This window comes from Oncorhynchus clarkii, chromosome 21 (genome assembly GCF_045791955.1).
Source record: "Oncorhynchus clarkii lewisi isolate Uvic-CL-2024 chromosome 21, UVic_Ocla_1.0, whole genome shotgun sequence".
Taxonomy (NCBI): domain Eukaryota; kingdom Metazoa; phylum Chordata; class Actinopteri; order Salmoniformes; family Salmonidae; genus Oncorhynchus; species Oncorhynchus clarkii.
Window position 1 is genome coordinate 33,986,135 of NC_092167.1, and position 72,089 is coordinate 34,058,223.

Below are 72,089 nucleotides of genomic sequence, written 5' to 3' on the forward strand. Positions count from 1 at the left end.
AGAGAGAATGATTTATTTCAGCTTTTATTTATTTCATCACATTCCCAGTGGGTCAGAAGTTTACATACACTCAATTAGTATTTGGTAGCATCTCCTTTAAATTGTTTAACTTGGGTCAAATGTTTTGGGTAGCCTTCCACAAGCTTCCCACAATAAGTTGGGTGAATTTTGGCCCATTCCTCTTGACAGAGCTGGTGTAACTGAGTCAGGTTTGTAGACCTCCTTGCTCGCACATGCTTTTTCAGTTCTGCCCACACATTTTCTATAGGATTGAGGTCAGGGCTTTGTGATGGCCACTCCAATACCTTAACTTTGTTGTCCTTAAGCCATTTTGCTACAACTTTTGGAAGTATGCTTGGGTTCATTGTCCATTTGGAAGACCCATTTGCGACCTAGCTTTAACTTCCTGACTGATGTCTTGAGATGTTGCTTCAATATATCCACATCCTTTTCCTACCTCATGATTTCATCTATTTTGTGAAGTGCACCAGTCCCTCCTGCAGCAAAGCACCCCACAACATGATGCTACCACCCCCGTGCTTCACGGTTGGGATGGTGTTCTTCGGTTTGCAAGCTTCCCCCTTTTTCCTCCAAACATAACGATGGTCATTATGGCCAAACAGTTCTATTTTTGTTTCATCAGACCAGAGGACATTTCTCCCAAAATTATGATCTTTGTCCCCATGTGCAGTTGCAAACCGTAGTCTGGCTTTTTAAAGGTGGTTTTGGAGCAGTGACTTCTTCCTTGCTTCTTCCTCATTTTTAATATTTGGGCTTGGGGAGGGAATCCAGTCAGTTTGAGTCAAAAGGCTCAAGTCCAAGTCAAGTCACGAGTCATTGGTGTTGAAGTCAAAGTCGAGTTGCAAGTCATCATATTTGTGACTCGAGTCCACACCTCTGATTATAAGTGAAATAATCTGTCTGTAAACAATTGTTGGAAAAATGACTTGTGTCATGCACGAAGTAAATGTCCTAACCGACTTGCCAAAACTATAGTTTATTAACAAGAAATTTGTGGAGTGGTTGAAAAACGAGTTTTAATGACTACAACCTAAGTGTATGTAAACTTCTGACTTCAATTGTATACTACTGTAAGTAAAGTCTGGATGTCTCAATCCGCTCTCTGGTGACTCTCGAAGTCGTCCCTGTAGCCTCAGCTCTCTGGATAACTCTCGCAGCCTTCTCCGCAGCTCTGATGTCCGTATCACCCAGTTGTAGGATCAGTAATTCACCAGATGGTGGCGCTATACCGGACGAACCCCTAAAATGTTACCGGCCTCAGTCTGTAGCTGAGGTGGCCTGTAATAGTAAAAAGAATGGACACAATTTTACATCTGCCAAATTCTGCCGCTTTCTTTATTCTGAAGAATGTGCGCGCTTGGCCAAAACTAGCTGTTTCTCCTACTACCACTGTGCAACAGCGCCATCTATGGGCTTGATGGACTACTAATGCTAAAGCATATAGAATAAACAATTTAGATTAATTAAGACAAAGACATAAATAAATTGGTTAAAACATTTTTTTTTAGAAAGAGGTGTCTGTTTTTAGTGACTTTGTTTTCAAACCCATTACACATTCCGTTCCATCTCATATTGCTCAAGTGAACAGCAAACCTGGTTTCATGAAACAGATAAAGCAACATCTCCCGCCACAAAGCCTCTCCCCTATTTGACCTAGATAGTTTGTGTGCATTTATTGATGTAGGCTACGTGTGCCTTTTGTTAAAAAAAATAAAATAAAAAATTTGATGTAGTTCTGTCCTTGAGCTGTTGTCTATTAATGTTCTGTATTATGTCATGTTTCATGTGGACCCCAGGAAGAGTAGCTGCTGCTTTTGCAACAGCTAATGAGGATCCTAATAAAATACCGATACAAATATGGTAATCTTGGATCAGCTCTACTCCACCGATGCCAGCAGTTCACCATGTGTGTGAAACTAAGTGATCCAGAGTCAGTTACTATTCTGTTCTGACATTTCTTAGCCAAACTAGAAAAGCTCCACTGGCTCCTATTCTTCTACACACTGCTCTCTTATTCTTGTCAAATTCAAACATATAACATGACAGGGATAAAACAGCTGAGAATCAGCCCTGAGGGAGGCTCAGTCATCCCAGAAATGAGCTTGTCATTTTTTCTCTCTCTCCACCAAAATAAACAAGGTGGTGATTGCTGCTGCCTGTGAGAGTCACCCAGAAGTGTTTCAGAATCACACTGTCCTTTTTTTTTCTCTGAATGCTGAATGCCTGGCTTAGGGCGGCAGATGGTAGTGTGCGTGTATATGTTGTGTGTGTGTGTGTGTGTGTGCGTGTATATGTTGTGTGTGTGTGTGTGTGTGTGTGTGTGTGTGTGTGTGTGTGTGTGTGTGTGTGTGGCAGACAGCAGTGGGCTCGGATTACCCCTTCATCTGATAACCTGTATGTCTCCTCTACCTGACACCCTGGAGGAAACATAATGAAAATCCTGCTACTATTCTAATTAACTTCTCAAATGGAAGTCATTCTGTGGATGAGAGAGGGACAATAATCTCTCTTTTTAACTATTATCTGGCTAGTTCGTTATAATAATATGAACCTGTAATTGAACTTTGAGACACGCACACACACACACACACACACACACACTCCTCAAGGCGCCCAGCTGTCCGTCAACATCACAGTGCACAGAATTAGATATTCAGATGGTCTGATAAGAAACCAGTGATTCAGATGGTGTTTCATTAGTGAGAAAGAAGGGAAGTTAAGATAGACCAGGTAAAGTGTCCGAGATGGTAGATGAACCTTTTAATATCCAGCTCTAAGACGGGACGTCACTGGACCCTTAAACAAGGAGAAGGAATGTCTGGTCTGGTCAGGTCAGACTTGATTAGACCACCTTGGCTGACTAGAGATGTAGCCTGTAACCACCAACACACTAAGCACCACAGGAGGCTGCTGAGGGGAGGACAGCTCACAATAATGGCTGGAGTGGAGTCAATGGAATGGTATCAAGCGCATGGAAAACGTGTTTGATGTGTTAGATACCGTTCCATTTATTCCGTTCCAGCCATTACTATGAGCCCGTCCTCCCCAATTAAGGTGCACCGGCCCCCTGTGCTAAGTGTAGAAGCCAGAGAACAATTTCAACCACCGATAGAAACACCAAAGGACACCGATAGACAGACGCATGGATTAACATTAGCTCAAGGTGCTCCTTCATACAGTTCATTGATAAGGGTCAGGCAAGGCAGAGCCATATATAAAAGTAGAAGGACCATAGCAACGGCCCATCAATAAGCTACAGCATGACTTCATCTCTCTTCCACACAACTCAAATGTACAGGTAGACACAGCTTCACCGAGGTGCTAACAAACACACTTAAATGAAGTTTCATAGCCAGTTAAATGTTGACTAAGCATGAGATGATTAGGTTTAGGTTTATGTTAAGGATGATGCAGGATGGATGCTGCTGAGTGAAGATGTATTCATTTTCCGCAATAACATTTACTCAGCCTGTGACAGAGTAGCTAGGCTACGCTGCGTTTTTTCAAATTGGTGCCAGTGGCTAAATTCTACCCATTTGCATCAATCTCCTTTGAAGAGGGATGCAGATGAGCCTAACGAGTTTGTTAATTATGCCGGAGCGGAGTATGCTGCGGAGTGTGTGCTCTGACCGTAATGGAGTGTGTGCGTGAGTGTATGTGTGCGTGCATGCGTGCGTGCGTTCGTGCGTGCATGCGTGTGTGTGTGTGTGCTGAACAAAAATATAAATGCAACATGTAAAGTGTTGGTCCCATGTTTCATCAGCTGAAATAAAATAAATGTATCTCAAATGTTGTGCACAAATTTGTTTACATCCCTGTTAGTGAGTATTTCTCCTTTGTCAGGATAATCCATCCTCCTGACATATGTGCCATATCAAGAAGTTGATTAACTTCTCTAGGGCAGGGGGCAGCATTTGGAATTTTGGATGAAAAGCGTGCCCAAATTAAACTGCCTTCTACTCAGGCCCAGAAGATAGGATATGCATATAATTAGTAGATTTGGATGTTGGATTTTAATTTAATTTTAGTTTTCTATTCAATGCCATGATAGTATCCATTGACTTAGGACTCAAATTGCAGTTTCTATGCCTTCCACTGGATGTCAACAGTCTTTAGAAATTGTTTCAGGCTTGTATTCTGAAAAATGAGGGAGTAAGAGCAGTCTGAATGAGTGGACCCTGCCGTGTCACAGAGCTTTTTCAAGCGTGCGACAGAGAGAGTGCCTTTCCTGTTTACCTTTTATATTGACAAAGTTATTGTCCGGGTGAAATATTATCGATAATTTAGGCTAAAAACAACCTGAGGATTGAATATAAACATCGTTCGACATGTTTCTATGAACTTTACGGATACAATTTGGATTTTTTTGTCTGCCTGTTGTGACTGCGTTTGAGCCTGTGGATTACTGAAGAAAACGCCTGAACAAAACAAAGGTTTTCGGATATAAAGAGAGACTTTATCGAACAAAGGGAACATTTATTGAATAAATTAATGTCTTCTGAGCGCAATCATATGAAGATTATCAAAGGTAAGTGATTAATTTTATCTCTATTTCTGACTTGTGTAACTCTTCTACTTGGCTGGTTACTGTTTGTTACTGTATGTTCTCAAATAATTGTAAGGTTTGCTTTCGCCGTAAAGCATTTTTTAAATCTGACACCGTGGTTGGATTCACAAGAAGTTAATCTTTAAACCTATGTAAGATAGTTGTATCTTTTCTGAATTTTTATAATGAGTATTTCTGTATTTGAATATGGCGCTCTGCAATCTTACTGGATGTTGGCCAGGTGGGACGCTAGCACATACCCTAGAGAGGATAAACAGGATAATCATTAAACAGGTGCACCTTGAGCTGGGGACAATAATAGGCCACTCTAAAATGTGCCGTTTTGTCACACAACACAATGCCACAGATATCTCAAGTTTTGAGGGAGCGCTCAATTGCTATGCTGACTGCAGGAATATCCACCAGAGCTATTGCCAGAGAATTTAATGTACATTTCTCTACCATAAGCCTCCTCGAATGTCATTTTATAGAATTTGGCAGTACGTCCAACCGGCCTCACAACCGCAGACCACGTGTAACCACGCCAGCCCAGGACCTCCACAACCGGCTTCTTCACCTGCAGGATCGTTTGAGACAAGCCACCTGGACAGCTGATGAAAGTGTGGGTGTGTACAAGCAAATCATTTCTGCATAAACTGTCAGGAACTGTCTCAGGGTAGCTCATCTGCGTGCTCGTCGTCCTCACCAGGGTCTTGACCTGACTGCAGTTCGGCATTGTAACCGAATTCAGTGGGCAAATGCTCAACTTCGATGGCCACTGGCATGGCATCTTTACAGATGAATCCCGGTTTCAACTGTACCAGACAGATAGCAGCGTGTATGGCGTAGTGTGGTTTGCTGATGTCAACATTGTGAACAGAGTGCCCCATGGTGGCATTGGGGTTATGGTATGGGCAGGCATAAGCTAAGGACAGCAAACACAATTGCATTTTATCAATAGCAATTTGAATGCACAGAGATACCGTGACGAGATTCTGTGGCCCATTGTTGTGCCATTCATCCGTCACCATTACCTCATGTTTCAGCATGAGGTAATGCACGGCCCCGTGTCTCAAGGATCTATACACAGTTCATGGAAGCTGAAAATGGCCCAGTTCTTCCTTGGACTGCGTACTCACCAGATATGTCACCGCTTGAGCATGTTTGGGATGCTCTGGATCGACGTGTACGACAGCGTGTTCCAGTTCACGCCAATATCTAACAACTTCACAAAGCCATTGAAGAGGAGTGGGACAACATTCCACAGGCCACAATCAACAGCCTGATCAACTCTATTTAAGTCTCGAGGTACTGCTGCCCTGAGGTAGAATACCTCATGATAAGGTGTAGACGACATTATCTACCAAGAGAGTTCATATCTATATTATTCGTAGCCATCTATTTACCACCACAAACCGATGCTGGCATTCAAGAAAATGCTCATCCAGAAGCACAGAGGACTATAATGCAGGCAAACTTAAATACGTTTTACCTCATTTCTACCAGCATGTCACATGTGCAAACAACTAAAACTTTAGGTCACCTTTACTCCACACACAGAGAAGCATACCTAGCTCTCCCTCGCCCTCCATTCGGCAAATCTGACCATAATTCTATCCCCCTGATTCCTGCTTACAAGCAAAAACTAAAGCAGGAAGTACCAGTGATTACCGCCCCCTAGCACTCACGTCGGTAGCCATGAAGTGCTTTGAAAGGCTGGTCATGACTCACATCAACAACATCATGCCAGAAATCCTAGGCCCACTCCAATTCGTATACCGCCCCAACAGAGCCACAGATGAAGCAATCTCAATCTCACTCCACACTGCCCTGTCCCACCTGGACAAAAGGAACACCTATGTGCGAATGCTGTTGATTGACTACAGCTCAGGGTTCAACCCTATAGTGCCCACAAAGCTCATCACACCGCCCCCAGGTGGTGAGGGTAGGCAACAACATCTCCTCCCCGCTGATCCTCAACACTGGGGCTCCACAAGGGTGCGTTCTGAGCCCTCTCCTGTACTCCCTGTTCACCCACGACTGCGTGGCCACGCACGCCTCCAACTCAATCATCAAGTTTGCGGACGACACAACAGTGGTAGGCTTGATTACCAACAACGACGAGACGGCCTACAGGGAGGAGGTGAGGGCCCTCGGAGTGTCGTGTCAGGAAAATAACCTCACACTCAACGTCAACAAAACTAAGGAGATGATTGTGGACTTCAGGAAACAGCAGAGGGAACACCCCCCTATCCACATCGATGGAACAGTAGTGGAGAGGGTAGCAAGTTTTAAGTTCCTCGGCATACACATCACAGACAAACTGAATTGGTCCACTCACACAGACAGCATCGTGAAGAAGGCGCAGCAGCGCCTCTTCAACCTCAGGAGGCTGAAGAAATTCGGCTTGTCACCAAAAGCACTCACAAACTTCTACAGATGCACAATCGAGAGCATCCTGGCGGGCTGTATCACCGCCTGGTATGGCAACTGCACCGCCCTCAACCGTAAGGCTCTCCAGAGGGTAGTGAGGTCTGCACAACGCATCACCGGGGGCAAACTACCTGCCCTCCAGGACACCTACACCACCCGATGTCACAGGAAGGCCATAAAGATCATCAAGGACATCAACCACCCGAGCCACTGCCTGTTCACCCCGCTATCATCCAGAAGGCGAGGTCAGTACAGGTGCATCAAAGCTGGGACCGAGAGACTGAAAAACAGCTTCTATCTCAAGGCCATCAGACTGTTAAACAGCCACCACTAACACTGAGTGGCTGCTGCCAACACACTGACACTGACTCAACTCCAGCCACTTTAATAATGGGAATTGATGGGAAATTATGTAAATATATCACTAGCCACTTTAAACAATGCTACCTTATATAATGTTACTTACCCTACATTATTCATCTCATATGCATACGTATATACTGTACTCCATATCATCGACTGTATCCTTATGTAATACATGTATCACTAGCCACTTTAAACTATGCCACTTTGTTTACATACTCATCTCATTTGTACATACTGTACTCGATACCATCTACTGTATCTTGCCTATGCTGCTCTGTACCATCACTCATTCATATATCCTTATGTACATATTCTTTATCCCCTTACACTGTGTACAAGACAGTAGTTTTGGAATTAGTTAGATTACTTGTTATTACTGCATTGTCGGAACTAGAAGCACAAGCATTTCGCTACACTCGCATTAACATCTGCTAACCATGTGTATGTGACAAATAAAATTTGATTTGATTTGATTTGATTTGATTTGAGCTAAGGACCCTGGGACTAAACACGTTCCTCTGCAACTGGATCCTGGACTTCCTGACGAGCCGCCCCCAGGTGGTAAGGGTAGGCAACAACACATCTGCCACGCTGCTCCTCAACACTGGGGGCCCTCAGGGGTGAGTGCTTAGTCTCCTCCTGTGCTCCCTGTTCACCCACGACTGCGTGGCCGAGCATGACTCCAACTCCATCATTAAGTTTGCTGACGACACAACAGTGGTAGGCTTGATCACAGACAACAATGAGACAGCCTATAGGGAGGAGGTCAGAGACCTGGCAGTGTGGCCAGAAGGCGCTACAGTGGGTAATGCGTATGGCCCAGTACATCACTGGGGCAAAGCTTCCTGACATCCAGGACCTATATACTAGGCGGTGTCAGGCCTTAAAAATGTTCAAAGACCCCAGTCAACTAAGTCATAGACTGTTCTCTCTGCTACCACACGGCAAGCGGTACCAAAACACAAAGTCTAGGACCAAAAGGATCCTTAACAGCTTCTACCCCCAAGCCATAAGACTGCTGAACAACTAAAATAATCAAATGGCCATCCAGACTATTTTACATTGAACCCCCCTCATTTTGTTTTTACCTTGCTACTACTTGCTGTTTATTATCTATGCATACTGTCATGACTCTCCTGTGATGATCCGAAGGATCAGGTTACAGTGGGTCAGCTCTACAGCACCCTCTCTCTAAGGCAGAGGGGGAGAGGAATGAATTTGGCCTGGTTTTATGACTTAACGGATCGTAAATACCTTGCAGAAACTCTGCCTTTGGGCTCTGCAGTATTGAAAATGGAATGTCTGAGTGTTACAAAACAACAGAGAGACACTTGGCCAAAACTGTAACATCAAAAGGTTGGACATTGAAACAATATTTCTAACTTAAATAATGTGGGAAACGGTTGGTGGGGCTCTAAACAATAATAATGTCAAATAAGTTGTTGTTTTGTGATATCATTAAGGACATTATAACCAAATAACGGTAACTCTACAAATGTATAGATACGAGTCAGATTTACATCTAAATGTTGTGGAACTTATGTGACTAAATATGAAACTATTTTTGTGAAGATTAAATGTGACTTTAGCCTTATAAATGAGAATTGTCTTTCATGTAAAGTTTTACCCAGTCAGTAACCATGCTCACATGAACACAGACATTATGACAAAAGGAAGGAACACCCTTTTTCCCCAAGTTTTTATAAAAAGACTCCTAACGAAAACCACTTAGATCAGAGAATGTGAGGATCATCTACATGCTGAAATGGTTGGAATCTCTACAGACCATAACATGCCAGGTTGCTGCCGGTGTGAACAGTGGTCTTAGCTGTACCCTGAATAATCAACCATTTAGACCAGACAGTGTGGTGGAGCGGTGGCTACATGGCTGAGAAAAGGTTTAAAACTAAAGACCAGTATACGTGCAGCGCGAGCTGAATACGTTACGAAATGGTTTAAAAACTGCAATCCCAGAAAATGGTAAGACCCTCTGAAACTCTCTCTCGATGAAGAGGAAGACTACACAGGAACATTCAGTTATGCACTGTTAGCCTAGGAAACTCGACCGAAGATGAGAGAGAAAGACCAATTTCTTTTCACCACTATAGGTATTTCTAGGGTATCTATTCTAAACAAACAGAGTAAAGGACAAGGCCCGCTGAACATTGCGTGGTACACCTCTGGAGACCCGTTCTAACAGACACTCCGAGACCAAGAAGCTATGACTACAAAGGACATGGTGACCTCTGGTGGACAACCAGAGACTTTCTGATGAATTACTCTCCACAGACTGATCGAGTGATTTCAAGAGAGCAAGACAACAAAGACATACAAGCGTAAATATGTACATTGCATTTCTAAATCCAACTGAACGGTTGTTAGGGTGCTACATATCCATATTGATGATGAGCGTATTATTCAACTGTATGTACGATAGTTGAATTCTTTTGTCTCTCCCATCATATCAGGTTAGTCCACTAGGGACTTTTCATTGCTATTATGTACTAATCAATGTATAATCTATCTGTGTGTTTGTTTATGTAATTCTGTGTGATTATTTAGTTAGTTGGTAAATAAATAGTTAACCTCTTTAACCTCTGGGGGCAGTATTTCATTTTTGGATGAAAAACGTTCCCGTTTTAAACAGGATATTTTGTCACGAAAATATGCTCGACTATGCATATAATTGACAGCTTTAGAAAGAAAACACTCTGAAGTTTCCAAAACTGCAAAGATATCGTCTGTGAGTGCCACAGAACTAATGCTACAGGCGAAACCAAGATGAAATTTCATTCAGGAAGTGAGCCAGATTTTTGAGGCGCTGTGTTCAAATGTCTCCTTATATGGCTGTGAATGCGCAAGGAGAGAGCCTACACTTTCTGTCGTTTCCCCAAGGTGTTTGCAGCATTGTGACGTATTTGTAGGCATATCATTGGAAAATTGACCATAAGAGACTACATTTACCAGGTGTCCGCTGGGTGTCCTCCGTCGAAACTATTGCGTAATCTCCAGGTGCGCGCATTTTTCCATTTTGAACAGAGGAGAAACCAAACTGCCAGGAGTGACTTATCATCGAATAGATATGTGAAAAACACCTTGAGGATTGATTCTAAACAACGTTTGCCATGTTTCTGTCGATATTATGGAGTTAATTTGGAAAAAAGTTAGAGTTGTAATGACTGAATTTTCGGGGGGTTTTCTCAGCCAAACGTGATGAACAAAACGGAGCGATTTCTCCTACACAAATAATCTTTTTGGAAAAACTGAACATTTGCTATCTAACTGAGAGTCTCCTCATTGAAAACATCCGAAGTTCTTCAAAGGTAAATGATTTTATTTTAATGCTTTTCTTGTTTTTGTGAAAATGTTGCCTGCTGAATGCTAGGCTTAATGCTATGCTAGCTATCAATACTATTACACAAATGCTTGTGTAGCTATGGTTGAAAAGCATTTTTTGAAAATCTGAGATGACAGTGTTGTTAACAAAAGGCTACGCTTGTGAGCCAATATATTTATTTCATTTCATTTGAGATTTTCATGAATAGTTAACATTGCGTTATGGTAATAAGCTTGAGGCTATAATTACACTCCCGGATACGGGATTGCTCGTCGCAACAGGTTAAGTCAATTTGTGTATCGCTGATTGATCATGGAGACTAGGTTATGTGCAGATTTATAGGATATTATGACGTACAGAATGAGACTGAAATATAAACAAATGATTGATGGATGACGGATTAAATAAACTAGCTCATTAAATAAACTTTTCCCGTGGTGCCCCAGATTACTACTTAATTAATTGTTATATGATTCATTTAATCGTGTAATAATTGAACGTGGTATGTAATTATTCGATGAATAGCAGTCCTCGCATTAATGGTAGCAACGTCACGTCAATAGTCACTTTACAAATTACCTCGAATACCTGTTGTATTCGACGCATGTGACAATGAGAGAGAAAGAGAGAGAGAGTGTGTGTGTGTGTTTGCGTGTGTGTGTGTCACATTTTGCCTTAATGACGCTGAGCGAGAGTTTAGCCGTTTTAAAGCAAATTTCCTGCAATTTTACACATTTTGCTATCATATGCTTTCGAGGGGGCCTGTCATGCCAAATAGTGTCCCCTTACTAAAATGTGTCACAGTGTGTCACAATAGGATTTCAATGAGTTCTAGCTTCTGTTGCTAGGGCTGTTGCTAGAACTTGAAAAATTCTGATCGGATTATGTAATGAATCTAAGCGGCTGTTGCTACGCTGGTTGCTTGGCTCTATTTTACCCTGTGAAGGAAGGAGGACTCAGGCGGTTCTAGTTCTATTTCACCTTGTAAACGCTCGCTCAGTCCACGCAAAATTATTACATCAGAATTGCTCTCCAAGGACAATATTTTTGACAGTGACAACCTGCACGGCACAACCTGCTGCTTCAGAGGACCGAAAAGACTGGAAAGAGAACAGTATTTCTTTAGCATATATTTGTCTTTGTATAAGAAAATATTGTTAAATAGGAAGAAATCATTTAAGCTGTTTTTAGATTGATGTTGCTAGCTACTGTACTTATTTACCTCAGCCTGCCTAGTCAGCTAGCCAGCTGCAGTAGCTTAACCAGTTTTATTTAGCTAATGTTAGCTAGCTAGCTACTGTAACTTATTGTAGCTTTCTGTTTCTATGAAGCTTGCACTTCAAGAGCAATCAGGCGAAGTACTATGAAGGAACCACTGATCTCGACAATAGGCGCACCTGGTCCCCATTTCCTTGATTAGTAATTGTATAAGTGTGCCCTTGGTTCACCAATGTCTTGTCAATTATTGTTACAATATCCATTGGTCGTGTGAGTACCTGTGCTGTGTTGTTTTGGCTTTTGTGCCACGTGTATTGTGCAGATGATTACGGGTCTCGTCCCATGTGATAATCATTGTGCGATTGTTTATTTATTTGAGGTACTCCTCGCTCTTTTGTTTGGGTCTCAATCCTGTGTTTTGTAACGTGTTTGTTTGGTCTTCGTCCTGTACACGGCACGCTGTAATTTGGGTAAAGACATTTTTTTAACTATTACGCATTCCTATGCCTGTCTCCCGACCATTTATGCCAGCGTGACAGGATGGCTCATAATATTGTCTGGAATGTAGTAAATGGAATGGTATCAAACATGTGGTTTCCATGTGGTTGATACCATTCCATTGACTCCATTCTAGCGATTGTTAAGAGTCATTCTCCCTTCAGCAGCCTTCACTGATACCTCAATATGACAGACATATAACTGTATCTACGCTTCTTCTGACCGGGAATTGTCAAGGAGGTGGACAGCTGGGTAAGTGAAATAACCTTTTGTTTATCAATCACATTCTATTATATCTGAAATGATTATGATTTCAATGAATGTCATATCAGAGAGCACACAATGTTCAATTTGTCACTTTTTGCTTAAAGGTCAGTACCCTGTCTAGCCTGCCAGAAGTTTGAGAGGGCAAAGACTGTGATGCTAGAGTACTAGCCCATCAAAGTGGTTTCACCATCAAATCCCCCCCCCCCCCACCCCACAAAACATTGGTCACATACACGTGTTTAGCCGATGTTATTGCGGTGTAGCGAAATGCTTGTGTTTCTAGCTCCGACAGTGCAATAATATCTAACAACTAATATCTAACAATTTCACAACATATATCCAATAAACACAAATCTAAGTAAAATTATGTAATTAAGAATATAGAAATATATGGACGAGCAATGTCAGAGCAGCATAGACTAAGATACAATAGGATAGTATAGAATACAGTATATACATATGAGATGAGTAATGCAAGATATGTAAACATTTTTAAAGTGACTAGTGTTCCATTTATTAAAGTGGCCAATGATTTCAAGTCTATGTATATAGACAGTAACCTCTATGTGCTAGTGATGGCTGTTTAACAGTCTGATGGCCTTGAGATAGAAGCTGTTTTTCAGTCTCTCAGTCCCAGCTTTGATGCACCTGTACTGACCTCGCCTTCTGGATGATAACAGGGTGAACAGGCAGTGGCTTGGGTGGTTGTTGTCCTTGATGATCTTTTTGGCCTTCCTGTGACATCGGGTGCTGTAGGTGTCCTGGAGGGCAGGTAGTTTGCCCCCGGTGATACGTTTGGGCGGACCACACCACCCTCTGGAGAGTCCTGTGGTTGTGGGTGGTGCAGTTGCCGTACCAAGCGGTGGTACTCTCAATTGTGCATCTGTAAAGGTTTGGGTTTTAGGTGCCAAGCCAAATTTCTTCAGACTCCTGAGGTTGAAGACGTGCTATTGCGCCTTCTTCGCCACACTCTCTGTGTGGGTGGACAATTTCGGTTTGTCAGTGATGTGTACGTCGAGGAAGCTTTTCACCTTCTCCACTGCGGTCCTGTCGATGTGGATGGGGGGTGCTCCCTCTGCTGTTTCCTGAAGTCCAAGATCATGTCCTTTGTTTTGTTGACGAGAGGTTATTTTCCTGGCACCACACTCCCAGAGCCCTCACCTCCTCCTTGTAGGCTGTCTCGTCATTGTTGGTAATCAAGCCTACTACTGCTGTGCCGTCTGCAAACTTGATTGAGTTGGAGGTTTGCTTAGCCATACAGTCATGGGTGAACAGGGAGTACAGGAGGGGGCTGAGCACACACCCTTGTGGGGACCCAGCGGTGGAGGTGTTGTTTCCTACCTTCACCACCTGGGGGCGGCCCAGGAAGTCCAGGACCCCATTGCACAGGGCGGGGTTCAGACCCAAGGCCTCGAGCTTAATGATTAGCTTGGAGGGTACTATGGTGTTGAATGCTGAATGCTGCTATAGTCAATGAACAGCATTCTTACATAGGTAAACCTCTTGTCCAGATGGGATAGGGCAGTGTGCAGTGTGATGGCGATTGCATCGTCTATTGGGGTTGATTAGTGTAGTGTTATAAATGGGAGATACACTACCGATCAAAAGTTGGGTCACTTAGAAATGTCCTTGATTTTGAAAGAGAACCACATTTTTGGGACATTAAAATAATGTGTTAGCTAATCCAAGTTAATCCAAGTTTGTCCTTTTAAAAGGCTAATTGATCATTAGAAAACCCTTTTGCAATTATGTTAGCACAGCTGAAAACTGTGCTAACAGTCTCAACGTCAACAGTGAAGAGGCGACTCCGGGATGCTGGACTTCTAGGCAGAGTTGCAATGAAAAAGCCATATCTCAGACTGGCCAATAAATATTAAAAGTTCAGATGGGCAAAAGAACACAGACACTGGACAGAGGAACTCTGCCTAGAAGGCCAGTATCCCGTAGTCGCCTCTTCACTGTTGACGTTGAGACCGGTGTTTTGTGGGTACTATTTAATGAAGCTGCCAGTTGAGGACTTGTGAGCGTCTGTTTCTCAAACTAGACACTAATGAACTTGTCCTCGTGCTCAGTTGTGCACCGGGGCCTCCCACTCCTCATTCTATTCTGGTTAGAGCCACTTTGCGCTGTTCTGTGAAGGGAGTAGTACCCAGCGTTGTACAAGATCTTCAGTTTCTTGGCAATTTCTCGCATGGAATAGCCTTCATTTCACAGAACAAGAATAGACTGACGAGTTTCAGAAGAGACTTCTTTGTTTCTGGCCATTTTGAGCCTGTAATCGAACCCACAAATGCCGATGATCCAGATACTCAACTAGTCTAAAGACGGCCAGTTTGTCACGTTCTGACCTTAGTTCTTTTGTTATGTCTTTGTTTTAGTATGGTCAGGGCGCGAGTTGGGTGGGTTGTCTATGTTTGTTTTTCTATGATTTGCTATTTCTGCCAGAGTCTCCCTCCAGTCCGGATCTGCCAGGGTCTCCCGTCAGTCAGGAGCTGCCAGAGCCGCCCGTCAGTCAGGAGCTGCCAGAGTCTCCCTCCAGTCCGGATCTGCCAGAGTCTCCCTCCAGTCCGGATCTGCCAGAGTCTCCCTCCAGTCCGGATCTGCCAGAGCCGCCTGTCAGTCAGGAGCTGCCAGAGCCGCCCGTCAGTCAGGAGCTGCCAGAGCCGCCCGTCAGCCAGGAGCTGCCAGAGCCGCCCGTCAGCCAGGAGCTGCCAGAGTCGCCCGTCAGTCAGGAGCTGCCAGAGTCGCCCGTCAGTCAGGAGCTGCCAGAGTCGCCCGTCAGTCAGGAGCTGCCAGAGTCGCCCGTCAGTCAGGAGCTGCCAGAGTCGCCCGTCAGTCAGGAGCTGCCAGAGCCGCCCGTCAGTCAGGAGCTGCCAGAGCCGCCCGTCAGTCAGGAGCTGCCAGAGCCGCCCGTCAGCCAGGAGCTGCCAGGACCGTCCGTCAGCCAGGAGCTGCCAGAGCCGTCCCGCCCGTCAGCCAGGAGCTGCCAGAGCCGTCCCGCCCGTCAGCCAGGAGCTGCCGGAGCCGCTCGTCAGTCAGGAGCTGCCAGAGTCGCCCTTCTCTTCGGAGCTGCCGGAGTCTCCCGCCTGTCCGGAGCTGTCGGAGTCTCCCGTGGCAAGGGTCCCCAGTCCGAGGTCGGCGGCGAGGGTCGCCGCTCTTCAGAGGCCACGGAGGCGGGCTAAGAGGCGGACAAGGACTATGGTGGAGTGGGGTCCACGTCCCGCACCAGAGCCGCCACCGCGGACAGACACCCACCCAGACCCTAGGTTCAGGTTTTACGGCCGGAGTCCGCACCTTTGGGAGGGGGGGGGGGGTTCTGTCACGTTCCGACCTTATTTCTTTTGTTATGTCTTTGTTTTAGCATGGTCAGGGCGTGAGTTGGGAGGGCTGTCTATGTTAGTTTTTCTATGATTTGCTATTTCTGTGTTTGGCCTGGTATGGTTCTCAATCAGAGGCAGCTGTCCTCTGTGCGCCTATGTAGATATTGCAATAAAAATCTTCTGTTTCCAGGTCTAATAGTCATTTACAACATTAACAATGTCTACACTGTATTTCTGATCAATTGTATGTTATTTTAATGTACCAAAAAATGTGCTTCTCTTTCAAAATCAAGGACATTTCTAAGTGACCCAACTTTTGATCGGTAGTGTATCTCCCATTTATAACACTACACTAATCCATCAAATTTTCTCACAAATTTGCTTGTTTACGTCTCTGTCTCCTACCCTGTTCCCGTAAACTCTGCTCCTGTTCTCCGGACCTAGTGGTTCTGCTCAACACCCAGATGTGGATCCACCAGATGTCCTCCATTACTAACCATCTTTTCATTACATCATCTACAGCTACTGTTATTGTCATGTTGTCATTATCTGCTAAGAAAGTTTTCTTGCTCTATCATACTGGGCACGTAATATGTGAGATACACAAATGAACTAAAAACACTAGCACTGCAAACACTCAGAACAAAGAGAGCAGCAGTGCCTGGACTTTGCAGTCTCCCTCTTCAAGTCCACCTTCTGAGACTGGCTGCCTGTTGAGAACAAATGACAGGTAGAACCTCCCACCCACACAGCAACCACCTCCACAATATTCCACACAACACAATTCAGTATTTTACTCTATGATTGGCATGTGAGTGTACAAAAAAACCTGAAAATATATGAATGACAAAACTGTACCAAAAATATCAAAGTTTATGTATTAAAATCTTAAATATTGCCAGGTTGGTTTTCACAGCTGTTTCACAAGGTGTTCATTATTGTAAGTTGTAAGGTACCCTTTGAATGGTATTTATTTGTTCCACATGATTCATTGTTGTATCCTAGGACCGACAAAAGACACATATATATTCCACCACAAGGGGGTGCTAATGAATCATAATAGAGGACACGGGAAGGTCAGGTTAAAATGAAAACATGACAGCCAGACAAGCCAGTGTATGAATCAAATGGATTTGCATATGAACGGAGTGGAAATTAGCTGACTTCGTGATCTGTAAGGTAAATCACTTGAATTAATGTGTCAAGCAGATTACACGTTTTCTTTGCCGTTTCCGAGACATAGCAACATTTATTAAGACATGGATTTAATGTTGTAATGTTAACAAGGTACCCAAAAGTAGTTTGAAGTAATATTTTTATTTTATTAGCTTAACAAAAATTGTCACGGAAATCAGCCTTGTTTGCATAGCAATGATGAAAATAACGTAATTTAGGCTGTAATGATCTCCAAAATTTGAATCATTAGGTCATCACACTGTTGATATAGCAACGGACGCTAATAGTTTATCGAATCCCATTGTGACACAGAGTGGGACACTTTTTGGCCGCGGGACATCATTTGTCATGACAGGCAGGAAGGGTGCAGGTGCCCTGCGTGCCTGTTCGGTAATCCGGCCCTGAGTACAAAACATTGCATGTCCGGTCCCATACCAACACCCTCTGTAGATACCAGGACTATACTCAACTAAATCACCTATTGGGAATTGAATTATCATGACTGAGCTTTAAAACAATGTTGTTTTATCCACGAAGCCATCAAATCAAACCAAACAAGAAGGTCCAGTCCAGTTAAACAGATGGACACACACGACTATACCTCATGGCATTTCCACTACACTCATTGGGCCAGGGTGCGTGATGTGCTGGTTGTGTCCCGGCCCTCTAATGGCTGAGGCTGGTTGGCTGCCGTTGTCTCCTCCAGCACATGAAGAGTAACGCAAACCGACAGGCCTGTCTCCACTGTCCACTGTGGTTAACACACACACACACTCCACTCTCTCCGCTGTGCATTGGGCTTGTGTGTGTGATGTATAGTGGACCAGTGAGTGAGCGTAGAACAAGCAGTGTGGTGGCAGGCTTCTACTGAGGTACAAGGAGATGTTAACCCCCCCCCCTGGAAGATGTAAATGTGATCATTATATTGTTAGCGCTGTCTTCTCAATATAGGATGCCATCTACCCTCTAAGACAGGTGGGAAACTTTGATTGGGGTTTGGGGCCACAAAAAATCTGAACTCATCATGAGGGGACACAGTGGCTCACCGGTCTGCTTACCCACATCCAGACCTACACATACAGTCAGAGCTGGCCCTTGCCCCCCCACATTTAAGTTTTAGAGTTAATTTCCTGCAATTCAACACATTTTGTCATGGGGTATAAAGAAAATGTTTAAGTTTTAAAGCAAGGTTTCCGCAGTTCTGCTAATTTTGCCTTGGGACGGAGAGAAAAAAATGCAGTTTCACAGCTAATTTCCTGCAATTCTACACGTTGCCAAAGGGTGTAGAGAAATGTTTGCCGTTTTAAATATGATTTTGAAGTGAGAGTGACTAACAAAAACCCTAGTCTGTAATTTGACCATGATTACTACAGCTTTAGACAGCTGGCTAACCTTACTTACCAATCTAAAAATCTTAGCTGACTTGGGCTAATTGAGGACTGTCAGTGACTGACATAACAAGAGAGAAACTGCTGATCCACAACCAAATGTCTAAATTGCACCTTGCGTTGTCTACTATTCTAACTCTCAACAGTAAGATGAGATCCCAACTGAGTCATTTTTTTTTGTTAAAGAAATTGATCTGCTGGCCCATCCCTGCTCTGAAACATAAAAAACATATATCGGCATCTTATTGAGAGAAAAAGAAAATTATGACATTTTAGAGAGGTCTACCCCCTATGAAACATTATAAAAGTGTTAGCTGTCCTATCATTGCCAATGCATTTCTTAGCTCACTGTTCAGCTCATCCACTGGTAGTTCTATATAAGCAATGTTCTGTGTTGTCAGCTTCATGGCTTCACAAGCGTTGAATGGCTCCTTGGATGGGAGCTCCATCACAACAACACGGGTGCACACACACACACACACACACTCAAGGGGGAAATTGTCTGAAGAGATTTGGCACTGAACTGAACAGCCTGGAGACGGGAGAGGAGAAGCTCTCTGAAGTAAGATGGATGTTTGCTTTTGGGGAACCTTACAGGAGACTGGTGCTGTGACTTACAGGTCATTTCCTGCTTGTCAGGGAAAACAAGATGTAAAGCATTGCTTTTCTGTTGTCCTTGCCTCCCCGTCTGTGTCTGGCTGGCACGGGCCAAATTGAAAAGAACCTGTGGACTGTAATGAAAAAGGAGAGCATCTCTTGGTGTAACCGTTTATGCGGGGGACATGTATTGCCTACACACACAGGCACTGGCAGGCATACATACACACGTGCACAAACACACATTAAATGGATGCACGTACACACCCACACACCTACCCACGCATGCATGCACACTTAAACTAATGAGCTAAAAGTGCACTTTAGAAAAGTTGAATAATGGTATGTGCACATACGGGGTATCAATCAAATCATAACCATTACAACCAACACATACTAATCAAGATGACATATGAACACATTTACCCTAACCTTGAGATGAGTACGATACATACTTCAACACTGACAGGCACTCAGACAGGTATGAGAAGAGAGAAGAGAGAGAGAAGAGAGAAGAGAGAGAGAAGAGAGAAAGAAAGAGAGAGAGAGAGAGAGGGAGAGAGAGAGAAAGAAAGAGAGAGGGTGGGGGTGGGGTGAGAGAGAGAGAGAGAGAGAGCAATATGGTTGAAACGGAGAGAGGGAGAGAGTAGGCCTATCTCACAGATGAGGGAGGACGGAAAGCCATAAGGCTTGCTTTTAATGAAATAGTAATTAAAAAGTCTTAATTACAAACATTGTATTAACATTCCGTACACTTGCTTTTCTGTCACCCAAGGACTTGATAATACGGCTGACTGGGTTTTTTAGAGTTCTCCGCTGTGTGCTGTGACCCTCCCTGACATCAAATTGTTAATTGGCATTAATGTAAGCTTCCTGGGCACATCTACACAAAGTGGTAGAGACAGTAAAATAGCACCCCCAGCTGGTCAACACATTATAGAATTGGTCCACTTTTCAATGAGGAAGGATGACATGTATCGCATTATGAGGAAAAGCAAACATTATATTTTCAAAATGTCCTGTTGAGAGTGAAAATAGGCTACGGTTAAAAAATATTGTAACCAAGGAAGGAAACTCAATGCTTGTGAAACAGAATCGTTTTGAATTGTAATTACATGATCCATGAAGTGAACACTAATGCACACTCTCTTCATTGTGGGTTACGTTTTAGAATATTGTCTGTAGACAATAATGGAGGGTGAGACACACTAAGCCTCCTCTAAAGCTGTGGAACTTATTAGAGTGAAAATGAAAAATGGGAGAGTAGGGCTATAAATAAATGATGTGAATCACATTGCTATAAATCAAGCAGTCCATTGAATTATGTATTTCAAATGTAGGTCTTAAACAGTCAAAGTAAAAAGCTTGTTTTATTTTTTTTCAGCTGTGAATTTGAGGTCAGGGGGTCATGAACAAGAGTGTAAGAGCTTTTAAAACAATGTGGCCACTCTCTGCCTGGCAAAGTTATCATTCTAATTCATCCACATGCACAACACTGATTTGCACTGATAAGCCTAACAGCACTTTTCTGTAATCTCCAGTGTTATAAAGTTATGCTATTTGTGATGCACACTGGAGAGTTCATGACATTTCACTAGGCCTACATTGCATTTCCTCTTTTGGCTACAATTGCAAAATATTATGTTTGCTAATATTGATTTATGTGTCTAGCAATTCCTACAAAATGTCCATATTATTATAAAAGATCACATGCCAGAAGAAATTGTAACATTGTTTTTAAGAGTTTAAAGTTACATTGTATCGCCAACGTGTAGGCGTATTCACCACCGCTGACTTTTAGCGAGAAGTACCAGTCGAAAGTTTGGACACACCTACTCTTTTCAACGGTTTTTCTTTATTTTTCACTATTTTTACTATTTTTTATGAAATAACACATATGGAATCAAAAAAGTGTTAAACCAATCAAAATATATTTTATAATTTACATTCTTCAAAGTAGCACCCTTTGCCTTGATGACAGCTTTTCACACTCTTGGCATTTTCTCAACCAGCTTCATGAGGTAGTCACCTGGAATGAATTTCAATTCAAGTTAATTTGTGGAATTTCTTTCCTTCTTAATGCATTTGAGCCAATCAGTTGTGTTGTGACAAGGTACAGTAGGTGTGGTATACAGAATATAGCCCTATTTGGTAAAATAACAAGTCCATATTATGTCAAGAACAGCTCAAATAAGCAAAGAGAAACAACAGTCCATCATTACTTTAAGATATGAACGTCAGTCAATTCCGAAAATGTCAAGAACTTTAAAAGTTTCTTCAAGTGCAGTCGCAAAAACCATCAAGTGCTATGATGAAACTAGCTCTCATGAGGACCGCCACAGGAAAGGAAGACCCGGAGCTGCAGAGGATAAGTTCATTAGAGTTAATAGCCTCAGATATCGCAACCCAAATAAATGCTTTACAGAGTTCAAGTAACAGACAAATCTCAACATCAACTGTTCAGAGGAGACTGCGTGAATCAGGCCTTCATGGTCGGATTGCTGCGAAGAAGGCACAAATAAAGGACACCGATAATAAGAAGAGACTTGCTTGGGCCAAGAAATACAAGCAATGGACATTAGACCGGTGAAAATCTGTCCTTTGGTCTGATGAGTATTTGTGAGACGCAGAGTAGCTGAACTGATGGTCTCTGTATCTGTAGGTCCCACCATGATGCATGGAGGAGGTGTGATGTGTGGGGGTGCTTTGCTGGTGACACTGTCTGTGATTTATTTAGAATTCAAGGCACACTTAACCAGCAATGCTACCACAGCATTCTGCAGCGATATGCCATCCCATCTTGTTTGCGCTTAGTGGGACTATCATTTGTATTTCAACAGGACAATGACCCAACACACCTCCAAGCTGTGTAGGGGCAATTTGACCTAGACGGGCTGTGATGGAGTGCCGCATCAGATGGCCTTGCCTCCACAATCACCTGACCTCAACCCAATTGAGATGGGATATGTGGGAACTCAGTGCTCAGCATATGCGGGAACTCCTTCAAGACTGTTGGAAAAGCATTCCAGGTGAAGCTGGTTGAGAGAATGCCAAGAGTATGCAATGCTGTCATCAAGGCAAGGGTGGCTACTTTGAAGAATCTCAAATATAAAATATATTATAAAATAGATTTTGATTTCTTGAACACTTGTTTTGTTATTACATGATTCCATATGTGTTATTTCATAGTTTTGATGTCTTCACTATTATTCTACAATGTAGAAAATAGTAAAAATAAAGAAAAATCCTTGAATAAGTAGGCGTGTCAAAACTTTTGACTGGTACTGTATATTCGCGCAGGAAAAACGATTATGGTGCAGGCAGCATAGAGGAGGAAGATACATGTTCAGAACTGATAATCGATCGCATGCTGCAATAATTAATTAAATGAATAGATTATTGAATGTTATGATGGACACAGCTTTATAGAACCACAACATACAAAGTCTCTTCTCAACAAACTCGAACTCTAGAACGAATCGGTTTTGGGGGTCTGCCGTTCGCAAACGATATTGTGCTGATCACCCACATGGCAGTCCAGAAATGCATTCCGCCATGAGCCGTTCCCAATCTACTCCCGTTGCGGCCACAACTTGACCTTGTTTCAATATATCAAGAAATAGTCTTATGTGTATGCCTAGCAATCAACGAAATATATTGTCTAAAGCACACATTTTACAAGTCTTGGTCCAAATCTCCAATAAGCCTCTTATGGTGAACGAAAGGGCTTAAAGAAACACGACTCTTTCGAGTTTTCAGTTCGCCGGTAGGGGGTCCTGCGTGCTCTGGGCATTACTGAATCAAATGAACGAAATTTTTTTATTTTACCTTTATTTAACCAGGCAAGTCAGTTAAGAACAAATTCTTATTTTCAATGACGGCCTAGGAACAGTGGGTTAACTGCCTGTTCAGGGGCAGAACGACAGATTTGTACCTTGTCAGCTCGGGGGTTTGAACTTGCAACCTTCCGGTTATTAGTCCAACGCTCTAACCACTAGGCTACCCTGCCGCCCGAAATGACTCGAAGGATTCGTTATTTTGACTGAACAAGTCAGTAACTTCATATCAGTGTACAAATCATTAATTTGAAATGATTTATACTTTACTCTAACTTTTGATACTAATGTATTTTAGAAACCAAATATTTTGTTTGCATTTTACTCGCATAATATTTCACTGGGTGACTCACTTTTACTTGTAATTTTCTATTTAAGCAATAAGGCCCGAGGGGTGTGGTATATGGCCAATATAACACAAACCCTCTAGGTGCTTTAATGCTATTAAAAACTGTTTACCAACGGAATTAGAGCAGTAAAAATAAGTGTTTTGTCACCGCGGTGGAATACGGTTTGAAATACCGGCAGGCAGCCAATCGGCATTCAGGGCTCAAACCACCCAGTTTATAATAAGGTTTATTTACTTTTACTCAAGTATTACAATTGGGTACTTTTTCCACCACTGAAACCAGTGTTACAATTTCAGAAATGTAATTTATTCTCGCGTGTGACCTTTTATATAATAATGTGGGACATGTTTAGCAGTATGAATGCGCATGAAATCAGCAGCCAAATAAATATAAACATTGGCAAACATTTGCAATCTTTGTTAGGCACCAAATCAGGAAATGCAATGGGTGAGTTCGTTTTGCATGACCCAGTTTTGCATGGCCCGGGATTTTGCACATTTTAGACCATTCCATTGGGCCTTCAGTGCATCTCCACCCACCCAGGCCATGCAAAAGGATCTCGCTCATTATGTCCAAGAAAAGTTTTGCACTTTTTACTGACTCTGATCTTTTCGACTCGTTCAGTCAAAATAACGAATCTTTCGACTCATTTCATTAATTTGAGTCGGTAATGCCCAGGGCATACAAGACCCAATACCAGCGAACGATTCACTGAAACCTCAAGAGTCATTTTCTACAAGCCTCTCATTCAAATGATCTCGTTCACCATAGGGGTTTTTATTGGAGCTGTCATTTCCGACTAAGACTTTTAGTGTGCTTTAAACAATGTAGCATAGATTTGTTTATTGCTAGGCATACAAATAAGATTATTTATTGATAATCTACATTTAGGGATGAACGTATATTTTCTTACCGCTACGAGACACCCAAACTCGCTCACAAAAAAAATAAAAAAATGTTATAGCCTAGGCATAATCCAAGAAAAACATAGACCTTATTCATTTCAAATATGATATCTGTGGCCCCAGTAGCCTAGTTCGAGTAAAAAATTTTCATATCACTTTTAACATGCAATACATTTGAACATAGGCGGCGGGTGGGTTTCAAGTTTGGGACATCTATGTGATTGTCACCATACAAATACACCTTTACAATAAAGCATTCCATGCATCCTTTGCAGATTTATGTAAAATAACCTACTATTTCTAATGTGATTATTAACTTGGATAGTCCTAATTTTGCCTGATAATATAAATAAATCACTGCTAGCAAAAAGAGTGCTCTATGCAGAACGTAGTGGTGTAGAGTAGGCATAGGCTATATCAAATACATTTCATCTCCTGCTGGCCTTTTACAAACACATTTCATGGAATTATACTATGCATTATATGACTGGATTTTTTTTCTTCTGCGATTGTATTTTTAAATATTGCGAATTGCCTGGCTGGGTCTCTGCTTTTCACTGACAGTCGCAACTCAACAATCTTCCATTTGGTGTTTGCCTTGCTCGCTGCCCCAACGGCGGACCCTTCCGACTAAAGTCTATGTTATTTAAACAATCCACAGCTTTTTTTTGTTTTTAAGAAGCTAATGATCCTGTGGCCAAATCATGCTTTCTAGTGTAGTATTTTGAATGGTTTTTATTTATGTATGTATTGGCAGGAGTAAACTATTTTAATTTTGGCAATTTAATTATATTTACACATTAGGAAAAGCTTCGCTTCTCCTAGCCTTATGGACACGCCGCCTATGCAATTTAATGTGGCGTTTTCATCCGATTGTCAAACAATTACAGTAAAAAGGCGCTCCTGTATGCCACCCGCCCACGGTTCCTGCACTCACAAAATAACACATGTTGGGATATATGTTTTGATTTGTAATACATTGTAAGGCTGCATGATAAGACTAATGATGATGAGACACTAATGATTTGAAAAAAGTCGCTTGAAAAGCATGAGCTCTGCTTTTGTTTTTGCGCAGGCTGTACACACTCCAATAGTCTCTCATTCCCAATTTGACAAGCACTTGATAATGCCTCGAATTTCCCGTGGCATCCCCTTTGTGGCCGTAATGCACCCTAAAAAAATCCATGCCTTTTGCGGCCCGGAGGGCTGCGTTGTGCCCTTCTTTCTCCCTGATGTGCTGCGCAATCCGAAGCGTCTCCCACTCGCTCTGCTCTCTGTCACGTGATCCGGTCTTTCTCACAGGCCACAAGTTAAGACAGCCATATCCGGGACGCAACTGCAGGTGCCTTATCCAATTCCGAGGTGCATATGACTTTTTGTCAGCCAACAAGATGAGTGGGTCTAACGAACAGCAAAGCACTAGCCTATGTCAATCTACTATCCCCCATAGTACAAAAGTTGACCTATTAGGTTCTGTTGTTGGATGCAATAGATCTCAAATGAACACAACCACTAGCATCAAAAAAACTTTTTTTATGCAATGTGGCTGACGCAACAGATCAGAACATTTAGTTTAAAATGTTGATAAACTATTCACTATTTCTTCACATAAGTGCAGCAATGCGCACATGGTAGTAGGCTATAAACCCGAATGTTCCATTAAGAAAACACAATTATCAAAAGTAACTACAAATGCATTATACATGTAATGCTTTTATTATAAAAGTGCATTTCTATGGAGAAAATGATCTTCACCAAACTTGAAACTCTCTGGCTTCTTATAGAGCCAGTTAGGCTCTACACCCCTTGTAATGGATTAATGTGCTTCATTTTAAGAAGTTATTTGGCCACTTTAGTTTTGATACAACCCTGATCAAAACATGTAGGCTAGGCTACATGAGGTGTGGGCTAGGCTACATGAGGTGTGGGCTAGGCTACATGAGGTGTGGGCTAGGCTACATGAGGTGTGGGCTAGGCTACATGAGGTGTGGGCTAGGCTACATGTTTCAATGACACAATATTCTGGACAAAAACGGACTAATGTAACTAAGGCTGGGAATGTCAATACAATCAAACTATCAAGGGCAATGATCACAAGTCAGTCATAACGTGGCTAATAGGCTAGAATATCTATGTATGTAGCAAGCTAAAAACATGGAGACTAACATTAGCTAGATAGCTAGCTAGCTGCTAGGAGGATGTCATGTCATGCCATTGGAGGAGTGGGTGAGTGACTGACTTTTCCCCCTCATATCGTTTTTCAGTGGCTATACACAGCTAGAGATGCAGGTGGTTGGTTAGCTGGCTAGAACTTGAACAACTTTTCCAGTCAGGGTATCTCTGGCGTTTGCAAATTCAGAACAACTGATGAATTTATGAACGTGCAACACCCTTTAAATATGACTGGTGTCAGTAAAAGTAGACAAAAAAAGTAATTGTTAGTCAAGAACGCTCTAGTTAACATGTAAATTGTCTAACCAGCTCTGCTACGGCTAGCAAAATGATCAGAGTGAGGTATTCTCTTATTTGTGTCTGGAAATAACTAGCTTGCAAGCAAGCTAACTTTAGTCAGTTAGCTTGGGTGCTTGGTTGGGACAAGCATGCAGGCTACAATTCCCCATCGAGGAGGCTACAATTCCCCTTCTCTCCCCGTAGATTTTTTGGTGACGTTGTGTCCCCATAAGTGACATAACACTAAGCCAATCACAGCACAACTAGAGATCATTAGCAAGCTCTACGCTACATATTTTCCGCTGGCTGCCCCACCACCACAGAAAGCACTGAGTTAGGCTGAAAAACCTGCATGTTGGAGCTGCCTTACTCAAGAAAGCAAAAAATACGGCTTTATTAACTCCATGATTTTATTTGTGTACATTGTTTGACAACGGATATGTATTAATGCCAAAATAACATTCAAAACAGCCAACAAAAACATGGTGGGATCAAAACAGGTGGGGATCTGCCCTACCTGTCCTGAATGACGGGTTGCCACTGCACTACACAGATGAAAGGGAAAACCTTTAACATTTGGTTGCACTTCAGAGTTAAGAAATCTATCCCAGACACTGAAACTGTAACACGGCGGGCGCCATTTTGGCTCAGGAAACAACTGCAGGAGGAAGTGCTCTCACTAACGAGTCCCTACCGCACGCAGTTTCCTTCATCTTTCACGTCATTCGTCGGCTTGTGATACACAGCAATGGCCACTTCTTTGGTTGTGCAGAGGTTAGCAGGAGTGTCGGGGGCGCTCGCTGTCGCAGCGGGGGCATACGGAGCGCATGGTAAGAATCCACATTTTATCATTGCGCGCTGCATGACAAACAGATCGCATGATTGTGTTGTTAATGTTAAAAGCAGTCTGCTGTTTTGTAAACGCTGCAGGATAGGCTATCGCTGCTTCATGTCACTCATTTGGCCATGGGGATGGGATAGTCCTGTCCAGACAGCATGGTGTAGAAATGCATAATAACAATGTATCTGCTTTCCGGCTGTAGTTTACTACTGTAAATGAAACCGAGCCTAATAAAAACTGCGCTCTGAAGGATATGTAGGCTGTAGGCTAAACACTTTATGATCAAGTGACACACACATAGGATACAATACACTGTATTTTATGTGGCCCTACCCTTACTGTTCAGCTGCCATGACCCTTTACACTACCTCCTATTTGTTTTATTCAGGTTTCAAAAACAAAGATCCAGAAGACTACTCGAGAGTGGTAAGTGTTATTGTTTTCGTATGGTATGACTAGAGTATTGGCCCAAAGTTGGAGAGTGGGCTGGTATTTAATTTGTTAATAAGTGCATTATTTATATTATAAATTGCGCCCACTACCAATACACTAATACACTGTTTTGATACCATTTAATTAATATATGGGACAGTTATACCACCTCCTTCCTCCTTGTCAACTTCAAAATCAAATCAAATACAACTTTATTAGTCAAATGCGCCATATATGACAGGTGAAATGCTTACTTACGAGCCCCTAACCAACAATGCAGTTAAAAAAAATATGAAAAAGAATAAGAGATAAAGAGTAACAAGTAATTAAAGAGCAGCAGCAGTCCAGATGGCCATTTGATTATTTTAGTTGTTCAGCAGTCTTATGGCTTGGGGGTAGAAGCTGTTAAGGAGCCTTTTGTACCTAGACTTGGTGTTTTGGTACCGCTTGCCATGCAGTAGCAGAGAGAACAGTCTATGACTAGGGTGGCTGGAGTCTTTGACAATTTTTAGGGCCTTCCTCTGACACCGCCTGGTATAGAGGTCCTGGATGGCAGGAAGCTTGGCCCCAGTGATGTACCTGGCCGTACGCACTACCCTCTGCAGTGCCTTGCGATCAGTGGCTGAGCAGTTGCCATACCAGGCAGTGATGCAACCAATGCTCTCAATGGTGCAGCAGTTGAACCTTTTGAGGATCTGAGGACCCATGCCAAATCTTTTCAGTCTCCTGAGGGGGAATAGGTTTTGTCGTGCCCTCTTCACAACTGTCTTGGTGTGCTTGGACCATGTTAGTTTGTTGGTGATGTGGACACCAAGGAACTTGAAGCTCTCAACCTGCTCCACTCCAGCTCCTTCGATGAGAATGGGAGCATGCTCGGTCCTCATTTTCCTGTAGTCCACAATCATCTCCTTTGTCTTGATCACGTTGAGGAAGAGGTTGTTGTCTTGGCACAACACGGCCAGGCCTATGACATCCTCCTTATAGGCTGTCTTGTCGTTGATCAGGCCAACCAATGTTGTGTCATCTGCAAACTTGATGATAGTGTTGGAGTCGTGCATGGCCATGCAGCCATGAGTAAATAGGGAGTATAGGAGGGGACTGAGCACGCACCCCTGAGGGACCTCTGTCTTGAGGATCAGCGGATGTGTTGTTACCTACCCTTACCACCTGTGGGGCGGCCCGTCAGGAAGTTCAGGATCCAGTTGCAGAGGGAGGTGTTTAGTCCCAGGGTCCAAATCTTGATGAGCTTTGAGGGCACTATGGTGTTGAATGCTGAGCTGTAGTCAATGAACAGCATTCTCACTTAGATGTTCCTTTTGTCCAAGTGGGAAAGGGCAGTGTGGAGTGCAGTAGAGATTGCATCATCTGTGGATCTGTTAGGGTGGTTTTGGAGTGGGTCTAGAGTTTCTGGGATAATGGTGTTGATGTGAGCCATGACCAGCCTTTCAAAGCACTTCATGACTTCAGTCATGAGTGTTTCGTGTCGTTAATCATTTAGGCAGGTTACCTTAGTGTTCTTGGGCACAGGGACTATGGTGGTCTGCTTAAAACACGTTGGTATTACAGACTCGGACAGGAGAGGTTGAAAATGTCAGTGAAGACACTTGCCAGTTGGTCAGCGCATGCTCGCAGTACACGTCCTGGTTTTGCCGGAGTAGGCCATCATTGTAAATAAGAATTTGTTCTTAACTGACTTACCTAGTTAAATAAAGGTAAAAAAAATAAAAATCTGTCTGGCCCTGCGGCCTTGTGAATGTTGACCTGTTTAAAGGTCTTACTCATATCGGCTGCGGAGAGCGTGATCACACTGTCTTCTGGAACAGCTGGTACTCTCATGCTTGATGGTTCGTCGGAGGGCATAGTGGGATTTCTTATAAGCTTCTGGGTTAGAGTCCCGCTCCTTGAAAGCGGCAGCTCTAGCGTTTTGCTCAGTGAGGATGTTGCCTGTAATCCATGGCTTCTGGTTGGGTTATGTACATATGGTCACTGTGGGGACGCACTTATTGATGAAGCCAATGACTGATGTGGTGTAATCCTCAATGCCATCAGAGGAATCCCGGAACATATTTCAGTCTGTGCTAGCAAACCAGTCCAGTAGCTTAGCATCTGCTTCATCTGACCACTTTTTTATTGATTGAGACACTTGTGCTTCCTGCTTTAATTTTTGCTTGTGAGGAGGAATCGGGAGGATAGAATTATGGTCAACATTTGCCAAATGGAGGGCGAGGGAGAGCTTTGTATGCGTCTCTGTGTGTGGAGTAAAGGTGGTCCAGAGTTTTTTTCCCTCTGGTTGCACATATAACATGCTGATACAAATTTGGTAAGCTAGATTTAAGTTTCCCTGCATTAAAGTCCCCAGCCACTAGGGGCGCCGCCTCTGGGTGAGCGTTGTCCTGTTTTCTTATGGCGGAATACAGCTCATTGAGTGCGGTCTTAGTGCCAGCATCAGTCTGTGGTGGTATGTAGACAGCTAGGAAAAATACAGATGAAAACGCTCTAGGTAGTTTGTGTGGTTTACAGATTATCATGAGATACTCTACCTCAGCGAGCAAAACCTTGAGAATTCCTTAGATATCGTGCACCAGCTGTTATTTACAAAAATACGTAGTCCACCGCCCCTTGTCTTACCAGACGCCGCTGTTCTGTCCTGCCGATACAGCGTATAACCAGCCAGCTGTATGTTGATAATGTCGTCGTTCAGCCACGACTCCGTGAAGCAGTTTTGCATGTCCCGTTGGTTGTTTTAATCTTCCACGTAGGTCATCGATTTTATTTTACAAAGGATGCACGTTTGCAGGCAGAATGGAAGGTAGTGGGAGTTTATTCAATCGCCAATGAATTCTCAGAAGGCAGCCCGCCCTCCGGCCCCTTTTTCTCCCCTTTCTCTTCACACATATGACGGAGATCTGGGCCCCAAGAAAGCAATATGTCATTCACGTCGGGCTTGTTAGACTCGTTAAAGGGGAAAAAAGGATTCTGCCAGTTTGTGGTGAGTAATCGCAGTTCTGATGTCCTGAAAATATTTTCGGTCACAAGATACGGTAGCAGAAACATTATTTACAAAATAAGTACAACAATTATTTCCAAACAACACAAAGATACGCACAAAAAACCACAATCGGTTAGGTACACGTAAAACGTCATCCTTCTTCTCTAGGGCGTTATCTTCACTAACAATGCTGATCTCTAATGTAACATGTTTCTCTCTATTCTGATTCGCGTGATGTGTTGTTATCTCTACCTTCTTGCCCTTTGTGCTGTTGTCTGTTCCCAATAATGTTTGTACCATGTTTTGTGCTGCTGCCATGTGGTGATGCTACCATGCTGTGTTGGCATGTGTTGCTGCCATGCTATGATGTTGTCTTAGGTATCTCTTTATGTAGTGTTGTGGTGTCTCTCTGGTCGTGATGTGTCTTTTGCCCTATATTTTTATTTCATTTTTTACTTTAATCCCAGCCCCCGTCCCACGCAGGAGGCCTTTCTGCCTTTTGGTAGGCTGTCATTGTAAGTAAGAATTTGTTCTTAACTGACTTGCCTAGTTAAACTATCCTCCCCAGCTTTATGAGACGGCCAACAAGTACCACTTCTACCACAGCATAGCTCTGCTGGGTGCCTCTCGCTGTAGGAAACCTGCTGTGGTATGTACTGTATGCTTCCCTCCCATCATTATAATAATATAATTAAATAGAACACTATATTGTTGTAATAGAAAATACATCTCTATGGTTTATTCTAATCCTCCATCTGCATGTATTCTCTATTTTGTTTTGTATTTACGATTTGTGGACCAAGTACATGTCTTTTCAGATGCTGTATGACACTTTGAATGGTGTTTGTGGCAAAAACTGTACATATTGGTCTTGACAATAAGCAGAGAAGCACACACTCTTTTCCCCTGTCTTCTCTCTGCAGGCGGGCACCCTCCTGGTATTGGGCACAGGGGCGTTCTGTGGGTCCTTGTACCACCAGGCCCTGACGGAGGATCCTGTGCTGAGGAAATTGGCTCCTTATGGGGGCATGTTCCTGATCGCTGGCTGGCTGGCGATAGCTATCTGACCTGACCATTAACCTCGGGCCCTTGAACCTTTGACCCCTACTGGTGCAGGATGACCTTGCTATGGGACACACACTGACTGTTAAGTTCAGAGGCCAGAGAAGTGGAAATGTCATGATAGGTGGATGGAGGGCTGGATGGAGGGAAGGGGCGTTGGTAAAATGTCACTTATCTAAACCCTCCTCTTTTTCTGTGGGTGTTAAAGGGAAGATAAGGTTGTGAGGGAACAGTTTTTAATCTTCCGTCATCACAGGCTGCGACGTACCCTGTGACTTAAATTTGTGTGTGTTTGTGTGCTTGAGTTCGTGTCGATCCAAAATACGAATGTACATTTATCCTTTATCACAAATAAACATGTTGAAAAGAGTTGATGACCACCTTTTCATCCCTCCCTTCTGAAGCTTTCTGAAACCACTCACTCACTCACTCACTCACTCACTCACTCACTCACTCACTCACTCACAGTGGGGTAGGAATTGCTGCTCATTCTCTAGTTCACCGGACCCACAGTGCTTACATAGTCTTGGTCTGTAGTCACTGAGTCTGTACATTGTTAATGTCTTCCTTTGTTTCATTTCTTTGATTTTGACAAGGTGTGGTGCTACATTGATATGTCTATTTATCATTTGGTAACATTGAAGTTACCAAATTGCAGTCCTCTCTTCTGAGGGACCTGAGTTCCTATCAAGTTGGGCCTAGTAAGAGGTGTGTGGCAATACTAAACTATGTGGTCCGTAAGCAGCCAGCATGTGAAAATGTATGTGTGGGCCTATAGAAAAAAATGGAAAAATATGCACATTCACCATGTCAGGTGCAGGACAGAAGAATGTATCAAAGAGAAAGGGAATGTACACAACTCTGGTATGCTCCCATGGTGATTTGATCAGACGCACAATGAACACAACGATTCGATCCTCAGTTTGAGTTTGACCTTCATCAGGTCGTACATACACCACTGTGAAACATACATTCTTAAGTAACCTCTAGAGGCATATACATCCGGTCAGTTGAATACAGTGTACAGTACATTCAGGAAAGTATTCAGACCCCTTTACCTTTTCCACATGTTGTTACGCTATATTCTAAAATGTATTCAATCGGTCAATCTACACACACAATACGCCATAATGACAGAGCAAAAACAGGTTTTTAGAATTTTTTGCAAATGTATTTAAAAAAAACCTGAGATCACATTTTACTTAAGTAATACATTTTTCTTCAGTGAAGTAGCTATCAGTAAAGTCAGTGCTAGTAGGGGGGGAAAAGTTGAGCGAGTGTTTGTTTTTTGGGGGTGGGGTGCTGTGGGATTATTTAAGATTCTCTTTGAAGAGGTAGGGTTTCAGATGTTTTTGAAAGATGGGCAGGGACTCTGCTGTCTTAGCATCAGGAGGAATCTGGTTCTACCATTAGGGTGTCAGGATAGAGAAAAGCTTTGACTGGGCTGAGCGGGAGCTGCCCTCCCGTAGGGGTGGGAGGGCCAATAGACCAGAGGTGGCAGAACTAGGTACTTGTGTAGGGTTTGAGCATAGCCTGAAGGTAGGGAGTAGCAGTTCCTCTTGCTGCTCTGTAGGCAAATATCATGGTATTGTAGTGAATGCGATCTTTGACTGGAATCCAGTGGAGTGTGCGGAGGAGCCGGGTGACGTGGGAGAACTTGGGAAGGTTGAACACCAGGCGTGCTGCATTGTGGGTAAGTTGCAGGGGTTTGATGGAAAAGCGGGGAGCCCAGCCAACAGCGAGTTGTCCAGACGGGAGATGAGAAGTGCCTGGATTAGGAACTGCTGCTTCCTGTGTGAGGCAGGGTCACACTCAAAAGATGTTGTAGAGCATCAACCTGCAGGAGCGAGTCACTGCTTTGATGTTTGCAGAGAATGACAGGGTCTTGTCCAAGGTCACGACAAGGTTCTATGCACTTTGGGAAGGGGCCACCATGGATTTGTCAACCGTGATGGCGATGTCTTGGAACGGGCAGGCCTTCCCCGGAAGAAAGAGCAGCTCCGTTTTGTCGAGGTCGAGCTTGAAGTGGGCCGACATCTAAGCTGAGATGTCTGCCAGGCACGCAGAGAATTCAGTTCATTGTTCGCTGTTAGGGGAGTCCTGCATGCCCTGGGCATTACTGAATCAAATCTAATCAAATCTGAATCACACTAGTCGAAAGATTTGTTCGTTTTACTGAGTTGAAAAGATCAGTCAGTAATAAAAGCAGAACTGCCCATCTCTAATATAAAATTCCCAGAACTGGGTATTCAGAACACATGCCCATTGATTTTGGTATAATGTTTGAGCAGAGGATCACAGAGCTAGCCATGGCAAAATGCATAAAATTGCAGTAAATTTGCTTCAAAATGGCAAAATTGTCTTTCAGCTCAATGAAAGAATTTGTAGAATTGCAGAAAATGCGCTTTACAACAGCAACATTTTCTTTACATTGCCAAGATGACTTTAGCTACCTTCTAGCTAGCTAATAGACTATGTTAGAGTTTACACTTCCTCTTCCAATGAGACATGACTTAGATGTTTTGCTAATATATGGTCGCCGGCTTGCCTGGACAGGGGTCACTGGGCAATAAAAGTTTGAAAACACCTGATCCAGAGCTCAGGCTCTCGCAGCATCTCCAACTGTCGAGTCTCCGAGCGGGAGGAGAGAAAAAGGTCTGTGCTATCATTGGATCCTTCGGACCTCCCTACCCCATTGAAGTTGAAATGTAAAATGGTTAAGAGTTTAGGTTTAGGCTAGGAACTTCCCAAGGATCCCAGATAGCACTGACGACAGAAAAGGCAGAGGAACTTCTTATGCCAGTTGAACCAGAAGCAAATCCAACACCGTCCTAATGGTGGTCGGGGATGCAACAATGTAACTAAATTATTCTGTGCAAGAATGAGATAAAAGTAACCTGGGGGTTACATACACTTCACACAAAATAGACTTGGTGTTCCGACAAGTCCCAACATCTTTGACCTCAAAAGCATACAATACATGAATACATACACAGCAGCGTCAATGTGTCATAGCTTGCTTTGACATCATAAAAGTACATACAAGTCTTTCTCTCTCTTGCTCTCTCTCGCTTTAGCTGGGGCTATGTTCGTTGCAACCAACGGAGCATTCTGGAAAGTATTCAGACCCCTTCCCCTTTTCCACATTTTGTTACAGCCTTGTTCTAAAATGTATTTATTTATTTATTTCACCTTTATTTAACCAGTTGAGAACAAGTTGTCATTTACAACTGAGACCTGTCCAAGACAAAGCAAAGCAGTTCGACACATACAACGACACATGGAGTAAAACAAAACATACAGTCAATAATACAGTAGAAACAAGTCTATATACGATGTGAGCAAATGAGGTGAGATAAGGGATGTAAAGGCAAAATAAAAGGCCATGGTGGCAAAGTAAATACAATATAGCAAGTAAAACACTGGAATGGTAGATTTGCAGTGGAAGAATGTGCAAAGTAGAAATACAAATAATGGGGTGCAAAGGAGCAAAATAAAAATGGATTAAATAAAATCAATCTACACACAATACCCCATAATGACAAAGTGAAAACAGGTTTTTAGAACATTTTGCACAATTATTAAAAATAAAAAGCATTCAGACCCTTTGCTGTGAGACTCAAAATTGAGTGCAGGTGCATCCTGTTTCCATTGATCATCCTTGAGATATTTCTACAACTTGATTGGAGTTCACCTGGGGTAAATTCAATTGATTGGACATGATTTGGAAAGGCACACACCTTTCCATAAAGGTCCCACAGGTGACAGTGCATGTCAGAGCAAAAAACAAGCCATGAGGACGAAGTAATTGTCCAAAGAGCGCCAAGTCAGGATTGTGTCGAGGCACAGATCTGGGGAAGGGAATCAAAACATTTTCTGCAGCATTGAAGGTCCCCAAGAACACAGTGGCCAGACGGAAGCCACTCCTCAGTAAAAGGCACATAACAGCCCGCTTAGAGTTTGCCAAAAGGCACCTAAAGGACTCTCAGACCATGAGAAACAAGATTATTTGGTGTGATGAAACCAATATTGAACTCTTTGGCCTGAATGCCAAGCATCCCTACGGTGAATTATGGTGGTGGCAGCATCCTGCTGTGGGGATATTTTTCAGCAGCAGGGCGTGGGAGACTAGTCAGGATTGAGGGAAAGATTAAAGGAGCAAAGCACAGAGATTCTTGATGAAAACCTGCTCCATAGTGCTCAGGATCTCAGACTGGGGTGAAGGTTCACCTTCCAACAGGAAAACAACCCTAAGCACACAGCCAAGACAACACAGGAGTGGCTTTGGGACAGGTCTCTGAATGTCCATGAATGGCCCAGTCAGAGCCCGATCAAACATCTCTGGAGAGACCTGAAAATAACTGTGCAGCGACGCTCCCCATCCAACCTGACAGAGCTTGAGAGGATCTGCAGAGAAGAATGGGAGAAACTCCCCAAATACAGCTGTCCCAACCTTGTATCGTCATACCCAAGAAGACTTAAGGCTGTAATCGCTGCCAAAGGTGCTTCAACAAAGTTCTGAGTAAAGGGTCTGAATACTTATGTAAATGTGGTATTAAAATTTGCCCAAAAAAATCTCAACTTGTTTTTTCTTTGTCATTATGGGGTATTTTGTGTAGATTGATTCAATTGTATTTTTTACTCCTCAATCTTAGAATAAGGCTGTAATGTAGCAAAATGTGGAAAAGGTCTGAATATTTTGTACAAATGCACTCCATCTGTATTCAAAGTGAAAGTGCTAATGCCTTCGGGTGTCCTGACTGTAGGCTAGGGTTTGTGTGTGTTTGTGTGTCTAGGCCGTCTGCGCAGGGACCTTTGAAAATTGCTTACAGTCTCCAAGTCAATTTGCAGGGGCGGCTCGAGCATGTAAACCAGCCGACTGACTCTGACTGCATTGAAATCAGCAGGAATCTTATTGACTAAATCATGTCCCAATTAACTCTGATCACAACTCATAAAACGCTCATTAGAAGGCCTATTAATGGGCAATGGGCAAGTCAGGGTCAGGCTATCAGACTGTGATTTGTAATCTCTGGAATGGAAACTTGGCGGCTACATGAGTTGCTGAATTTGGGCTCCTGAGACTATTTAAGGAGAGGAGTGAGGAAATATATGTGGTGTTTTGGTGTGGGAGACAGACTTGAGGCACATCAAAGCACCATCCTGCTGCAAATTGAAGTGAAATTGAAGTGAAATATGCTGACAGAAGAGAGAAATCTGCAGATTCATGATGTATTCAGTTGTTAGACACCCCACCCAACGGCGTGCAGTGTTGGGACTCCCCTCCCCGACACACACACACAACCACATGCTGGGACTCTCCTCCCAGACAGTCAGTCATTAGTGAAAGCAGCGCAGCATACCCTCGTTTAGAATCCATAGACCTGATCACAACATTCTGCTCCACCAGGCTGTGTTAAAAGTATCTCTCTCTCGTTCTCTCTCTGACTGTCCCTCTCTTTCTCTCTCAGGGGCTGTTCTTCACTCGTGTTCTCTCATCTCTTTCTCTATCCCCCATCTTTGTTTTTGCAGGCCAAAATAATAAATGGATAATGATGATTCACTTTGTGAGCTTACAACCCCTCAGCATTGAGTTTGTCTGCCATTATTTCTGTGTGTCCTTGCTTCTGGTTGTATTATCCTAAGTTGTGTGAGTCCCAGGTGCAGACTGTAAAGCAGGTTATCTCAAGAGAGTTTTGCCTCACAAGTCTCTACATGTCTTATTTTTTTCATTCTGTGTATTTTTTTTGACTGTAGAAATTCCTTTCCTTCCTCCTCTCTCTCTCACCACCAGACTGGGTGGTTAGATAATTACCGCAGTACGAGGCTGTGTCCCAAATTGCACCATATTCCTTAACATAGTGCGCTACTTTCCACCAGGTCACAAATGGCTCTGGTCAAAAGTAGTGCACTATTTAGGGAATAGGGTGACATTTGGGATGGAAGCCAAGCTTGTTTTGGGAGCGCTCTGCAGCCAATTGATTTCTTGGTTGTGGTCAGGATGAGTGTGAAGCTTGGCTGGTGAAAGACAATCACTCACACAAATACAGTCTGTCTGAAGTCTGGATGGTGGTAGGACTGGGAGGAGAGAGGACTAGCTGACTGACTGGGTGGGAGGATGTGCTTCTCACAATATTTTCCTCTGAATAAAAGCATGAAATAAATCTCCACGCCTATGAAACCTGACATGATTACCCAAAGCCTCTCTGTCTCTCTCTCTCTCTCTCTCTCTCTCTCTCTGTCTCTCTCTCTCTCTCTCTAATACATTGAACACACACTCACTCACTAGCTCTCTCTCTCTTATACTATTGAGAGAGCACAGCAGCAACAAATCCTCTCTCTGAAGCATCAATCAGCAGACCAGCCGCCCACACATTGGAGCGGAATTAAATGTAATATATTTTCCAGAGCTCCCTCCTGACATTCGACCCTTATAGGATGGTCAGCACTATCCCACTTCAGGTAGATCATCATCCCGTCACTTCAATGGGCAGTGGAGCCTCCGCTGTTCACACAGTGCACTAATGTTGTCCAGAGCCCTATGGTAATTCACTTTATGGGGTGTAGCATGCCAGTTGGGATGCAGTTTACTACCCCTTCCTCTATTTCCCTCTGTTTCACTGCAAATGGGGCTTTGATTCCACACAGAGAAGGAACGGTGCATGCATTAGTCAGGCCAAGGTTAGGATATAAAAATTCATATGAAAAGTTACCCAGCAACCACCCAGTAATTGCTACCTCTGAGGGAATCATTGAGGTTGGAGAGTAATGTTGACACAAAAAAAATAGGCCACATTCACACAGAAATGTGTCATATACATAAACTGTGTGCTTTAATACCTATAAGTGGTGTCTTCTTGCTCTTCCCTCTCTCTCTCTCTCTCTCTCTCTCTCTCTGTATCTCTCACTCTCTATCTCTCTCTCTCGCTCTCTACCTCCTTCCACCACTTATCTCACTTTGTCTTTGATAAATTTGCTGATGGATAGAAGAATTGAAGAAGTGGTTCAACAGATTCCAACTCCTGGCTGGCTCTCTGTACTAGGTCCTCTCTCTCGGGTCTCCCTATCATTACCTCCACCGGGCCAATTACCTGCACTGTCAGCTCATCTCTGATATGGCTTCAAAGGGGGAGGTATTTCAAGGTGACACCAGTGAAGAGGGGCTGATATGGCAGGGAGGGGGGGTGGAAATGGTATGAAGATCTTTTGATCACGTCGCCAATTGCTCCCATCCTGAAGAAAAAGGGCAGGGGAGGAAAGGATAGAGGTGTCAGAGGCAGAGCAGCTCGTTCTGCAGTGGAGCCTGTGTTGTCACTTTGTCTACTAAAAGCAGAGGGCTGGCTCAGGCTCCATCTCGCCCCCTTGTTCTGCAGAGGAGCCTGTGTTGTCACTTTGTCTACTAAAAGCAGAGGGCTGGCTCAGGCTCCATCTCGCCCCCTTGTTCTGCAGAGGAGCCGGCGTTGTCACTTTGTCTACTAAAAGCAGAGGGCTGGCTCAGGCTCCATCTCGCCCCCTTGTTCTGCAGAGGAGCCGGTGTTGTCACTTTGTCTACTAAAAGCAGAGGGCTGGCTCAGGCTCCATCTCGCCCCCTTGTTCTGCAGAGGAGCCGGTGTTGTCACTTTGTCTACTAAAAGCAGAGGGCTGGCTCAGGCTCCATCTCGCCCCCTTGTTCTGCAGAGGAGTTTAGAGGATGCAAGCAAAAGCTTCACAATCATGACTGTCCCAATGTTCTATTGGGGAAAAAACATTAAATTGTAGGCTAATAGTAGGCCTAATTCAGGGATGGACAACTGGAAACTTCCTTTTGAAGGCCTTCGGATCGGAGTCTCAACTTACTGTTGCGAGTTTAGAATAGTGGAATACATGAGGTGCAATTTCGAAATGTGGTTGTGCATCAGCAGTTTTCCTCTTGTTATGTCAGTCACTGATAGTCAATCAATTAGCCTATGTCAGCTAAAAACTTTTAGACTGCTAAGTTCGTTTAGTGGCCAGCTATCTAAGTTTGTTATCATGGTCAAATTACTGGCCGGGAGGCCCCCATTGATTTTGTTAGTCAGTTTCACTCAATTATCATATTAAACACTGCAAACATTTCTTTCCACCCTATGTCAAAATGTGTACAATTGTAGTAAATCAGCTATTTAACAGCTAATTTTCCTCTCCGTGCCATAGAAAAATTAGTAGAATGTCATGAAATTTGTTCTAAAATTGCTAAATGGCAATATGTGTAGAATTGCAGAAAACTTGCTTTAAAACTGCAGTATTTTCTCTTCACCCCATGGCAAAATGTGTAGAATTGCAGGAAATTAACTCTAAAACTTTGTTTACTGAACCTTTATGTTGACAGGGAAGTCATACTGAGACTAGGGTATCTTTACAGATAAGCCCTGCATAAATATACACAATTCAAAACATATTAAGAAAAACAGACAAGTTTATCAACATGGAGGAACATCTCATTTCAGAGAGCTCTGTAGGTTGTTCCTCATAAAAGGCACAAAAAAAGAATAGTTTGGTAAATTTGTAAGTGTAAATTTAATTAATGATGATAGATACATAGGACGTTTCTGCATGACTGCTTTGTAGAGTTATATACAAAGAGGCCCAACCCACTTTTTGATACAAAACACATTGGTGGGTTCTATAACCATCACCAGTATTAAACCTGAAGGCAAAGTGTAGATGCTGCTACATTCACATAGATTATACCCCCCATAATCTAAAATAGACATAAAAGTGGTCTGGACAATTTCCTTCCTATTAAAAGGATTGGACCTTTTTTAAAAACATTTTAGCCTAAAATGACATACCCAAATCTAAATGCCTGTAGCTCAGGACCTGAAACAAGGATATGCATATTCTTGGTACCATTTGAAAGGAAACAGTTTGAAGTTTGTGTAAATGTGAAATAAATGTAGAAGAATATGACACATTACATCTGGTAAAAGATAACACAAAGAAAAAAACATGCGTCACAAATCAGAGCAAGATTACTGAATGTAAGTACATTATTTTCCTTCAGAGGTGAATGTATCAAACCAGTTGCCAGCGCCTATGTAGATATTTCATAAAAAATCTGCCGTTTCCAGCTACAATTTACAACATTAACCATGTCTACACTGTATTTCTGATCAATTTGTCTACACTGTATTTCTGATCAATTTGATGTTATTTTAATGGACAAAAAATGAGCTTTTCTTTCCAAACAAGGACATTTCTAAGTGACCCCACCCCAGTGGCCTGCATACTTAAGCAAATATGGGTCCAAATTGTCAGCCCCTAATGACTTCTTAGGTGTCGATAGCTAATAAGGCAGCAGGAACTTCAGTGTCTATGAGCTGCCGAAAAGAAAAAACCCTGACTACTTAAAAAATGTATTTTGCAATGTGTGTGGGACTTGGATGAGGGTATGAAGACCCGCGAGCAGCTGCGGACCCTCATGATGAGTTCCGATTTTTTGTGGCCCCCATCTCCATCAAAGTTGCCCATCCCTGGCCTAACTGCTGCGACCGATTAGATTAGATTTAAAAATCATAGCAACCTATCCAATCTCTGACCAGGGCTGGGCCCCACTGTCCTTATCTCAACTGATGTACTTATAGTAGGCCACAGTGGGTCACAAATGTAATCATAGAGAACAAATCTGCTTTGTAGTTTTTAGGAGAGCTAGATTACCGGTACACACTACTAATCCCAAGATCCTCAGTGGAGGGCGTGATTTCCGAGGTCTGTGTTGCTAGGGGAAGGGAAGGTGGTGCTGGGGACCTGTTGGAAATGACGGGAGAAGAAATCCGATTTCAATATAAAGACCAAAACAGTACGCCTGGAATATAGCAAAGAAACGTCACCAGACCTGCGTGCTAAGGGTGTGTGCTAGTTCAAATGTATATTCATGCATTCAAACAATGCATCGTTGCGGTGTGTGAAAGATTCGCTGTCCAGCTTGCTAGCTAACTCAGTTGTGTTGGTGCACTTATCCCCACCTCTCCGGCTAGCAAGCACGCCAGCTGGCTAACTAACTAACTAGTTAGTTCATCGAAAATCGATTCTAGTGTCTTCACCAAATAATCAGAGCTAGGTTAGCAAGTCTACATTTTTATGGATATAACAATGACTGCTTGTTCTGTTGTAGCAAGCAAATTTGCTAACAGTTGGCTAACTGGCTAGACTCAAATTAGCCAGCTAACGTTAATTAGCATGCTCGATAGCTAGGTAATTAATCTTGTTTTGAGGACAGCACCCATGCTGTCACTGACTAAGTAGCTTGCATTTCAAAAACACCAGGTGGCTTTCAGATTAATGTGAACTTTGTTATTCATTTGAGTATATCTGTATCTGCGTTGACTGTGGATTAACAATTTAAATCATGAACATAGCTAGTTAGGGGATATGCCATTCAATGCGTGTGATTTATAATCCTGCAAATCCCTGGTATCACGCCCTATTTGATACTAAATTCATAGTCAGTGCTAGGACTGAGAGTACAATAACAAAGTTTACAATTCACTTTGATTGCCAATAACACACAAGGTATGCAAACTAGTATGCAATGAGTCTTCTCCCTTTTATAAAAATGATTGACAAGACCTGTATACCCAACCATAGGGTGTGAATAACCATGGAGACCTTGATAAGTGCGGTGGCCCCTCGGTCGCCAGCGCCGGCAAAGAAAGCCTCGGAGGTGGATTTCCGGTCGGGGGTCATGCTGGAGCAGCTGTCGTCTCAGGTGTCTGAGCTGGTCACCCTGGAGCAGGGGGACTTCGGGGACCAACTGGCCCTGGAGGTCCACACGGCCAAAGACTTTATCTTCAACATGCTGGGTAAAGCTCATAGTAACAGAGAATGTGTTGTGACACACTGAGGTTAACATTCTGAAATCATTAGATGGTAAAATATGTATGGTATACATTTATGATTCACATTTATTTTATATATTGTGTGTTTGGTGAACACTTTTAAGTTATGTGATTGTAGTGTGTAGCAGTGGAGGCTTCTGAGGGGAGGAAGTCTCATAATAAGGGCCGAATGGTATCAAACGAATGATGTTTGATTCCAGCCATTACCCTCCATTTCAGCCATTATTATTACCTGTCCTCCCCTCAGCAGCCTCCACTGGTGTATAGCCTATTCATGAGAAGGACAGATAGAAGAAAGGTGTTGGCTGTGTTGATGTTGTGTCATACCCCTGATATACAGTACTTTTCAGCCAGATGAAGTGTGGTTGTTTGTCCAATAGGTGGCACTCTTCCCTCTCTTCACTGCCACTGCCCGCCCCTTAGCTCTCTCCTTTTCTCTCCTCTCTCCCTGCCTGTCCCAGTGCAACTGGAACCAAGCCTCTTTGGCCTGTATCCCTCCCTGCATGTCCCTCACTTTGCTCTTTCTTTCCTTCTCTCTCTCGCGGCTTGTTTGTGGATCATGTGCAGCTTGAGAGGGAAGCACAATGCAAACAGTCTAACTGGCTGTAAGTCCACTCTCCCCGTCCATCTCTAAATCCACTCTCCCCGTCCATCTCTAAATCCACTCTCCCTGTTCATCCCCATGTAACAATAGCTGTGAATAGGAGCCACTATTGGCACGGGTGTATTGTTTGCCCATAAATATCATAGCTGACAGCCAACCCTCCTCCTGTGTCTCTCTGTATCTTTTGCTAATCAAGTCAGATATTGGATAAGCTCTCTGCTTCTCCTACTTTGGTTCTGTGCTTGCTAGTCTAGCATCCTCTTTTCTCTCTCTCGCTCTCTTTCTCTCGCTCTTTTTGTCTCTCTTTGTCTCTTGCTCTCTTTCTCAATCTCTTTCTTGGTCTCTCTCCCCCCTCGCTCTCTCTCTCTCTCTCTCTCTCTCTCTCTCTCTCTCTCTCTCTCTCTCTCTCACAAACACTTAACCCTCTACCCCAATTTAGTGACTCTCCCTGCCCTCACTGTGTAACCAAATCTTTTCCTACCACTGCTCCACATTCTTTCTTAACTCATGTGTCCTCACACCGCCACATTTTTTTTGCTTCATTTCCTGGCTCCTTTTTTTCTTCTTCTCCCACTCGCTGTCTCCATTGACAGTCAGACTGACAGCTAAAAGCTGCTCTTAAACACTTCGCAGTGGGGGGTTTTCCTACAGTCTAGCTCCCTGTATGGCAGCCAAAGGATGCAATCTATTTCTCCCATCACCCCCCCCCCCCTCTCTCTCTTTCTCTCTCTCTCTCTATCTGCTGTTTCATTTCCAACTCTGCTAGAGAACAGAGATAATGTGAGTGTCGGTTGTGTGATTGTGTTAATGCACTGTGTTCATTAGCTACGATAGTAGCACTGCCACTTGTATTCTTTTTAAGGACCTTGAAGAGGATGGAGCCTAGGCAGTTAAAAGGGAATATCTGCCCAGCTACTAGGAATGTTAAAATGGGCCCTTTATATGGAACACTTGGAGTGTGTGTGTGTGTCTATGCATCTGTGTGTTTGTGCATCTCTATGTGTATAAGTGTTGTCACGATACCTGATTTCTGACTTCGATACCAGGTTTAGGATACCGAAGCAATACTCAATACCGAAACGATACCGTGGCAAAAAAACTCTGAACAATGTTGATAACTGGTAGAACAGAATATCTTCTATATTAAATTAAATTTCTTCCCAAAATAAAACACCATGTTAAATAACAGAAGAATTACCTCAATTTTCCCTTATGCAAAACCATGTTTTAAAAAGTCGTTTGATACATATCAGGGTTGATTTGCTCATCTATGGCCATAATATTGGGTCAAATTACATTCATTAGACCTGCAATTGTTTCATTACAGCTAAATAATTGAAGGTATTAAATGAATAGTTTAGTTCCAAAACAACATTAAAAAAAACCCACTGATGCTCATTTCTGAAACTTTTATGTTAAAATAGTCTAGACGCCATAGAAATACAATTGAATTTACCCAGCATACTACGAGTCCCAGGGTGCAATGCTCCGCCCAGGGCTGCTGGCTGGCTCGTGGCTACTGCTAGTAAGTCTAGACAAATGCTAAGTAGTCAAAATATATTGTTGTCAAGTTATGAGTGCATTTCACATTGCACAACCCAAAATGAATCCCATTCTAATACCCAAATTAATGTCATGCTGAATATATGTTCATGTCATTGTCACTCGTAAATAATTCAAATTTACTAGAATAACAACTTAACTGCAATAACAACGTTAATGCAAATGTCGTATAAAATAGTTTGCTTTATTTAGTTTTGCTTGGAACTGAACCTCCCTTCCATTGCACTGCTTTGTATCATGTTTTGCTTAATTGCCCATCTGCCCTCTTCTGCTCCGTAATCAAAGTATTCCCATAGTTTGCTTCTGCAGCCAGTTTTGTCGACAAGCTGCAGGCGAGGAGGTATGATGTTTTGGTTTCAAGAAGCCACGCTGTCGATATTGTCTCTCTAAAGTGTTTTCCACTGTGTCAGCTGCATGGGCAGCCTGGCTAGCTACTGCCCCCTTGAAGATTTAGACAAATTACTAGACAGACTTGGTCCTCTCAATCCATATATGAGGTGAGACACATTTGACAGAAGTACCGAAAGTTAGAAAAATTCTAGTACCGAACCGTTTTTCATGTTCTAGTATTGGAAATACTAGAGTTTCCGAAACACCGTGCAACAGTAGTGTGTGTGTCTGTGCATATAATGTGTTTGACATCCTTTCTAGTTGGGTCTGTTTTATAAAGATTTTTCTAGCCTAGTTTAAGCAGCAGGTGGCTCCCCACTGGCCATTAAGAGCTGACAGAGATGGAGAGGGAGAGTAGAGAGATTGCACCACACAGGGAAGCAGCTGCACAGATCCAAGGAAGGAAAAAACACTTTCTTTGCCCAGTAGCTCCTTAGTTAACTGTTTTAGGCTAGCCTGTAGCATGCCTTTGGAAAGAAAATGCCTCCAGTACTCCCACAGGACTATATGGGTTGGTGGGAATGCAGAAATGTAGAATAATGACAAACAAACTGTGCATTCGGGATGTATTCAGACCCCTGCCTTTTTTCCACATTTTGTTACGTTACAGCCTTATTATAAAATATATGATGTATTTTGTGTACACAACACCCCATAATGACAAAGCGATAACAGGTTTTTATATATTTTTTCAAATGTATTAAAAATGAAGGAAAAAAAACACCATTTACATAAGTATTCAGACCCTTTGCTATGAGACTCGAAATTGAGCTCAGGTTCATCCTGTTTTCGTTGAACATCCTTGAGATGGTTCTACAATTCAATTGATTGGACATGATTTGGAAAGGCACACACCTGTCTATATAAGGTTCCACAGTTGACAGTGCATGTCAGAACAAAAACCAAACCATGAGATCGAAGGAATTGTCCTTAGAGCTTCGAGACAGGATTGTGTCGAGGCACAGATCTGGGGAAAGGTACCAAAACAATTCTGCAGTATTGAAGGTCCCCAAGAACACAGTGGCCTCCATCATTCTTAAATGGAAGAAGTTTGGAACCACCAAGACTCTTCCTAGAGCTGGCCGCCTGGCCGAACTGAGCAATCGGGGGAGAAGGGAACCCGATAGTCACTCTGACAGAGCTCTAGAAGGACAACCATCTCTGCAGCACTCCACCAATCAGGCCTTTATGGTAGAGTGGCCAGATGGACGCCACTCCTCAGTAAAAAGCACATGACAGCCTGCTTGGAGTTTGTTAAAAGGCACCCAAAGACTCTCAGACCATGAGAAACAAGATTCTCTGGTCTGATGAAACCCAGATTGAACTCTTTGGCCTGAATGCCAAGCGTCACGTCTGGAGGAAACCTGGCACCATTCCTACGGTGAAGCATGGTGGTGGCAGCATCATGCTGTGGGGATGTTTTTCAGCGGCAGGGACTGGGAGACTAGTCAGGATCGAGGGAAAGATGAATGGAGAAAATAGCTGTGCAGCGAAGCTCCCCATCCAACCTGACAGAGCTTAAGAGGATCTGCAGAGAAGAATGGGAGAAACTCCCCAAATTCAGGTGTGCCAAGCTTGTAGCATCATACCCAAGAAGACTCAAGGCTGTAATCACTGCCAAAGGTGCTTCAACAAAGTTCTGAGTAAAAGGTCTGAGTACTTATGTAAATGTGATATTTCAGTTTATTTTTAGTACATTGCAAAAATCTAAACCATTTTTTGCTTTGTCATTATGGAGTATTGTGTGTGGATTGAAGAGGGGGGAAAAACTATTTCATCCATTTTAGAATAAGGCTGTAACAAAACGTGGGGAAAGTCAAGTGGTCTGACTACTTTCCGAATGCACTGTAACAAGTGATTGTTCTTATTTACAGTAAGAAGTGAGATATCGTCTTGTAAGGTTGTAGGTTCAAGTCTGTCAGATAAAATGCTACAAGTCTTTGATGAACCAGTAAACAACAACTTGATTCTAGTGCTTTCTGCTCTGTATACGCTGTGAGTAATCCTCCATGTTTCATTTTTCACTTCCCTTCAAAGACAGAAAAATTGACTTGAAGAAAAAAAAAGTAGAGGAATGACGCCCACTCCTATCAAACTAAAAACAGAATCCTGTTATCGCCATGGGTTCTCTCCCCATCTTCAGCCCCCACTTCTTAGGCTAGTTTTTTACAAACACACCCTTTTTCATGTGCCTTTGAACACCAGACTACTGGTGACCCCCTTCCCCACAGATCTCATTAAAAAAGTATTTGTTTTATACCGCTCTATAGCCGTTTTAATTCAAACACAAAGAAGGCTAGAGAGGAGAGAGGGGAGAAAAAAGGGGGAGCTCCATTTCAGATTCGGCCGACTCACCGAGGCACAATAACAAAACAATGAGGCACAAGTCAGGCATTGTCTCGAACACGTCCAGGCGTGCAAAGTCAGGAGGTCGCCTAGAGTAGCGAAACAACCCTTCCCGCCGTGCTTGTTTATTGTTGTCTGTGTGTCGGCTTGCCCCCCCCCCCCAACAGTGGGATCACCCCCTGTATGCAACGACCAATCAGAGAAAAGCGTATTCGGAAGGGGACTCTTCTGGACAGATGGGCCCACATGTGCCCAACATGTGGGCCCATTCCGTAGGTGAGAAAATATCTCAGTGTTAACCTTCACCTACACTGTCCTATAGGATCAAAATCCACTTACTATTATCTTATTCAAAAGTGACAGATATGCAAAACGTTTTGGTTTTCAAGGTCATCGCCTATTTTAAGGACATATTGAATACTATTTTGTATTTTCTGTACCTCACTTAGCCTTCACTAAGATCAAGCTAGATTAATTAAAAGTCTATGTGTGTGTATTTTGGCAGCGATGTCTACACGACTGAATCTGAATGTAAATTGACCGTTGTTTGATTGTGTGGCTGGGCTGTAGCAGCTAAGTTGTTCCGCCTGTGTTCAGGTAATGATCGGTTGTGCAATGGTTGTTGACCGCTTTCAACTCTCCCATAGGGCTTGTGTCCTCAGTGCGTCACACACGCACTTTTTGACTAATGTCGCCTACGGTCCACTTTAGCTCTCAGGCAGCAGTTTTCTCTCTTCCTCTCTCTCTCTCTCTCTCATATACACAGTGTACAAAACATTAGGAACACCTGCTCTTTCCATGACAGACTGACCAGGTGAATCCAGGTGAAAGCTATGATTGTGTGTGTGCCATTCCGAGGGCGAATGGGCAAGACAGTGTCTTTTGAACAGGGTATGCTAGTAGGTGCCAGGCGCACCTGTTTGAGTGTGTCAAGAACTACAACGCTTGTGGGTTTTTCACGCTCAACTGTTTCCTATGTGTATCAAGAATGGTCCACCACCCAAAGGACATCCAGCCAACGACAGGCCAGTAGTCGAAAATGATTAATTGATTAAAGATTGATTAAAGAGGACAAAGGAGGCTAACACAAATTGTACATAGCAACAGATGGGCTATAGTTCGTCAAATGACAGTCCAGTAAGAAAGGTTGCTGGATCGAATCCTCGAGCTGACATGGTCAAAATCGGTTTTCTGAGCAAGGCAGCCTGTTCCCCAGGCACCGATGATGTCGGTTAAGGCTGCTTTAGGTCAGTCAATCCGGAAAATTTCAAGAACTATGAAAGTTTCTTCAAGTGCAGTCGCAAAAACCATCAAGCGCTATGATGAAACTGGCTCTCATGAGGACCGCCACAGGAAAGGAAGACCCAGAGTTACCTCTCCTGCAGAAGATAAGTTTGAGTTACCAGCCTCAGAAATCGGCAATTACCTGCGCCTCAGATTGCAGCCCAAATAAATGCTTCACAGAGTTCAAGTAACAGACACATCTCAACATCAACTGTTCAGAGGAGACTGCGTGAATCAGGCCTTCACGGTCAAATTGCTGCAAAGAAACCAGTACTAAAGGACACCAATAAGAAGAAGAGACTTGCTTGGGCCAAGAAACACGAGCAATGGACATTAGACTGGTGGAAATTTGTCCTTTGTTCTGATGAGTCCAAATGTGAGATTTTTGGTTAGTAGGTGAGAGTAGGTGAACTGATGATCTCTGCATGTGTGGTTCCCACCGTGAAGCATGGAGGTGGTGGTGTAGGGGTGCTTTCCTGGTGACACTGTCTGATTTATTTAGAAATCAAGGCACACTTAACCAGCATGACTACCACAGCATTCTGCAGCAAAACAACATCCCATCTGGTTTGTGCTTAGTCCCACTATCATTTGTTTTTCAACCGGACAATGACCCAACGCACCTCCAGGCTCTAAGGGCTATTTGACCAAAAAGGAGAGTGATGGAGTGCTGCAGCAGAGGATCTTGCCTCCACAATCACCCGACCTCAACCCAATTGAGATTGTTTGGGATGATTTTGACTGCAGAGTGAAGGAAAAGCAGCCAACAAGTGCTCAGCATATGTGGGAACTCTCTCAAGACTGTTGGAAAAGCATTCCAGGTGAAGCTGGTTGAGAGAATGCAAAAAATGTGCAAAGCTGTCATTAAGGCAAAAGGTAGCCAGCCACCTTTTCAAAGTAGCCAACTATTTTTTGATTTGTCTTTTTTGGTTACTACATGATTCCATATGTGTTATTTCATAGTTTGTCTTCACTATTATTCTACAATGTAGAAAATAGTAAAAATAAAGAAAACCGTTGAATGAGTAGGTGTGTCAACTTTTGACTGGTACTGTGTGTATATATACACATACTGATTGTGTAAAACATTATAAACAACGTCCTATATTTTTCTAGTAGAGTCTGCTCCGACGTCCGATAACACACACCAAGTCTCACAGCTCTGCGTGTGTTTGCTGTGCCTCCAGAGTCTGTACGCTCCCCCCTCTAGTGTAGGAGGAGATGGTTTCTTAACAGGCAGCAGGAACATTACAACTCATTAACTACAGACTGATAATTAACCAGGCAAGTGCTGTTGTATGAACTACTACAGGGAAGAGATCTCTCTCTCTATGGGCTCTGTGTCGCTCGCTCTCTCTCTTTCCCTCCATTTACTGAATCACTTTTAATGTACATTACATAAAAAGCAATTTGACATTTACTTCATGTGAAAACCCAAACGGATGTATCATAGTCATAACACAATGCGTTTATTTTTATTTTGTTAAGCATACATCGATCCCCAGACAGTCCATCGCTCCATTAAACTCTGTACTACAGCATTTGAGCACAAACACATTTGAATGTTTCGATCACCTTCGTTTTGCGGCCTGGTGTTTGATAGATAGCCCCTGACCCTCTTCAGCTTCAAAAGAAGGTTTCTCGCATCGACACCCAATTGGATTAGATGAGAACAAAGTCTCCCTCTGTTTAATTTTGAGAATGAGCGAGGCCTATTTTAAGATCTGGAAATGAAAGCTAGGCTAATCTCCGGGCTTGATGTGAACGCATAAACACCGTTGGAGGGGGGGGGGGTAGCAGGACACACTGACTCTTTTGTGTGTGTTAATCCGTCTCTCTTGAGTCTCAGAGTATGAAAGCTCTGTATTTTAAAAGGAGCAAGGGCTGGATTTAGAGGCTAATCGTTTACGTTTTAAAAGACTCCGGGTTTGAAGCCGAGCGAGAGTGTTCAATGGCAATTGAATGGCTAAAACGGTCTCTGCTGGAAGGATCTGTTTTACGATTTATTGGATGGTTTGGCCCTACGTCTTTGTTATAGAGAAGGCCTCCTGTCTGACATCCCAACCTTTCCCATTGTGAGTCGACGTGTTTACAGAGCTACTCTTACCCTGTCTCTCTCTTACGGTACATCCCTTCTCTCATCTTTTCACTTTTTTTGGCGCCTGTATTTACATTGTAGTGATTTATCCAGAGCGACTTAGAGTTAGTGCTTTTAATCTTAATATAGCTAGGTTGGACAACCACATATCACAGGCACAAAAAGGGGGGAAAAAGTATATTATTATTTTTAATATTTTTTTTATCTCTTTGTGTAGTACTGGCATCCACACCACAAGCATTCCTCTTATACGTTTGTGTGTGAGTCACGGATCCCAGAGTGGCTCTATGGAAATGAGATCTGCTATGCTTGACCTCCGAGAGACCTACTGGTGGATGCATAACACACTGGCTGTTTTGAATGGGAAATAGATGAGTTAATTATAGTAGTCAAACACAGTGAGTTAAGTCCCGGTTTCAAAAGTCCATGCACTTTAGTTTTTCTCAGCCCAGCTTCAAGGCTTTATTGGAGCCTCACCTAAGCTAAGCTGGTGTCCACGACCTTTGTGTCTAGACTTTGCGTCTAGTCACGACCTGGTGTGGGTTTTGTACCCCCCCCCCCCCCCCCGCTCTCTCTCACGTTCCTCTGCATGCTATATAGTATGTTCTTCTGCTTCCCATTTGACCCAATTGATCAACTCTAGAGATAGACCCAAAACAAATCAGAGGAAGTTTCTGCTTGCCGACTCTGCCCTTTGTCTGTCTGCCTGGAAGATATTTTCTCTCCCTCAGCTCTTCTCAGCTTCTCTCAATGTTTGGGAAGAACTGACAGAATTTGATTTCTATATCTGATTATTTCTCTGCTTTCCTTTTACTGTCAGTATAACACACACTGTAGATAGACACTGTCTTTGAAATAGCTCTCTCTCTCACACACACAAACACACACACAAACACACACATCGACACAGGGCCTGTAATTGGATGAGAGAAATGGCGTTAGGAGCTTTAGGCTGCAGTCTGCAGTCTCAGTGTCTGCAGTTGGCAGTCGCACCACCCTCAACCCCACCACTGCCTTCATATCGACCTCAGAGCCTCCCTGAGGGGATGGGTATATGGGTGTACTTCAGGTCAAAGTTGACAGCCTGGAAGGCATCACTGGGTCTTAGCCCTGTGTGTGTGTGCGTGCGTACATGCACACTTGAGTGTTGCGAGTGTGTGTGTGTGTGTGGTGTGTGTGTGCGCACGGTGAAGATGCATGGTATCATGTGTTGAGAGTGACCTTTTAAGCCTGTCCGGCTCTAATCTTGCTTGACTGGAACACCATAGTTGAGAACACAATAAAGGGATTTGATTGGGTTCAGTATTTCTCATCAACTCTTTGGCAAAGAGGAGAGTTTTGGTTTGGGCTGGGTGGGGAAGTTGTTTGCCAGAAGCTAGATTGATAGGATGTTATGACTATTCGAAAGCTGTTAGTTTAGACTTTTCTTTCTTTTTTTCTCTCACGCACTCTCACAATCTCTTTTCCTTCCTCTCCCTCTCTTACTCATTCCCTCTCACGCTATCCCTTCCTCCTCTCTCACTCTCTCCCCCCGGTTTCCCCTCTGTCGGAGTTATTGCAGTTTGCCCAGTCATTTTGGCTGTGTTCAGTAAAGACTCCCCCTAGGAGGATAAAGCCAGGGTTGGTTGAGGACGAGCAGCTAGCGTGGAGAATAACATAAAACCACGCACTGCGGTCACCGAGGGAGCTGTGTAGACCTCATATATTTTTATGTCAATATCGCTACTGCTGTATTTCATGAATGTATGCTTTGCCTTCAGAAGAAATGGAACGGCTCAAGTATTGTATTTGTTTTTAATGTCATATTACACTCATCCTTTGTGTGTGTGTGTGTTCTTCCTCTAGGTCTAGTACAGAAGGTGGACCAGCGTCTCCCAGTGGCCAATGAGTACCTGCTCCTGTCTGGGGGGGCCAGGGAGGGGGTCCTGGACCTCAACCCAGAGGAGCTGGGGGACTACGCCAAGGGGGCCGACTTCGACCTGGACTTCACCCTCCTGGTGCCGGCGCTCAAGCTCCACGACCGCAACCAGGTTGGTGCAGCAGAGACAGGGATGTGAAACGTACTGCTTGAATGTGTCTACGTTTATTGATGAGAAGTTGTGATGTGTCTTATGGGATGTTTTTACTGTATACTTTCTGATATGGTGTTTTTGATGCCAGACTAATCACGAGTATTGCCTCAGGAAAACAAGTATAGCTTAATGCAGTGTCATCTCATGTCAACCAGCCCGTCACCCTAGACATGCGGCAATCGGCCCCCTGCCACTCCTGGCTGTCCCTGCGTCTGTGTGACCCCAATACTCTGGCCAGATGGAGCATCTGCTGCCAGGAGGAGAACAGATTACCCCCCGATGAGGAGGAGGAGGAGGAGGATGAAGAGGACAGGGGAATGGGTCACCAAGTCTCTGGTGCTGTTCCCCCCTCCCTCCATGTAATGTGTTTTCAAACTTCTCTTATTATTCTTTTTTTTTAAATTGCTTTTAGTTTTATGAAAGTTAATCAAATGTGTGTTGCTTTTAGCTTAGTCTTTTATTGTGTTTTACTGTAAAGTGTGATGAAATTATTTTAAAGGGATAGTTCAGGTATTGGCAATGCAGGGGTTTTATGTACTTCCTTGGAGTCAGATGAACTTGTGGATACCATCTTTATGTCTTTGCGTCCAGAAACGAGGTAGTTCTGCGAGCCAATGCTAACTATCTTAGCGCGAAGATTGGAAGTCTTTGCACTAAGCTAATGCCAAAATTACTCTTTAATTGCACTTGAACTAAAGTTGGGTCATGATTTGATCCCAGTCCCCCCACCAGTCTCTGGATGGGTGCTACTTCTCTCCCGCGCTGGTGGCTGACTGGTTCTGGGGGGTGGTGGGCGAGGCGGTGGACGAGCTGAGACGTTCACCACAGAGAGGCATCCCCATCCCGGAGAGGCTGGAGCGCAATGGGCCCCTGACCACCCTCATTCTTCAGGTAGGGAGTTAGTGTACTTCCCAAATGCCACCCTATATAGTGCTAATAGTAGTGTCTATATAGGGAATAGGAGGCCATAGTTGGCGTCTGTATCAATTCCACAGCTAGTCGATTCTGGAAAAACTTGTGTTGAACAAATGTATTTACGAAGCCTATGTTTATCCGGATAAGTAATTCAGAACATCTCTTTTAAATAAATAAAATAAATGTTTTACAATAACTCGTTCCTACCTCCAGGCGGGGTCCAGCCGAGTGCTCTATGACCTCCTGCCTGTGGTGTCCTTCCGGGGCTGGCCCGCCGTGGCCCAGAGCTGGCTGACGGCCAACCACTTCTGGGACGGGAAGATCACGGAGGAGGAGGCCATCTCTGGGTTCTACCTGCTGCCCTGCCCGGCCCCGCTGGGGGGGAGGCCTGACCGGGAGTGGAGGCTGGCCTTCTCACGCAGCGAGGTGGGTAGTTGGTTAAGTTAGCTCTTCTTTTTGAGTAATTAGCGAGTTCAATAGATTGGGCCTCCTTCCTTCCTTACTTGGAAAGACGATGTCATGTGCACGTGTACTCTTCATGCTGCTGCAACGTGATAGCTGCGGGACCAAAACAGCAGAGAAGGTTAGCCTTCTACTTCATACTCTTAGTTGTTTCGGAAGTCTGCCCGATACTGCTAGGCAATTCCACGGTAACAAAATTACAGTTTGCTGTTTGTGCTGTCATTCTGTTACCAAACTTTGCACCTGCACTGTTTTTCAAGTAAATCTTTTTTTGTCAAAATGTTCGGTGGAAATTGTTAAAAGTTGTCCTTGTGCATAGAGTTGTATGGTTTGACTTTGCAATCATTAGTTTTTGTTTGACATGCATGCATTTTAAAGTCTCAACATCATTCTGTTGCTGTGGAATTTATTTTGTGCATTGCCAATTCTACCTTGTAAATGTTAGCTGAAGCTAAAGCGCATGGCACGATCAAAAGTACTGACTGTCAAACATCTCATTTCAAAATCATGGGCATTAATATGGAGTTGGATCCATCTTTGCTGCTATAACAGCCTCCACTTTTCTGGGAAGTCTTTCCACTTGATGTTGGAACATTGCTGCAGGGACTTTCTTCCATTCAGACACGAGCATTGGTGAGGTCAGGCACTGATGTTGGGCGATTAGGCCTGGCTCGCAGTCGGCGTTCCAATTCATCCTCAAAGGTGTTCGATGGGGTTGAGGTCAGGGCTCTGTGCAGGCCAGTCAAGTTCTTTCACACCGACAAAACCATTTCTGTATGGACCTCGCTTTGTGCACGGGGGCATTGTCATGCTGAAACAGGAAAGGGCCTTCCCCAAAATGTAGCACAGAATCGTCTAGAATGTCATATGCTGTAGCGTTAAGATTTCCCTTCACTGGAACTAAGGGGCAAAGCCCGAACCATGAAAAACAGCCCCAGACCATTATTCCTCCTCCAATAATCTTTACAGTTGGCACTATGCATTCTGGCAGGTATCGTTCTCTTGGCATCTGCCAAACCCAGCTGGTGAATCGTGATTTATCACTCCAAAGAACGCGCTTCCACTGTTCCAGGGTCCAATGGCGGGTGGCTTTACACCACTCCAGCCGACGATCTTATGCTTGTGGGCGGCTACTCGGCCATGGGAACCCATTTCATGAAGCTCTCGACGAACAGTTCTTGTGCTGACGTTGCTTCCAGGGTGATTTTGGAACTCGGAACTGAGTGTTGCAACCGAGGACAGGCATTTCAACTTTTTCTTTTTTTTACACACTTCACTCCCGTTCTGTGAGCTTGTGTGGCCTACCACTTTGCAGCTTTGCCGTTGTTGCTCTTAGATGTTTCCACTTCACAATAACAGCACTTACAGTTGACCGGGGCAGCTCTAGCAGGGCAGAAATTTGACAAACTGGCCTGTTGAAAAGGTGTCATGTTGAAAGTCACTGAGTTCTTCAGTACGGGCCATTCGACTGCCAATGTTTGTCTACGGAGATTGCATGGCTGTCTGTTCTATATTATACACCTGTCAGCAACGGGTGGGACTGAAATAGCAGAATCCATTAATTTGAAGGGGTGTCCACATACGTGTGTGTGTGTGTGTATATAGTGGAAGTACAAGTTCAACTTTAAATATGTTAAATATGTTCAGGTTGAACTTTGAATATGTCTTCTAAATACAGTTGAAAATGAATCAACTTTAACATTTAGCTTCAGTATAACATCCATCAGGACTGTCTCTGGTGCTGGTGACATCCAATTTCCCCTTGTTGGTTGAATAAAGTTTATTTTAATTCAATTCAATCTGAACCACTGACTGCCATATCATTGTCTGTCTCCAGGTTCAGCTGAAGAAGTGCATCCCGTTCCCCATGGCCCAGGCCTTCCAGGCAGCCAAGGCTGTCCTCTCCCGCCTCCTGGCTCGCCCCCGCACTGGCCTCAGCCCCTACCACCTCCGCACCATCCTCTTCTGGGCCTGTGACCGCCTGCCCCCCTCCTACCTGTCTTCGCCTGACTCCGACACTCCCGCCCGTCTCCTCCTGGGCCTCCTGGATGACCTGGCCCACTGCATCTTGGGTAAGAACTGTCCCAACTACTTCCTGCCCCAGTGCAACATGCTGGAGCACCTGTCGGACAGCCAAGCCCTGCTGGTGGCCCGGAAGCTGGCTCACGTCCGCTCAGACCCCACCGAGCACCTCCGGGCGGCCCTGGACCAGGCACAGCAGGCAGGCCAGCTCAAGAGGAAGGCGGCGGGCGCCACCAACGGGCATGGCGGGTCACCTGGCCACAGGTACCCGGCCAGTGGCATCATCTCACCCTCGGACGACAAGCTGGCCGCCAGGCTGCAGCAGCTGGTGACAGAAAACCCAGGGAAGTCGATTTCTGTGTTTCTCAACCCTGATGATGTCACGAGGCCACACTTCCGCATCGATGACAAATTCTATTGACCCGAGGGCCTAGTCTAGTGTTGTGGTAGCCACACACACACAAGTTAAATAGCGGGCCAAATGTTGGCGAGTCAACCAGGATGGCTCGAGGCGCGAAACACTGCCGATCGCTGCTCCCTATACTGCCCCCTCTTGGCGGCGAATGATAACGACGCTAACTAATAAGCGTGAACTCTGACTCTGTTGTAACTATAAGACACTGTACCAAAAAAATCTATACTGCACGCTCCCAAGAAGATGCTAGCTCTAGAGAAACCAACACACTTCTATCGATTTAGAGACACCGTGACAGAAAAAGGCTTGTCAAGTGGTTACCACGGAGACCACTGCTCTTTATGAAGCTTGCCCTAACGAGATGTTTTTTTTTTTTTATTAGCTGGTGCTACAAAGAAAAGAGAGAATCGTTTTAGAATAAAGAAAGGAGCTGCTGCTTACAAAAGGGTACACCGTTTCATTCTCTTAAGGGTTTATGCGCTTCTCGTCTCTGCACACTGCTGAGAATACTGTATTCCCCCCCTTTTCTGCCCAATCAGAGTGGATGATAGCTGAATAAGAAAAGGCGTATCAAGGAACTTTGATGTAACTGAATGTAATTTGGTGTGGGGAAATGTCTTTGAACAGAGTGTTTTCTTTCTTCCCTCTTTCTATATTTATTTTTATCCCTCGTTCTCTCGACCCTCTGCCCCACTCTCTTTAACTCCCTATCTCGCTCGTTCGCGATCTCTCAGGTATTTTGAATGTTTGTTTTCTATGTGACTCCAGACTCCCTCTGGTAGGGTTATGGTCCCCCATATCTACCTGAATGGTATAACCCAGGGCGGTCCTTCCATTTCAACTCTCACTATGTGGCGGAAGGCACCAAAGAGCCACGCTGCAGGGGTGTTTTTCGAGGAGCCTTTGGCTCCACCCCATAACAAGAGGTATCTGTATTCACTGACCCAGAGTCAGTCTGTACTGTTAACGCTCATATTCCCCACCTTTACAATCCTGACCAACATGCAGATGAGAGATCACCTTATCAATTTGCCTTTTATCCCCTGAACGCTTGAAGAAGTTTCATCAAATAAGGGTCATATCATAGGGGCTATCAACTTAATTCAGTTCCTTTTTATTGAAAGTATCTTAAACGGTGAGATGTGGTCATTTAAACGTTGTATGATATAGACCGACTACCTATAAGGAGACCGGTTGGGGAGGAGAGGTGTGAGGCAGGGTTAGCCGCTAACACGGTTGGCCCGCTGCTTGATTGTATTCTCATCTCTACGTTACAGCATTACAGTACAGCCACACCATGTAATCCCTCTGAGGCTGGTGTAAGGGCTATTTGCTTTGTTCTACTTTTTTATTTATTCTGTCTAGTGTGTGTGTGTGTGTGTGTGTTAAGATGGGGAGGTTAAGGTTTTTGTTTGAATCCCCCCAAAAAAGTATTTTGTATTGTGTTCTCAGATTTTTAATTGTGAGAGACTTGACTGGTTTTTGTGATGGTCCCTCCTCCTGCCTAGCAGGCCTGTTTTAATAAGGTGTGTGTGTGATCATTGGACGACTGATCGAGGTCTTTAAATGTGCTGATGTAATGAGGGATGGAACGGGAACAAATGCGCAGCAGGACTCAAGCACGCAAATGTCCTAGCTACCCATCTACCTTCATCTCTTTCTGTGTGTGGGGGTCTTGGGGGCCCTATCTTGTCCACCCAGATGTGTGCTGTTATCAGGGGGATGGATGGGGAGACAGGCCAGTCCCTGGCCCTTTGTAGAGATGAGCCCTAAAGGAAGGTGCCCCTGGGACCTGGGACAGCTGCTTGTCTCTCTCTCTCTCTCTCTCTCTCTCTCTCTCTTCTTCCCCCTCTCCGCTCTCCATACTGCTCCTATCTCTATATAATGTATATGTTTCTCTCTCTCTCCATCCCCCTCTCCGCTCTCTGTACTGCTTCTATCTCTCTATATAATGTATATGTTTCTCTCTCTCCCTCGCTGGTTGAATACCGTTTATGAAATATCATGGTGGACATGAATGTTCATTCACACAATATCAGAACACTAGAGGTCAAAGAGAACTGTTATTTAGGATTCTATAGAATTCTACGTTCTCTAGAACGTGATAGAATCTCCGTACTACTGTATTGGTACTACTTGTATACATTGGTATTGCGATTTGAACAGCATCAGTTAGTGGAGCGATTTAGGAGCTACTAGTGAATTGTGTTGTCACTTCTGTTCTGTATAGCCTTGGTACAGGTGAGTGTGAATATGGACACCTTGACAAACCAAAGCATGTGGTGACGGTTACTATACAGAAGAATGTAGACCCAGACGATAGTTAAGTGTGGGTATGTAAACTGCCAAGTATCAGGTGTGTGTGGTCCTAGCACTTTCATGGTGTGGGGGGGGGGGGTCTTCGATACACCACAGCCCGATGTTGTAAGAATGTTTGTGAACGTTGCAAGAAAACGTATCAACGTTGTCAGGACGTTTTTGAGGCGTCTTTTAGAGATTTTTCTCCTTCCTGAAATGCTCCCCTACGTTTTAAAACAGACCAACAGTCCAACGTTGTGGTGAGGTTGTTTGAACGTGGTGAAAGCTGTTTGACAGTTCCTCTAAAGTTTTAAATCCAGTGCTGTTTGAAGTTTGAAATATGCACTGTCAAGAGTGTCTCTCACGATATACCTTAATCTGCCTAGTTTGTGGGCATAGAAAGTAGTATGAAGCTTGAATCAATATTTAGCCTCTTTCTGTGAAAAATGTAAACACTCTTTGATCCTGGTGCAGAATATCAATATAAAAAGTTAATGGCAGCAGTTCTATGCAATTCTGTACCCAATCTCACTTGGACTGTCTGCCGTAGATTGAGCTGTTGTGCCCTTTTCATCTACAGGGATGATCATGTTTAAAAGTCTACGTAGAAATCAATTAGTTCTGCCCAGGGTTTCTATACCTCTTGAATACGAAATGTGTGTTCGATGATATGACATTATCAAACATTCAGACATCCTTCTCTCATTTGCTTTCCTGTTTGAAATCTGATATCACGTAACAGTCGGAGGCAACTAAGTCATGCATTGATAACGTCGAGGCAATGTGAGGTCACTGTACTGCTTAAACTACTAAACGTTATATTATTTGGTGCTTAAACTACTAAACGTTATATTATTTGGTGCTTAAACTACTGCTAATTGTTTTTGATTGAAAATAAACCATGATTGTAACACTTTTTTCCACTGGAATCACTCAATCAATTCAAAATATAGTTCATCAAAGATATCCCGACCTAATTACGGTATACAAGAGCTGCAGTATCAACGACTCCACTCCATGTCTGGAAGTATTTCCACTTTTAAAACTTTCCTCTTCCTCTATAAAGTGCAAATGAAGTTGATTGTCTCTTATCATGTGACTGTTACTGCGGTGTTATTTCATTTGGGATGCTTTGAATGATGATCTTGAATGGTACTGCCGTAGCATGAAATAAATCTCGACATCTCCATCCTCACATTTTGACTGTATAACTTCTTTGTGGAATAATGTTAGCCTGGCCCCAGATCTAGTTGTGCTGTAGAAGTCAACTCCTAAGGTGAGTCATGGGTAACTACCTCAACATGGCTGCCGGTGTTACAACACTGGTGTGTCAACATAAACGGCCTTATCAACACAAGTGGCTGGATGGAAAGCGAACTGGGCAGATTTGTCGCCGCTTAAGATGTTTTGAATGGCTGTATCTCTGAGCATTTAGCTAACCCTTTTCCTGACCGTAACCTCATTCTTCTAACCTGCTACGTTAATTATCCTAACCTGCTACGTTAATTATCCTAACCTGCTACGTTAATTATCCTAACCTGCTACGTTAATTATCCTAACCTGCTACGTTAATTATCCTAACCTGCTACGTTAATTATCCTAACCTGCTACGTTAATTATCCTAACCTGCTACGTTAATTATCCTAACCTGCTACGTTAATTATCCTAACCTGCTACGTTAATTATCCTAACCTGCTACTTTAATTATCCTAACCTTCTACTTTAATTATCCTAACCTGCTACTTTAATTATCCTAACCTCTACGTTAATTATCCTAACCTGCTACTTTAATTATCCTAACCTTCTACTTTAATTATCCTAACCTGCTACTTTAATTATCCTAACCTCTACTTTAATTATCCTAACCTGCTACTTTAATTATCCTAACCTGCTACGTTAATTATCCTAACCTGCTACTTTAATTATCCTAACCTGCTACTTTAATTATCCTAACCTCTACTTTAATTATCCTAACCAGCTACTTTAATTATCCTAACCAGCTACTTTAATTATCCTAACCAGCTACTTTAATTATCCTAACCTCTACTTTAATTATCCTAACCTGCTACGTTAATTATCCTAACCTGCTACTTTAATTATCCTAACCTCTACGTTAATTATCCTAACCTGCTACTTTAATGATCCTAACCTGCTACTTTAATTATCTTAACCTCTACTTTAATTATCCTAACCTGCTACTTTAATTATCCTAACCTTCTACTTTAATTATCCTAACCTCTACTTTAATTATCCTAACCTGCTACGTTAATTATCCTAACCTGCTACTTTAATGATCCTAACCTCTACTTTAATGATCCTAACCTGCTATTTTAATGATCCTAACCTGCTATTTTAATTATCCTAACCTGCTATTTTAATTATCCTAACCTGCTATTTTAATTATCCTAACCTGCTACTTTAATTATCCTAACCTGCTACTTTAATTATCCTAACCTTGTACTTTAATTATCCTAACCTGCTACTTTATTTATCCTAACCTGCTACTTTAATTATCCTAACCTGCTACGTAAACAAAGCATCAGTAATACCACACAGGAACTGACCAATGAAAATCTGTTAAGAAACAGAAAACACAACTCAAATCAAAACCATCCAACAAATGAAACAGCGCTGATGTTACTTACACCCATCACTGATGATCCACCCACTTATTTCGCCACGCCCACTTTCAGACACACTTCGCGTCTGCAGTTATCCGTACTTGCTTAAGGTTGGCATGAACAGATCTGGGACCAGGCTAGAAGAACGTTAACAAGGTCTGTTGGCACAGTTGGTTCAAGCAACATCAGGGTTTGTTGTTTTGTTCCCTACATGGGCTACATATCGTTGGTGTGCTGGGGGAAATCTGGCATCAACTGAAAGTACTCAACATGGAGGGGGGTGAGTGTTTTATGACTAGTAGTACTGTAATACAACTAAGTCATTCAAAACGCCTTGGGAACGTCCATTAATACATGGCTGCGGATCTGAAGATAAATTAAAGTCAACATTTTTTGCGAACCATGTTTTTTTTTTCCGGGACTCAACAATTTGCTGTATAATAATGCGTTCATTTGAAGTAACTTGTGATAAATGGGGCAGATTATTTTATCTAATTAGGACATTAAGTATCAGTTTGGAATCGAGTTTCCTTCCTTTCGGTCTGGGGAGCAATACAGTGCAGTTCCAACAGAGGGTGCTAGGAGACAGCACTTCTGCCTAAATATAGCACCATGTACTGTCTGTCCAGCTCTGCTCCTCTCAGATAGTCACACTGGGATAAGAACATCAGCAGAGGTTCCAGAGGGGAGAGAAATGGCATGTGTCTGTGGCCCCGGTACACACTCGCAAACCCACACTAATCTGGACAATTTGCCCTGGTCAAAAGTGACTCCGAAACATACACTCGCAGAGTTGCTTATACACACTGACACACCACACACACACTCACCCTGACGACCACAGTAGCAATCTGCTGGTCTATTAAGAAGATTACAAGGCCAGGGTCTTTCAGGATTGTGTGACTGGCCTGGCACAGCAATGACCTCACTACCAGTTATATCACCCTAGATCAGCCCTCCAGGCCTGGCTGTTGCCAGATTGGCTGGTCCATGGCTGGGGAGGAGACAGCAGGGGTCTTCCTGGGTCACTGAAGCACAGAGGAGCTGAGGGAAGGATGGAGAGGATGCAGGCAATCCTAGATCCCTTAGGTGTATAGTGGTAGAGGGAGAGAGAGCACTCTTTTCCGTTCTCCCTCTGTCAGTGTGCTGGGCTGCTGCTGTATAAGACCCACTAGTGACTGAACGCTCAGGATATTCCCAGTCTGGGTATAATTACCTATACATTTTCTTCATTAGCACAAAACAGCTACCAGTATATCTGCAGAGACTGCACTGCAGGGATTCATACACTTTTTTGGCCTGTGACCAATTTTGATTTCAAAACTTTTCCCAGATCCCACCATGTTAAAAAAAAAAAAGGTGATGAAATCAGTGGCCAATGTTTTAGAGTTGCACCCGCTTTTGCCCTCTACAGCCTCAATTCGTCGGGCAAGGTGTCGAAAGCATTGCACAGGGATGCTGGCCCATGTTGACTCCAATGCTTCCCACAGTTGTGTCAAGTTGGCTGGATGTGGGCGGTGGACCATTCTTGATACACGCGGGAAACTTTTGAGTGTGGAAAAACCCATCAGCGTTGCAGTTCTTGACACAAACCCAGTGCGCCTGGCACCTACTACCATACCCCGTTCAAAGGCACTTCACATCTTTATTCTTGCCCATTCACCCTCTGAATGGCACACACACAATCCATGTCTGTTGTCTTAAGGCTTAAAAATCCTTCTTTAACCTTTAACCTTCATCTACACTGATTAAAGTTGACATCAATAAGGGATCATAGTGTTCACCCGGATTCACCTGGTCAGTCTGTCATGGAAAAAGCAGGTTTTCCTGATATTTTGTACACTCAGTGTACGTGTTCCTGAGAGTATTATCCTTCAGTGATGGGGTCATAATATTTTGTAGTTTAAACCATTCTTAAGATAGAGTCACATTTGTGGGAAGAAAACTGAAACCGCTCTATTTACTACAACCGCATCTAGTGGCTACTAGAGGTTACTGACGTAACCCCGGTACTATGAACCAAGCGCGATTTACAGTTTCTCTCGCGACCCCACTTTCAGACCCCTAGTTTGGGAAAAGCTGCTGTAATGTGTTTTAACTTGTATCTGTTCTATAATTTGATATAGACTTATATTTTGCGTTGTTTGGTTAATGTGCACAAACTTGCTGTATCTATTTGCATGTTTGTCCTTGAATGGTGTCACTAGTCTAGTCTCCCCTGTCCTGTGTACAGGTAAAGTGGGCCATTGTAACCTCACGGTTAGGATGCTAGTGAATGAGGCCAGGTGGGAACCCTATCTAACTCCAGACAGACATGTAAAGTAGATCTGGACAGTAGATCACTCAATAAACATTGGTCATAGTCCTAGTGTGAGATGTAACAGTCTCTAGAGGTCAAACCGTATCTGATGGTAAATGGTCTCAAGGTCAAACCGGATCTGATGGTAAATGGTCTCGAGGTCAAACATGATCTGATGGTAAATGGTCTCAAGGTCAAACATGATCTGATGGTAAATGGTCTAGAGGTCAAACATGATCTGATGGTAAATGGTCTCGAGGTCAAACCGGAACTGATGGTAAATGGTCTCTAGAGGTCAAACCGGATCTAATGGTAAATGGTCTAGAGGTCAAACCGGATCTGGTGGTAAATGGTCTCGAGGTCAAACCGGATCTGATGGTAAATGGTCTCAAGGTCAAACCGGATCTGGTGGTAAATGGTCTCGAGGTCAAACATGATCTGGTGGTAAATGGTCTCGAGGTCAAACATGATTTGATGGTAAATGGTCTCGAGGTCAAACATGATCTGATGGTAAATGGTCTCGAGGTCAAACCGGATCTGATGGTAAATGGTCTCAAGGTCAAACCGGAACTGATGGTAAATGGTCTCGAGGTCAAACATGATCTGATGGTAAATGGTCTCGAGGTCAAACCGGATCTGATGGTAAATGGTCTCGAGGTCAAACCGGATCTGATGGTAAATGGTCTCGAGGTCAAACATGATCTGATGGTAAATGGTCTAGAGGTCAAACCGGAACTGGTGGTAAATGGTCTCGAGGTCAAACCGGATCTGATGGTAAATGGTCTAGAGGTCAAACCGGAACTGGTGGTAAATGGTCTCGAGGTCAAACATGATCTAAAGGTTAATGGTCTCGAGGTCAAACCGGATCTGGTGGTAAATGGTCTCGAGGTCAAACCGGATCTGGTGGTAAATGGTCTCGAGGTCAAACCGGATCTGGTGGTAAATGGTCTCGAGGTCAAACCGGATCTGATGGTAAATGGTCTAGAGGTCAAACCGGATCTGGTGGTAAATGGTCTCGAGGTCAAACCGGATCTGATGGTAAATGGTCTCGAGGTCAAACATGATCTGATGGTAAATGGTCTCGAGGTCAAACCGGATCTGATGGTTAATGGTCTTGAGGTCAAACCAGATCTGATGGTTAATGGACTCGAGGTCAAACCGGATCTGATGGTAAATGGTCTCAAGGTCAAACCGGATCTGCTGGTAAATGGTCTCTGTTCTGCCTAGTGAGCATGTGAAGCTCACCATTACTATTTCAAACATACACTATAGGGAATGGACACAGGCCTACTGTACAACACTACCTAAAGCCAGGAGAGGGGATATGGAATGAACACAGGCATAGACATCCCTAATCAGTCATGATGTAGACTACTACCACCCACTGTTTGTGTGTACTGCACTTTAGTAGCTCTTCTTTAGGAAGGAAATGTTAGAGAAACAATTTCACTTCGGAATATTTGAAGGCATGACCATATTCCTGCTCGAGTCTCCGATTCCCTCACGAAAGTCTGTAATTACTGGGAGATTTAATTCATATGGGGCGAGGAGAGCAGAAATCTTTGATCTGTCCCTGTATTCAGAGATGCTGCAACAGAAAGGGAGGAAAAGAGAGGAAGAAGATAAGTTGTTTGTGATCAAACGGGCTTCAACTTACTACTGTATTATCAATCTCTCTGTATCTCTCTCTCTCTCTGTGGAAACAGGAGGGAGAAGGCAGAAGACAACTTCTCAACCTGCGTCAGCACGCCCACCCCCTCCAGAGCATAACACAATTTAGGGATAATTCATCACTGAGGAACGGAGTAATGAGGGAAGGAGGATGGAAGGGGATGTTCATTGGTTAGGGAAGTGGACAGAGAAATTGCTTGCAGGTGGTTCCACTGTTAGGTGGGACAGTACAACAGTGGCTGAGATACTCCATACTGAGCAGCAGCATAGTCAACATTTAAATGTCAAGCCATATAATAAGGTAGAGGTTGATACTTAATATTGAAAGAAGCTGTGAAAAACCATACCAAACAGTGGAAAAGGTGCTGGTGTCAAGCAGGCACAGAGTCATATTCATTAGACACCAAACAGAAGAAAACACAAACAGGGAGGGACTTCCTGAAATAGTCCACTAAGAAATGGTGGTTTTCACTTCCTGTTGCAAAAACGTTTCGCTACGGTGTGCACTAAGGAATAGGACCCTGAGGTCACCTCCAGTATTATGAGGTTAGACCAGAGGAAACCGAGGGGAAAATAAATAAGACCAAAGGTGGGAAGACACCCAAGCCTAGCTTGGTGCCAGATCTGTTTGTACTCTATTTCCAACTCCTTCCCAGTCGTTGCCATGGCAAGACAGCCCAAACGGATCTGGGACCAGGCTAACCCAGCTCTGATGTGAGGCGTGCCTATGGAATGTCGCAGTAGTAGCAGCAATCTGCTCTGTCTCGCCCCAGAAACTCTTAATACATAGGATCCTATAATGGAGATGAATGTATACTGGCAAAGGAACAGGTTCTCACTGAACGATGGAGGGAGGGAGAGAGAAAGGAGGGAGAGTGAGCGAAAAGGAGGGAGGGGGATATTTGAAGGAGAAAGGGGGACAAGGAGAAGCATGGATAAAATTAGGGAAAGGAGAAATGGAGAAATGAAAGGAGTGTTCACCCTCCGGTGAAGAAACAGATGTAAATAAACAACAATAAATAACATAAACAGAGTGATTATGGAACTGCTGGTGTCCCCGTATGACTCTAGAACTACCCTGCAGTACTGAGTGGTGACAATCTCAACACAGACAAAATACACACTCAAACACCACCAGTAATACATTTAATTCAATCAAAAACACAAAATGAAACAATCAGTTGTGCTTTTCAATGAAAAGCATGGAAGATTAAGATGAGTAATGAAATAAACCTAAAATTATAAATCTGTGCCAAACATAAGCTCAGAGCCCTATGTAACTATGTAAGGATTAGCCCCTTTTTTTCAATTTTTGCCTAAAATGACATACCCAAATCTAACTTCCTGTAGCTCAGGCCCTGAAGCAAGGATCTGCATATTCTTGGTACCATTTGAAAGGAAACACTTTGAAGTTCATGGAAATGTGAATGGAATTTAGTAGAATATAACACAATAGATCTGGTAAAAGATGATAATACAAAGAAAAAAAAAACTTTCTTTTGTATTTTTTTTGTATCATCTTTGAAATGCAAGAGAAAGGCCCTTAAAAACTTCTTCAGGATCGGTGTCCCTTCCATGGGACGGTTGAGCTAAAGTAGGCTAATGCGATTAGCATGTAAGTAACAAGAAAATGTTCCAGTACATGTTAATCTAACTGCACTGTCCCATTTACAGCATCTATTACCGTGAAAACTCATGTGCAAGCGAGCTGATGTTAAACAGGTAAATTGTTGAACCTGGCGTTAGGGCTGGAAAATGCTAGTATGCAAGTTTTTGCAAGACGAAATTGCAAACTAACATGTGTTTGACACTTGCATGTAAATCTTGGTGTGGCAACACTACACAACACTAAATTAATTGCACTATAATGGTGACAAACGGAGCCCACAGACGGCCTACATAAAGCTGTCCCAACACCTTACCACTGCTACACCTGGCTATCAGCGGAGCCTTGTCTGGCAGGAAAACAGTTCATTCAGCTTCATTTATTGCTTAAAAAAAAAAACCTAGCTATGGCTGACTTGCTTAAACAGATGTGGTTTCTAATGACAATTGAGATGTAGAAACTATGGCATAAGGGAAATCTAACTATGGCAAATCTAACAATTTTTTCAGAATGGCACAAATTCCCCGATATCAGGGTACTCATGTCAACATGTTTGCTTTCAGAGCATATTTGATCCCAAATTATAAGGGGATACAAGCTGATAAGAGGTCATCTGTAATTTCGATAAAGACATTAATGAGCGAGCTAGGACAGATGTAGTCAATATAACTATTTGTTTAGCACTTTTGAAATGTACAGAGACAGAATTCAGAACATGGACAATTCTTAGTGTTCTCCCTGTACACCAAGTCCGAACCATAGGATAAATACAGGGGGCATATAAGCAGACAATGAATGCTCTTACAGTATTCAATGATTACATTTCTTTAAAACAGCTAATATAGGCAACATGTGCACCACCAAGTCAGAACAGTAGGCAAAATTAAGAGGATTAAATAGACCAAATTATTAGGGTGATGCACATCGGCTACTAACGTCTTACTACAAAGCATACACTTAGTATTACTTTCTTAGCTATAGTATACATATCTCCCTGGCATATTACATCATGCAGCAACATACAATACATTTTAGGACTTACCTTGTTGTGCTGTGCTCACTTGAACAGGAAGGTTGTGTGGTGGTCCTTCGTAGGCAAATTTTGTCATCGAACTCTGGCATTCTCTGGATATATGGTGCTTCAAGACAACTGGGAACTCGGACAAAAACAAGGTCGGATCATGATGACATCATTGCTCTTCAGGTCGTAGCTCTAGAAAGAGGCTGGATTTACAATTCCGAGTTGGATGATCGTTCAAAACGTATTTTCCTAGTCGGAGCTTGTTTATTCCCGACTTCCCAGTTGTCTTGAACTCACTAAAGTCAAGTTTTTGTAGTTCCGTGTAACAGTTATTTGGAGCACTGCACAAATCATGCTTCATTGACAGCATGGCCAATGTTGAATGTTTATAATTTTAAACTTGAAAAAGAGCTCCTTAATCCTAGATTTGGTACCACACAGCCACTCCAATGAATAGCAGGCTAGTGATTTCTTTGCAATGCTTGCAGTTAGCCACTGTCGCTGATTCCTTCCAAACCACTCATTGTTGAATGTGCGATTTCCAACTTGTAATGTTTATGTCCAATGGCCGATGAGCACCGATACAGTTTATCTATAATTTCTCTTCATTATTTCTCTTCATATAACAAGGATTAAAGTGGATTTGCCAGTAGATTGTCGACTTGATTCATGATGATGACTGCAAGCTAAGATTTTGAAATGATGTTGACATGATCAGTCCAATCAAAGCCACTGTAGATATAACGTGATTTGACATAATTTTATCTGTGTCCAATGACCTTGAGCCTTCTTGGATGGGCACTTCTAATGTAACTCTATGGCAGCACCCAAGGGGCTAGAATTTTCAAGCTCTACCCTTACACTTGGCGGTGACGTAGTGTCCCCATGAGTGACAGAACACTGAGCCAATCACAGCTCAACGCTCCATATTTTCTGCTGGCTTGCCACACCACAACAAAAAGCACTGAGCTGAGGCTGAATGAGGCTGAAACACCTGCATTTTGGAACTGCCTTACTCAAGAAAACAAAAAAGAGCATGTTTGTATGCAGCTTTATTAACTCATTGATATATCTTTTTTTTTACATTGTTTGCAAATTGATATGTGACACGTATTAATGCCAAAATTACATGCAAAAAAGTCCAGACTCCCCCCATGTTAAAATGTATTATTCCAGCCCAGGTGCAATTTAGATTTTGCCCACTAGATGGCATCCGTGTATGTGCAGAGTTTCACACTGATCCAATGAACCATTTCATTTTTGTTCAAAGTTTTGTATCAAGACTGCCCAAATGTGCCTAATTTGTTTATTAATACATTTTCATGTTCAAAATGGTGTACTCTCCTCAAACAATAGCATGGTATTATTTCACGGGAGGGGTGGCAATATTTGAGGTGTGTCCTTAAAAAAGTCACAATTTCATGCAGCGCTAATGGGAAGTTTTAAGACCCACAAAAAGCAGGTCTTAAAGGTAACAGTTGATGATAATGGAATGCTTTTGACAGAGGAAGCCCAGCCCAGCCATGACGCACAGTGCCCATTGGAAGGAGAGATGTGCCTTTTGTGCCGGTGAATCTCGTATTTAGAAACATTAAAAAAACATTTGTTTTCGCCCTATTTCGTTTAATTTGATAAGAAACACAATAAATTATGAAAATAATGTCTTAAGACATTGGGCTTTATTTTCAGCTGGCGCTAAGTGGGTGCAATTTCATCATGTAAAAACTCACGTACAGGCATTTTCCAGCCTTCGCCTTAACGCTGGTTTAGCAGCATTGCATAGGTGCATCTTTTTATCCTGGCCATTAGCCAAACGTAGCCTATAAATTAAGGTTTTTTAAAGGGTCTACTGATAATTTTGTTAGGTTTTTTGCCCTCCTGCTTTTAAAAAATTCACAATTCACGTACCTGCATTTCGCTTATGCAAATATATCCATCCCCAGGGAAGGGGGATGAGAGCAGTAGAAGGAAATAGAGAGAGCAAGGGGGTTGGATTTGGAGGGGAAATGGGGACAAGGATGAAGGATGGATAGATTAGGGAAAGGAGAAATGAAAGGAACGTTGACCCGAAGGTGAAGAAACACAGATGTAAATAAACAATAACAGCTGGTGTCCCCATATGACTCAAGTCCTACCCTGCAGCACTGAATGATGATAATCAACCTCTCACACCACCAGTAAGACATTTCAATCAATCAAATTGAAATAAAAACGCCCAATGAAACAACCAGTTGTGTTTTCAATGATGAATGAAAACTAGTCTCTCTTGTCCACAGCCATTGCTTAGGTCGGTTTGAATCCTTTTCAGACAGGAAAATGACCTTTCAGCTCATATACTTGTAACAGGGATGGTGAGCATCAGTTTCAGGAGCTTGCATACCTCGGGTAAATTGGTGGTCAGGTCATTTTTCACAAGTGATTGCAGCAGCTCACCTGGTGGTTTGTGGAAGGAGGCATCAGCATAGATTAGATGCAGCTCTTTTTTTCAACCTCTGGTTGTCAAAGAAAGGGTACTTCTGGAACGGCTGTGTGAGTACTCTCAGGAAACCCCTCTTCCTTTGAGTACTCAGGAAATGACCCATGATCAAGTACAAGGAAGGCGTCGAGGCTCTTCATGTCAGCAAACCTCTGGGTCATGTGTAGGTTAATTCCATTGAGAATTTGGAAGTACAGTCGTCAGTGTCTGTCCAGGGAGCTTGGGTCATTGTCAGAGTCGTCCCAGTGGTTGACTCCCTGCTCACATTGGTGCAAGCCACGACAGCATCTTTTGCGTCTTTCATCTTCCATTTCAACCATCCAGACCGAGTTGTCATATATCCCTTTAAACTTTGCATCACTTCCGATGGCTTTCAATGTACTCCGTGTACTATAAACCCGTACACAAGAATGTCTTCCGTCAAGATATTTGCTTTGCAGGCCCTGAAACAGTGAGTTCTGTGAGCAAAAATAGCCTTTAAAACACCAAGTAAAAAAATGTACATGAACTCCTTCAGTTTCTGTTTCAGAGCACTGCTCTGGGCAATTTAATCTTTATCCCAGCCAAGCTAAAAAAAAAAACTAACAGGAATCTCTTCCACATAACACCCTTATCATTGACATAGCGTGCTATGATTGTCAACTGACATTTGCAGGATATGTCTGTGGCGTCATCCACCTGGACTGCTATGAAAGGTGCTGAACTGATCTAACTATAAATGTCACTTTGTAACATGTCTGTGACGCGATAAGAGAGGTTGCATCTCTGGACGTACTAGTTATGCTGGGTGAGGTCACCACGTGTGGGAAGTGGGATGAAGGACGTATCTGAGGCATGTGGGACTAGGCGCTCTAAAATGATGATATTTTGGCCCATTCCTCATGACAGAGCTGGCGTAACTGAATCAGGTTTGTAGGCCTCCTTGCTCGCACACGCTTTTTCAGTCCTACCCATACATTTTCTATTGGATTGAGGTCAGGGCTTTGTGTTGGCCACTCCAGTACCTTGACTTTGTTGTCCTTATGGCCAAACAGCTC

General features: G+C 43.3%; 2 protein-coding genes across 2 annotated transcripts; both read left to right on the top strand.

Annotated features, from left to right (window-relative positions):
- The first annotated feature begins 27,410 nt into the window (after nucleotides 1–27,410).
- Nucleotides 27,411–32,400, top strand: LOC139379422 (transmembrane protein 256-like). The gene is made up of 4 exons (XM_071122234.1): nucleotides 27,411–27,539; nucleotides 27,939–27,976; nucleotides 31,540–31,620; nucleotides 31,895–32,400. The coding sequence occupies exons 1-4, from the start codon at nucleotides 27,458–27,460 to the stop codon at nucleotides 32,036–32,038; spliced, it is 345 nt and encodes a 114-aa protein (XP_070978335.1). The 5' UTR covers nucleotides 27,411–27,457; the 3' UTR covers nucleotides 32,039–32,400.
- A 9,364-nt stretch (nucleotides 32,401–41,764) lies between these two features.
- LOC139378940 (transmembrane protein 102) lies at nucleotides 41,765–60,553 on the top strand. The gene is made up of 7 exons (XM_071121569.1): nucleotides 41,765–41,899; nucleotides 42,639–42,853; nucleotides 53,020–53,204; nucleotides 53,402–53,605; nucleotides 53,967–54,137; nucleotides 54,375–54,587; nucleotides 56,461–60,553. The coding sequence occupies exons 2-7, from the start codon at nucleotides 42,652–42,654 to the stop codon at nucleotides 57,064–57,066; spliced, it is 1,581 nt and encodes a 526-aa protein (XP_070977670.1). The 5' UTR covers nucleotides 41,765–41,899; nucleotides 42,639–42,651; the 3' UTR covers nucleotides 57,067–60,553.
- The last annotated feature ends 11,536 nt before the right edge of the window (nucleotides 60,554–72,089 follow it).

Excerpts from the sequence above, each read along its gene's own strand:
- LOC139379422 (XM_071122234.1), top strand. The coding sequence starts at position 27,458 with ATGGCCACTTCTTTGGTTGTGCAGAGGTTAGCAGGAGTGTCGGGGGCG. Across the intron at positions 27,540-27,938 it reads GGGGGCATACGGAGCGCATG|GTTTCAAAAACAAAGATCCA; the intron begins GTAAGAATCCAC and ends TGTTTTATTCAG. Across the intron at positions 27,977-31,539 it reads CAGAAGACTACTCGAGAGTG|CTTTATGAGACGGCCAACAA; the intron begins GTAAGTGTTATT and ends TATCCTCCCCAG.
- LOC139378940 (XM_071121569.1), top strand. The coding sequence starts at position 42,652 with ATGGAGACCTTGATAAGTGCGGTGGCCCCTCGGTCGCCAGCGCCGGCA. Across the intron at positions 53,205-53,401 it reads AGCTCCACGACCGCAACCAG|CCCGTCACCCTAGACATGCG; the intron begins GTTGGTGCAGCA and ends CATGTCAACCAG. Across the intron at positions 53,606-53,966 it reads CTGTTCCCCCCTCCCTCCAT|TCCCCCCACCAGTCTCTGGA; the intron begins GTAATGTGTTTT and ends ATTTGATCCCAG.